Raw genomic sequence first — 72,089 nt, 5'->3', positions numbered from 1 at the left:
GACCAGGCTCCTGGACACAAATCTCTTGTGCATGAGCATGAAGGAACAGTGAGCAAAACCCCGGGAGAGACTGAGGAAGCCAAATCACCTTTGTCAAAAATCAAACCACATTCCCCTGTTGAGATGATCCTGGATTAAGTTTCCTGCTGCAACTGCACTTTCTGCACTCTGGGTATTTCTCATTGTGGTTCTTTGCATTTGTGTTCCTGCAGGAGCCAGGTGACAGCTCTGGCCCTGTGGATGCTGCTGCAGTCTGACTTGTGGGAGACAGACAGGTTTGGATAACAGCCCCAGGTGCAGGTGGGGTGCTCCAGGGATTAGTGGTGGTACAGCAAACCCCAAAGGCTTTGCAATGCTTACACAGCACAGCCTGAGCCTTTCTGAGCCCCCCAGGGTCAGCTCTGTCGGCTCTGGGCAGCCACAATCCCAGCCACGTCCTCCAGCACTCCAGGAAACATGGCAGGTTGCAAAGACTTTTGCAGGGAAGGTGTTTTCCCATGGGTGCTCAGGTCAGAGGCATTAAATGATACCCTGTGGGCACAGAGATTAAATGCTTTGTGGCCACTTTCAGCTGGCCAGGGCTTCCTGGAGTAAAACTATGTATTTGCATGGATAAACCAGAATGTAGCTGTGTGTCTGCCCCTTCTGCCAGCACATGGCTGGGGCTGGGGTCCCATCTGTGGGCTGTGGGGATGTCCCACCAGGCCAATCCATCACTCTGCTCTCACTGATTTTCAGGGAATTTCCCTGCTACACCCCTCTGATGTCTCTGCTGGGGTAACTGCTGCATCTCCTGCAGCCCAAGGCACCTCTGCGCCCTTTATTCTGAGACAGCTCTCACTCACGTGCAACCTCCCTGCATCTTTGCTATCTTGACATCAACAAATGTTTTAGTAATTACATGGATATTGCTGTTTGGACTGTTTAACCCAGACTTGCCTGCTGTCCCTGGCTCTGAGGTTATTAACCAGATAATATGTGGTTTACTTACACATCAGTAGCCTCCACATCACAAAAAGGAGTTTCAGTTTCCTGCTGGCTCCTAAACACAGCTCAATGACAGTTTAAAGAGTGCACAAATATGGGTTCTGTTTTTCTAAATGCACCTGCCCCAACTTGCAGTGACACAGCAGGCACAGAAAAATATTTGGTACCAGATGTGCCCTCACTGCCCTCTTCCTGTGATGAAAACATTGCCTTTATTTTGTATTTATTTAATATTTTGTGTTCTATGCAATGTTAGAAGTAGGGAATAGCAGCACCAGCAGTGCCATTGCACTGAGCCAGGCAGTGCAGGGAGAGGAATCCTGACAAGTGCTTGGAGCTTTTGAAATCCAGGTTTTTGGAAGTGTGGTATGGATATCAATGTCCTCCTGTGACTGCTGGAATCTTCTCCAACCCATGGACAGCATCCCAAAGTGCTGGGCCCTGGCTTCCCTTTGAGGGTGCCTTGCCATGGGTGTTTTACCACTACAGCTGGATCTTTCCTAATCAGCAGCTCAGCTCAGGGGCAGCCCAGCCCTGTCACCTCTCACAGCCCAGAGACTCCTGCAGTGCTGCTGTCACACAGTCCCAGTGCCCAAATCCCCTCAGATTTGGTGCCCTTGTGCACCAAGGGCTGCTGCACAAACCTTTCCTTTGTGCCATGGGTGCTCCATGTCATTTCCACTGACAGTCACAAGCTGCTGAGAGCAATGTCTGAGGTTCCTGCCCATTTCCAAGCTCAGGGCTCGACCTTTTCTGGTTTCTTGGGTGCTGAGCAGCTCCTGTGCTCTGCTCTGGGCAGCCTGGTTTGATTCCTGCCTCCCTGGAATGTGTGGATGCTCTCCAGCTGGTGGGTGAGCAGCCCCACTCGCGCTGGCCACAGGCCAGGGATGTTCCCCTCTGTCTGTTGATGACTTGCAGAGACACAGGAAAATAATGTGCCACTTCCTGGCTTGGTTTTCCCCTTTCCTTTTCACTGTGCAGTTCTGAGATTTACTTGCCTCAGAGAGCTGAGCATTTTCTTTGCTGAGCAAGACAAATATTCCCTCTCCGGTGGGAGAAAAGAAGGAGTAAATCAAACCCATCCTATCAGCAGTGCAGTGAGGGGCACTGTGATCAGCAGGGATAGTTTATCCCAGCGAGGATGATACAAAATACAGATATTTCACACTTTAGACCTTGAGTTCTCAGGGATTCAAGTTCTACATCTCCACCAGAAGTGGTCCTGAGGGTCACTGGTGTCCCCAGGCAGTAACAGGTCTCCAGACCAGGCAGTGTGAGATGATGGTGGTGGGTGAGGCACAGCCTTCTGCCTCTCCTTGTGAGACCAGAGGATTTTGTGAGCCCCAACCAGCTGGGAATGACCCAGGATCTCTTGGTGCTGTGTCCTGAGGAGCTTGTCCTTGTCTGCACCCCCTGAAATGGGGATCAATGGATGCCAGCCAGCACCCCTGGGCCTCTCAGGTGTCAGTGCTGCAAGCTCTGTTCCTTAGTCTCAAAGGAGATGCAAACTGTTTTGTTTTCACCTGCTGTTATTACCCTCTGATTAAAAACTTGTGGTTCATTCGTTTCGTTTTTGCACAGAATGCAGTGCTCAGATGTCTCTGCAGTTTCACACCCCCTGCAGACAGAACCAACTGAAAAATACTGGAACCAGGAGGTGCACAGGAACCAACTCCTGTGGGCTCTGCACATCTTAGAATCACAGAATACAGAACCTGTGACCGTGTTCGCAGGGGTCTTAGGATGAGGGAAGAGATGAGGATCTGACTCCATGTTTCAGAAGGCTGATTTATTATTTTATGATATATATTACATTAAAACTATACTGAAAGAATAGAAGAAAGGATTTCATCAGAAGGCTGGCTAAGAATAGAAAAGGAAAGAATGATAACAAAAGCTTGTGTCAGAAATTGTAGGCTGCAAATGGAAAATGCAACATGAAGGGTCACCAAGGGGGACCCAGGGAGAATGAAAGGACAGCAGGAGGAGCAGGAATGGGGGCATGGGGGATGCCACCAAGGTGGCCCTTCCATGAGGAGTGTCCTGGCACCATCAGTGCTCCCTCTGCCCCACCAGCACCGTGCATTGCCCAGCAAATGTCAGGAAAATTAATCCACAAACCCCTGGGGTTTATATCCAGAAAGGAGACAGGGGAGCCCTGGAACTTTATTTGAATAAAGGGAGAGGTCATGGGGCATTTTCCAGATTGTTAGAGGACACAGCCTTCTTTTTTATCCCAAATTCCCAGCCACATTTCCCTCTCTCTTTCCCCATGACTGACGTACTTGAGAGGTACAGACTTCCCAAATCACCTAATACAGACCCCCTTCTAATGTATAACCCCCTTTTTATTTTTCTTTTTCTTTTTTTCTTTTCTTTTTCTTTTTCTTTTCCTTGTGCCAATCAGTGGAATTCCCATGGAATCTATGGTTCTTCCCATTGTTTCTTTCATCTCTCAGTGTCCAGTTATATTTATCAGCAGACCCACAGTGTGTAAAGACAAACCCTTCATTCCTCTCATGAGACACGGGAGGAAAACAGCAGCAGGAGTGTTCCCTGCCCCCATTGCTTCCCCTTTGTGCCTCACATTTCTAAATTTTGCTTGTCCCCACTGCAGCCACCTCACCCTGAGCTGCTCTGGGCTGCATCCAGCTCTGAGAGCTGGAGCAGGAACTCAGGACTTCCAGAGAACAAACCCTGCTCAGGGGAGAGACCACAAACTGTATTGGCATGAGCCAAAAAGAGGAGCCAAGGAAATCTTGTGAGTCACCCAAACCTCTGCAGGCCAGAATCCCTCTGTGAGCCTTTTGAGTGCAGCGCTGTGCCTTACCTTGCCCATCTTCATTCCTTTTGCTGATTTACTTCTTCTCAAGGCCTTGCCAAGTGATTTAGATGAGCAATTATCAGCTGGTTTTCACTAGCTCTCACTTCCCATCCCATAGTTCATGAGTATCTGAAACCATTTTCTACTCCAATTAGGGCAAATTGTTTAAAATTTTGTTGAAGAGGCCATTTAAAGAAAGATTTGGTTTTCTTTGAATTAATATAAACATTTCATTGGAATAATTTATAAACATTTTATATATTTTTATAAATATTTTATAAAAATAGATCGTTTTCTATTTTTATATAAATAATATATAGTGTATATAATATATGTATTTTTATATAAATATATTATATATAATATATATGCATTTATATATAAATATATAAATGCATTTCTATATTTATAAATATTCCAGCCTTTTAAACATTTTAGCGATATGTTTTTATATTTTAATATAAATAATATATATTGTATATAGTATATATGCATTTATATATAAATATATTAATGCATTTCTATATTTATAAATATTCCAGCCTTTTAAAGAAACCTTTTAAAGTATAAATTGCCAGAAAGATCTACATGAAAAGTGATTTTTTTTACTATTGAATGCTTCCCAAATGGAAGAGATGAAGTTTTCCCTGTGGGTCTGAGAACAGGCCTTGGTGTCAGCTACTGGATATCAGCACCATCCTTCCTACCTTGTCCTTTATTGCATCTTTCCCTTCTCTTTGGTCATTTGTTGGTTCTAGCTTATCATCCCAGGTTCTCCTTGGTTATTTATTGGTTCTAGCTGATCATGCCAGGTTCTCTTTGGTCATTTGTTGGCTCTAGCTGATCATCCCTGTTTCTGTGGGGATGCAAACCCTTCCTTTGTGACAGGCAGTGCCTGTGCTGTTCCTCTTGCATCTTTTTCTTCTCTTTGGTCATTTGTTGGTTCTAGCTGATCATCCCAGGTTCTGTTTGGTCGTTTGTTGGTTCTAGCTGATAATGCCAGGTTCTCTTTGGTCATTTGCTGGTTCTAGCTGATCATCCCTGTATCTGTGGGGGTACAAACCTTTCCTTTGTGCCTGTGCTGCTCCTCTTGCATCTCTCTGTTCCCCTGGGGCTGAGCTCACAATGGTGAAGCAGGTTTCCCACTGCTGGTCTACCTCAACAGCCTCTCCAGCTGCAGGAATCCTGCATTTGATCGTCACCACAAATAAATCCTAACAGGAGAAAATGAGAAAATGAGACCATCAGCTGTAGGAGCCAGAGGGCAGAGGAAATCTGGCAAAGGCAGAGTGCCAGTTGTGTCCTGGCAGGGAAAGCTGGCTGCACATCACACAGCACAGGAGATTCCTTTGGCAAAGTGGGGCTCTCCTGGAATTTCTGGGAGCCTCCCCACACAGGAATTTAGGACACAGCCCATGTCTCCCTTGCTGGGCACCTCTTTTTGGTCTGGTCAACAGTGATCACAGGAGTTAAAGTAACCCCTGAGATACAGGCACCAGCTGTGGAGACTCCTGCCCTGACTCCATGATCTCCATGCCCATCTTGTTCTGTGGTTCAGGGTGACTCAGACACTCCCTCTGGGCTTTTTTTCATCTGGGATGGGTCTGCCACAACTTTAATTAGCACCAAGCACCTTGACACATTGGAGGCTTTGAAAAGGAACATGAGAAGGGGAGACAATGCGGGCAGTTAACCAGGACACCCAGTTCTGTCCCCCTCTGCCATGCTGGTTGGAAGCTGGATCCTCTCCTAAAGAGCCTAAAAGACATCTGGCTCCTTTGAAAAACAAAAGTATTTTTTTTTAAACTGGATCCAGTCTCAGACATGCTGTGTTTTGGGTTTGGATGAGGCAAGGATGAGGAGGTTGTGATTAATGCTCAGTTCCCCACCACAGCTGCCCACAGCCAAGCACAGTTCATGGCTCTTCCTCCAGGCTCTGCTCTCCCCCGGATGAACTTAGACCCACACACAACTAATGCCACAGAGCACTCAATTCTCTTATCAGTCAAACTGAGATGTAGTTTACACCAGTGTAATGACCTCAGAGAGATCTGCTGAGGAAAAATAAATGGGCTGTGCCCATTTTCTACTTCCTTAAAAAGCCTGCCTAGGATGGCTTCCTTGTTTTTCACATTTCATTTGCCAGGAAGGTCACATCTGACATTTTTGGGGTTTCCTGTAGGACTTTTTAAGGCTCCACATGCAGAAAATTAGCTTCATGTGACCCTCACTGATGAGCACTGAAACTTAAGAGGGCTAACCTTTTCTCCCAGCTGTTTGTTTAGTTATTGAGTGAAGCAAACAACAATGACTGACATGTTTAACCATTTTGTCACAACTCAAGCAATAGGACTTGTGTTTTCTTGGTGCATCTGGTGCTACAAAACCACCCGCTTTTTTTCATCCAATAATTCAGAAAGTTAGACATACAAGATCTGACTTTCTGATGGGTAAGGAAAACAAACAAGCCTCTGGTTTCCCCCTCAGGAAAACAAATGGGTTTTTATTATTTCAGTGTGGCCCCCTGCTCAGCTCAAGATTGGATATCCAGAATTAGCATTTAAAAAAAAATCCCAAGCATAGATTTTGCAATCTTGTAATTGCACTACAATCCCTACTAAGAGGGAAAAGCAACAAGTGGAAAGTCTTTTACCATCACTTATGCCAACTCCTTCCTTTCTAGTCTTCTTCCTGTCTGGTCTTTGCTTGGCACTGCCCCAGGAGGAGATTTTGGGGGAGATAGGGAACTCTCTGCACCCACACCATGAGGCAGCTCTGTGGCTTCCTTTCCCCCTCTGTGCATGCTCCTGCAGCTGGGGAGGGCAGAACTTCTCTCCAGGAGCAGGCTGTGCCCATGGCAGCTGGGTCAGGCTGGAGCAGGGCGAGGAGAAGAGGTGCTTCGTGTTTAGGATGGGGAAGGAAGGGCAGGAGCTGTGGTTTTACAGGCAGGGAGCAGAGCATGGAAAACCACCTGGGCCAGGTGTCCCTGCCCTCCCCTTGGCACTGGTGGCAGTGGGTAGGGTGACTCAGGGACCATGGCCCTGCTGGCCCTGCTGGCCCTGCTGGCCCTGCTGGCCCTGCTGGCCCTGGGCTCCACTCCTGACCCCGGAACCTGAGGGTGCTGCCTCTTTTCCCTGCAAGTCCCACTCTGTGGCCAGTGTCAGAACTCAGTGCATCCCTCTGGGTGTCCAGAGTTGCTGAGGACCCTGCTGGGGGGCTCAGAGACCCTGGCACACAGCCCAGAATACCTGGGGATTTGATTGTGACCCCTGGAGCAAGTTACCAGCTTTGTATGAGGACCTGAAAGTCACACAAGTTTGAGTAGTGTGATAACAAAATGATCGCAAGGTGAAAATGTAGATTTTAGGATTTTTGGCATGAGGGTTATGGGGACAAGATGGAGGAACTTGAGCATGTCCAGCCTTTCTTCTTCTTCGTGTTCTCCATTTTCTGCAGTGATGTTGGCACTTTGGGATTGGTTTAGAGTAGAAGTGCACTGTCTAACACAGGTGATGGGTATTGGGAATTAAGTGTAAATATGTTATATGTAGTTTGTAGTATAAAAGGGCAACACAAAGTGCCTGTGGCTGCCCTGCTGAACAGACCTCGGCTGGGCAGAAAGAAAATTTTATAGATAAGAATTAATAAACAACTTCAAGACTGAAAAGTGAAGAGTCCAAACTCGTTCTTCAGCTGTGCGGGGTGAGGCAGAGACATCCTGCACATCTCGGGGCAGCAATTATCAACAGCAACCCAAGAGCCAGGAGCACTCCAGGGAGAATTTCTGAATGGGCTTTGACAAAGAGCTGTGGCCTGAGAACGAGTCAAAGAAACCCTTGGGAGAGAGGAGAACTCCACTAAGACAGCCTGAGCTGACCAGAGGATTTGGGGCACAGCAGGGTCTGGAACCTTCCCCATGGTGTGAGAGTGGGCTGGGGCTGATGGCCTTTGGGTAACCACAGGCACAGGGAATCTGTTCGGCTTAAAAGGATGTGAGGAGCAATGTGGCACTTTAGAAATGCTGGAGATCCCCGAAGATCATCATCTGCACTTAAGAACAAAGCATCCCAGGCTCTGAACAGAGAAATGGGGAAGATTTTCACTTGGCAGCTGAAAATCCATTTGGTGTGACCTGAAGCCAGGCTGGGGTCCTTGGACCAGGAAGTTTCAGAGCACACACAGCTCGGTCTGCTCCTCAGCCTGTCAGCTCAGGCTCATGCTCAGTATATGGGGTTTGTGTTATCAGCAGGGTCCCAAGCCTCTGCTCTGACCTCCCAGTCCCTCCCAGTCCCTCCCAGTGTGAGGGGTGCAGAAAGCTCCTGGAGGGAAGGCTGGCACTGGCAGTGGGCACAGCCTTGTTCCCCGCCTGCAGCCTGGCTGTAGGACTGTGCCAGTGCCCAGATAAGAGTGCTGATTGCTCAGTTCTGTGCCTCTGTGCTCAGGGCACGTCCCTGAGCCTGCTGGCTGCATCCTCCCTGCACCCACAGTGCAAAGATAAGTGCAAGGTGATGCCATTCATGAGCTGGGGAGGTGCTGCCCTGCCCTCCCCTCGGGCTGCCTGGTAAATCCCAGAGAGGGGAGGTGCTGGAGCCAGACAGATCCCAGCAGGCTCTGGACCATGTCTGGACTCACTCACTGCACTCAGCAGCGTTTCCCTGGCACCTGAGTCCTTTCAACTCCTCCATCCTGCACCCTTTGGTGAATAAATTGTGAATATGCCCAAGTTGTATTTGTGTGTTTATGTAAAGTTATCTCATTTTATTGGGAGGACAACTTCCTCTTTCCATGGTGGTTTTGCACTGCCAGTGTCTTTCCACAAAGAGCTTCCCAAGAGTTGTCACAGTGCCATTCCCAAAATGCCTCTGCAAAGCACAAAGTGCAGGTGCCAGCAAGGTGTCCCTGTCCCTTTAATGCCCACAGTGTCACAATGCTGGAGCTGAGTCACAGCCACCTCCCAAGGAATCGATGACCTGAAAGCTGTCCTCAATCCATCAGATCCCCTGAATTAAGCCCTGCAAAACGAGACCAGTAACAAGGCCAAGCAAGGGACACGATGTTGTGCAAATATTACAGACTTATCTACTTATCTGGATTATGCAACAGGCCTAGAAGTGCTTCCATCCTGTGAACTCCTTTAATGTGTCTCCTGAGCTTGCAGGAGGTGTTACAACACCTTGGCTCGCTCTGTTCCAAGGTTGAGGCATGCACTGGGGAAATTCTTGACTTACCTGTTGCCTCCTGGACAGATGCCATCAGCACCCCTTGCTTAACCCTCTCACAGCACTCCTCGTGGGTCAGCCTGACTCTCCTGGGCACCAAGGCAGGGAGCAGAGCCTGTGCTTTCAGGACAGGTTGGGACACACGCTCACCTGAGCTCCTCTGGTCCTAGCAGGAGCACAGGACCACAAAGCCATTTTTGTGCCAGCTCCCAAGGTGCCTGTCTAACAGTTTTGCCCCCAGTGAGCTGAGCAGAATGGCTGTCCTGGGACTGTGTGGATCAGGAGCTGTAAGCTCTGGAGCATTAAGGTCAGCAAAGCCATTTCTGTCATACAGCATAAATGGCAGAGACCCACGGCCAGCTCTGCCTGGTTGCCTCTGTGGAGGCAGTTCATTGTGGTGGGTTCTTTAAAAACAAGAAAAAGGACTGGCCTACCAGAAATAACCAACCTTCCCCTTCCCCAGAGTGTCCTAAAGAGGGGAGGATGATGTGAATGCCACAGGGACATGCCTGATGCAGCATGGGAAGTGTGGGAGGCCAGAACTGATGCAGTTCATTGGAGCTGTCCTGTCCCTTTTCCTTATGGGGCAGAGCAACTTTCAGAGCACTAATATGAAATAATTTACCTCCCTCTGTCTGCACAGCATGGTGCATTCACAGTGATGCTGTGGGGACCATTGCTGTGGCTTGTCCAGGTGTGGTTTGTCCAGTTGTGCTTTGTCCGGGTGAGGTTTGTCCTGCTGTGGTTTGTCCAGGTGTGGTTTGTCCTGGTCTGGTTTGTCCCAGTGTGGTTTGTCCAGGTGTGGTTTGTCCCGGTGTGCTTTGTCCAGGTGTGGTTTTTCTTGCTGTAGTCTGTCCAGGTGTGGTTTGTTCTGTTGTGGTTTGTCCTGTTGTGCTTTGTCCAGGATTTCATCAGAAGGCTGGCTAAGCTAAGAATAGAATAAGAAAAGAATGATAACAAAGGTTTGTGTCTCAGACAGACAGTCCAAGCCAGCTGACTGTGATTGGCCATTAATTAGAAACAACCACATGAGACCAATCACAGATGCACCTATTGCATTCCACAGCAGCAGATAATCATTGTTTACATTTTGTTCCTGGGGCCTCTCAGCTTCTCAGGAGGAAAAATCCCAAGGGAAGGATTTTTCATAAAAGATGTCTGGGACAAGAAAGAACCCTCAGGGCAGGGTCTGTGTGTGCTGTGCACCCTCTGGTTCATCCCCCAGCAGAGGGAATCAGGACACCCACCCTGCTTTCCTGGCCCTGTGGACACATCCCTGTCCCTCCAGCTGAACTCCTATCTGTGTCAAACTCCACAAATCCCCCTGCAATAAGCCCTTGCCACCAGAAGCTCTGAGTGTCCCTGAGCTAAATAGGATTTTGTTCCACTTTACCTTAATACAAAGAGCAACTGCATCCCATCAGGCTAGAGGGTCTTGGATTTGTAAGACTGGGGAAGGGCAAGTGTAAATTTTACCTGAGGGTGGAGAGGATGTCAAATGCCTCATGTGAAATGGCTTTAAAATAAATCACTGCAACAAGCACAATATTCACTGAACACTTGAAAACTTGTGTTGTTTCCACTTGTCAAATATTTGATTTAAGCAAAGACAAAAATATAGATTTGAGTGGACAGGATTTTTTTGCAAGTCTTACAATTCTGTAGCTAGTAGAATAAGCAATGAATGATGAACAAGTTTTGGAAATGCAGCAAGGTGTTTGGTTACAGCATTTTGATTTATTTTGCTTAGTTTAATGGTCTCTTTTCCTTTGAATATAATACCATGAATTTATTGTTGTTTGAGGGGAGAGGCCTGCTTGCACCAAAAGGTAATCCAGGAAGTGATTCTTAGAGAGAAAGTTGCGACTTTTTGATTTCCAAAAAGGTCACCAGACGTGTCCTGTGTGAGAAGGTGTGAGCAGGTGTGACTTGTGCGACCAGGTGGGACCTGAGTGACCTTTGTGCCTAGGTGTGACCAGATGTGACCAAGTGCGTCCTGTGTGACCAGATGGGACCAGATGTGACCAAATGTGACCAGGTGTGAGCAGGTGGGACCTTTGTGACCTGTCTGACCAGGTGTGGCCAGGTGTGACCAGGTGTGACCAGATGTGACCAGGTGTGTTCTGTGTGACCAAGTGTGGCCTGGTGTGACCAGGTGGGACCAGATGTGACCAAATGTGACCAGGTATGAGCAGGTGGGACCTGTGTGACCAGGTGTGTCCTATGTGATCTGGTGAGACCCCTCTGACCAGGTGCGACCAGGTGTGACCAGATGTGACCAGGTGTGATCTTTGTGACCAGATGTGACCAAATGTGACCTCTGTGACCAGGTGTGACCAGGTATGACTAGCTGGGACCAGGTGTAACCTGTATGACCTGTGTGACCTCTGTGACCAGGTGTGTCCTCTGTGACCAGGTGTGTTCTGTGTGACCAGGTGTGACCAGGTGTGTCCTATGTGACCAGGTGTGTTCTGTGTGACCAGGTGGGACCTTTGTGACCAGGCATGACCAGGTGTGTTCTGTGTGATCAGGTGTGACCAGGTGTGACCAGGCATGACCAGGTGTGACCAGGTGTGACCTGTGTCACCCGTGTGACATGTGTGACCAGGTGTGTCCTGTGTGACCAGGTATTACCAGGTGTGACCAGGCACACATGGGACTGCTCCCACCTCCTCCCCTCCCACCCTGTGCCAGCAGCTGAGCTGCCCCTGAGGTGCCCCCTGCACGTCCCCCCTGCCCTCCCTCAGCCCTGGCAGGTGCTCCCCTCCCTTCCCGTGGCTGCAGGGAGGTTAAATAAAGGAGGGAGGTTAAATAAAGGCAGACAGGATAAAGGAACTGAGCACAGATTAACCGGGCAGGCTGCAGCCACTTCATCTGCCCTGCTCTGCCAGGCTCTGCTCAGGGGGGACAATGCCCCAGTCCTTGGTAAAGCCAGGACTTTCCCCAGGGTGGGTCTGGGCTCTCCTTTTGTCTCCAGGTGCCACCTGGTCGCTGTGAGCCTTGAGGACAATCAAGGCAGAGTCTTGCAAAAGGACCAGAACTGATAAAAATGAGAGGAATCATAAAATTCCTTCTGGCAGAGGGGATGATGGGGGTGCCCTGCCTGCATCCAGGGGCATGTGGGGCTCTAGCTGAGCATCTCTGCCCCTGTCTGGAGAGGCTGGCAAAGGAAGGGCGGCAAGCACCAGGGAAGGCAGCAGGCAGCCTGCAGCTTGTGCCTGCTGGTGAGAGCAGCAGCTTTGATGGGAACACATCCTAGGGTCTGGGGAAGTCAAAAGGATGTGGTGGTGTTCACAGGGGTCCCAGGAGGAGGGAAGAGATGAGGATCTTGACTCCATGTTGCAGAAGGCTGATTTATTACTTTATGATTTATATTATATTGAACAATTGATATATTAAAACTATACTAAAAGAATAGAAGAAAGGATTTCATCAGAAGGCTATCAAAGAAAAGGAATGATAATAAAATCTTGTGACTGCTTACAGCCTCGACACAGGTGGCTGTCATTGGTCATCAAGTAAAAACAATTTCACATGCTGGGTAAACAATTCCCCAAATCACATTCCAAAGCAGCAAAACATGGAGAAGCTGAAGCTTCTCAGCTTCTCAGGAGAAAAGATCCTAATGAAAGGATTTTCATAAAATATGTCTGTGAGAAAAGGGCAGGAGAGACACAGGCTGGGAAGCTGCTTTCCTCTCCTAAAACATCTGGGATCAGACTCAAGTTGTGGTCACACCTACATCTAGGGTGAGTGTCTCCATCAGCCAGGAGGTTCTGGGAGAGCTGATTCATTCAGGGCCAGCAGAGATGTAAGGGAAGGTCAGTTCACCCTGAAGTTGGCACCTCCAGCTTGCCCCAAACTCCACTGACTGATGGAGTGTTTAAATATCAGATTGAGCCCCACTCTTAACAGGCTCAAGGGGTGAGGTGACTCCACCTGTTGGAACCCAGAACATCCCTCTGGCTGTCCAGGACGGCCCAGACCCCTGCCAGAGGGCTCAGAGACCCTGGCACAGAGCACAAAACACCTGTGGGTTTGATTATGACCCATGGAGGAAATTGCCAATCTTAGATGAAGATCAGCAAGCCACAACAGTTTAAGTAGAATAATAGTGAAGTTATCACAGGGTGGAAAAGTAGATTTTGGGTTTTTGGTATAGGGGTTAAGGGGGCAAGATGGAGGGATTTGGGTGTGTGCAGCCTTTCTCTTTCTCCTTCTTGGCCTCCATCTTCTGCTGTGATGGTGGCACTTTTGGATTGGTTTAGAGTAGAAGCTCACTGTCTAACATGGGTGATAGGTATTGGAAAGTAATAGTAAATATTGTACACGTAGTTTTTAGTATAAAAAGATAACAACACTGCCCTGGGGGTGGCAGAGTGCCTGGTCCTGCTGGATGGACCTTGGCTGGACAGGAGAAAGAATTTTATAGATAAGAAACAATAAACAACCTTGAGAACAAGAACTGAAGAGCCCTGACTCCTTCTTCAAGCACCAGGCTGGGAAAAGAGACTTTCTAACTCATCTCAGGGTCACTGTGAGCAGCTAGAGATCCTGACATCCACCATGGTTTGCAAGGGGACCCTTGGGTGGTATGGTTCTCCCTCAGGGAGGTGAATCCCAAACCAGGGCTCCCTCTGCTCTCCAGGGGATGTCTGGATCAAATCAGATGTTGGATCAGTCCAAGCCTTCGTGCAGAGCTGGCAGCCAGGTGTGGTGTGACTAGCAGGACATTCCCTTTTTCTGCCTCACAGCATCTTCCCTATTATTTTGCCAGGGCCTTTACCAGGCCTGTCTGGAGGATTAATAATCCCTTTCTCTGTAATCAGCAGATTGCACAATTACTCCGTTTCTTAATCAATTACAGCCGTTTGCAAATTCTTTCAACAAACAGCTCCAGCAGTGCCTGTGACACCCACAGACACCTCCCCAAGCCCTGCCCACCCCCAGCTCCCTCCCCAGCCCTTCTCAGCCTGGGGGAGCTTGGGGAGCCTGCCTGGCTTCTCTGTGCTGCTATTGCTGGGCTGCTTGAGCCCAGGAGTCCTAGGGTGAGGTTGTGATGCTGTATCCCCATTCCTGTGTTCTGTTCATGCCGGATATCTGTTCTGTGCCTTCCAGACTGGCTCTGCAGAGCGAATGTTTTGTTTTGGTTTTGCTCTCAGCCGCTCCACCATGGCTGGCGGGACACACAGACAGGGCAGTGCATGGTGCTGCTTTTGCTTTTTGCTTTGCTTTTCACTTTGCTCTTGCTTCTGCTTTGCTCCTGCTTTGCTCTTGCTTTTTGCTCCTGCTCATCAGTTAGTTTAGCTAAGCAGTCCAAATTTTCCCTGGGCTGTTTCTCCTTTCCCTTTTTTGGACCAACCTGAACCTGCTCCGGGCTGGGCCCTGGGAACACCGAGAGTTTGCACCTTGGGCCTAGTGGGGCCTACTCTGGGCAGCAGCTGCCCCAGCACAGGAGGGACTGAGAACAGAGCGACCACCCCCAGAGAGACTTTCTGAATTTGTCATCTTTGTCAGAGCGGTGACAGAGTGGTGTCACCTGGTATTGTTCATTCTGTGTGCTGTGGGTGCTGTGCCTGTTAAATAAACAGGTTCTTTCCACTTCTTTCCAAGGAATCCTTCCCAAACCAGTGTGGGCAGGGGCTGTGTGGGTTTGCTTTCTGGAGGGGCCCCTTTTGGAGGTTTTCTCCCAAATTAACCCTAAACCAGGACAGTCCTGCAAAGTGCATGGATTAGTTGCTCAAAACACATGAGAATATCCCCAGCTCCTCCATCCTGAACCTGCTGGGGAGGCAATGTGTGAGCAGGGTCAGAGTGCAGCCCCCAAAGGGCACAAGGAGGGGGAAATTATTTGACAAAAGGCTCTTGGCTGGTGTAGCTGCCCTTGGTGCAGCTGTGTGGGCACAGATAAGAACTCTGCAGGAAACTGGAGTGATGCTGAGAGTGCTGCAGGTTCCTTGAGAGAGTTACTAAATGGTGTGACCATCCTGCAGGTATTTTCAGCCTGAAGGAGTGAACTCAGCACAGAAATCAGGAGCTCTGCAAGGGCAGGGAGACTTGAGTGGTGAAGGAGTCCCTTGTGCACTTGCATCAAATGCCAACATGAGCCAAATAGAAAGGAAATTAATAAAAGAGATGTGATGGGAAAAGCAGGGTGATGTTCTAGGATCCTGCTCTTGCAGACAGTCTCCAGGTGCCTGGGATATCCCTCAGAAAGCAGTTTGGGCAGGAGCCAGCAATGATCTTGGCCCTGCCCTTGCCCTGTGTCCTTGTATTTGTATTTTCCCACGTTTTTAATTTTATTTTCAACTCTGTAATCAAGGGCTTATCTTATACAGCAGTGTGGTCAGCTTGCAGGCTCTCAGAGTGTGCTGGGAGAAGGCAGAGCAGAAGGAGCTGAGAATGCAAAGTCTCACATTGCACAAGGAGAGGATCACTGCAGAGGGAAACGTGCAGGAGCACTCAGGGCTGCAGTTTGGGGTGGATCTGGGAACCTGAGATTGGACACTGCATCTTTCTGAGCTCTCTGGGCCGCACCTGAGTGCTGGGATTTGGGTAAATTTGGGTAAATTTGCTCCTGGTTGGGCCTGGAAGGGCAGGTAGTGCTCACCTTGTCTCAGGGAAGGGGCAGCAGGGCCCCTCTGTGTGCAAAGGGCTCAGGATCCTCCCTTCTGCCACTGTGGGAGAGCTTTTACAGCAACCCTGTGAGCCACAGAGAAGTTTGATAAGAGGTTCCATGTTTGATAAGAGGATCCATGTTTACCCCTGAAAGAATTTCCTACCAAGGTCATTGACATAGAAACCAAGAAAGAAAGAAGGATAAATGAGAGAAACCTGCAACTGCCTGTTCCAGTGAGCACTTTGTTTGTCTCTTATGACCAATGAGTGAAGTGTAAACTGAGTTTTGTATGATGCCTCGTGAAGGCTGCCCTAGAACAGAGACCAGGCAGAGCTAAAGAATAGAGCAGGGATTTATTAAAAGGATCTCTTCCATGGATCCACCTTGGGCAGCACAAGAGCCCAGCCAGGGTTGCACCCAAGGTGAACCAAAATGGTCCCAAAATGAACTCAGGATGAACCAAAATGGTCCCAAGATGCACAACTGGGCATGGGGTCTCTCACTGGGATCAGTTCTGCTCCATTTGCACCTTGCAGTTCATTGTCCCATTCCAGCTTTAGCCCAGGCAGTCCCACCCTGCTTGTTTTTCTCTCTCCAGCCCACGGTGTTTGTGCTCTTGGGCTGAGATTTGGATCATTTATCCTTGGTCCCCAGCTGGAACAGGAATTGTTTTGTCTCCCTGCTCTGTGCACAGAGCTCACCATCCCATAATGTGAAGCCCAGACCCACACACTAAAGCAGAATCAAATCTGAAAAACAGAAAAGCTAAACCTGAGGCATTGTGTAAGAATGTATAAAAAGCATGCATGCTATAATAAAAACAGCTTTGAAGCCTTCTGCAAATGGAGTGTGATGCTTTGTATTGTGACCATCTCAACTACAACACCCCTGACTTGGACCAGGCTTGCTTAGGAGAGCCAAACCTTGTGGGGAAGCACAAGTCCTGCTCCAGATCTCGTGTTGGAGGAACATCCTTGACCTCTCACACTGGTAGTTTCTGTTGTGATCAGTGCTTACCTGACATTTTGCTATCAGATGCTAAAATCAAAAAGTGTATTCAAACCTGAAGAGCTCCGGGATGCCCCAAACTGGGAACTTTTGACCTGAGGTTTAAAATACTTTGCAACAATCAAACTGCAACTTTCTTCTGAGAAATCCAGGGATGTGACTTTGCAGGTTTGCTCTGCTGTGACAGATAGTCAGAAACAGTTGCTAAATCCAGTAACAAAAATAAGATTTTAACTATATTTGACTCTTGTTTGCCTTGCTGACTCAACCCAGCTACTGCTGTGGGTGCCAGAAGATATTCCTGGACATACAATAGCAGTGCAGTTATGACCTAAATGCTGATTGCAGAGCTGCTGTCATGGACTGAGGGTGACTCAGAACCTACAGCTTGAGATTTGTTATTTGTAATTTGCCTTTTATTCCTTTGCTTCAACAGTGCTCTCATCTAGCTTGGGCTTGGAAGATGCACTTTGACAAAGAATTTTAGAAAGAACAGTGAAACAGGGTCACTTTCTATTTTAGGTACCCAGCTGGGTGTTTTTAAGGTGGGGGTGAAAGTCATGGCACTAAGATACCCACTCACTTTTAAAGTTCCTGGAGCACATGACTAATTACATCTTTGCTAAAAAGAAGGCAGGATAGGTAAATCCATCTGCAGCTAAGTCATAAACAACCCTTGCCAAGAGATTGCTTGTCCAGACTCTGTGTGGAAAAACCTATTGAGTCATCAGCCTTCCTAGACATTGGGAGCAGCTTAGTAAGGCTTTAAAAAAACAGGAGAAAGGCTAAATTGATCATATTTTGGAGATGGGATGTGGAGAATTCAGGAAAACTCTATTAATGTAAATGTTTGGGGGTGTTTTGTGTCTGGGGGATTGTGAGGAGCTGGGCAGGGAGCAGTGGGATGTTATCAGACATGCAGGTCCTGCAGGCAGTGGGGAAGGAATCACTTGCAGAATCCCTTGAAAATATTTTGTAGATAGTTTCTTGGCTCTCTTTTGAGAGTGGAGAAGCTGCAGTGGCTGCAGGCACAGCCTGGGATGAGAGGCTGAGAGAGCAGGGGATGTCTCCAAGCACCTCTAGGCCCTGGAAGGTGTCCTGGCTGAGCTCTGGGTGACACCACAGCGCGAGGCCTTGGGGCACAGCCAGGCTCTGTGCAAGGGCAAACACAGCCCTGGCAGAGCTGGGCAGGGGTCTCCCATCACCCCTCACCCAGCAGCAGTCCTGTCTGACCCTCAGAGTGAGTCCTGTCTGCCCTCTCACTCAGCAGCTGCTTTGCAAGACACAAAGCACAGAGGTGACAGAGCTGAGTCCAGCTTAGACACAGCCACCACCCACAGGTGCCCTGGACCTTGAGTCATCTGGGAAGGTCTTGGGTGCCACATTTATCCCAGGGTTGTCCAGGTGGGACAGAGGAAGAGCTTGTCTGTAGCTGTGAGTGCTTGGGTGTCGCAGACATCTTTTTATGAAAAATCCTTTCCTTAGGATTTTTCCTCTTAAAAAGCTGAGAAGCTTCAAGAACAAAATGTAAACAATTATTATCTGCTGCTGTGGGATGCAACAAGTAGATCTGGGATTAGCTCATGTTAGTTTGTTTGTAATTAATGGCCAATCACAGTCAGCTGGCTCAGACTCTTTGAGACAAAAGCTTTTGTTATCAATCTTTGCTTTTCTATTCTTAGCCAGCCTTCTGATGAAACCTTTTCTTCTATTCTTTTAGTATAGTTTTGATGTAATATATATAATAAAATAATAAATCAGCCTTCTGAAGCATGGAGTCAGATCCTCATCTCTTCCCTCATCCAAGAACCCCTGTGAACACGGTCACACTTGTGTGGCAGAGCAGGCAGGTGCTTTCTGCTGCCTGCTCCAGCCTGCACACCTCAGCTCCTGGATATGTCCCTGCTCCTGGATTTAGGTACCGAATGAGGCTGGGCAGGGCATCCTGTGCTTTCCTGCACTGTTGTGGCCATAGCAGGGCCAGAGGAGGGGTGGCAGTGGCTCCCAGGACACGCTGTCTGCTCTTGGGAGATGGAGGCGTTTTTGTTCTGCTTTTTTTTCCATTGTGCACGGGCACTTCACCCAACTCAGCCTCCTCTGACAATAACACTTTGTTTCCCTTAACCAACATCACTTTTCAAATGATGCAAATAATTTTAGTGCATCCAAACAGGAAGTGGCTGAGTGTCTGGGTGTCTGAATCAACATCCTGGAGGCTGGGCCTCTGCCACCAACAGAATTACTAAATATAGGAGCTGCGTATGGATGGAGGTGAAGGTCTTGGAGATGGCAGAGCCAATGAGACTCTGTGCCAGACTGTGACCATTGGATGTGGCCAAATTGTTGCTAGCCCTGCTCAGCCAGGCTGGTGCGGCCACAAGCTGCATCATCTCAGCTCCTCTGGGCTGCTGCAAGCCCATTTCCTCTGGGGTTGTGGCACAGATGGAAGGAGCAGAGCAGAGGGACCAGCAGAACTGCACCCAGTGCTTCCCAGGGAACCCTTTTGCAGCTCAGTGGGCTCAGCAGGGCAGCCAGGCACAGAAGGGAATTCGGGGCTGGCCGTCCTTTCTGGCATGTGTGGGACAGCTGAGTCACCAGCAGATCTGGGGGAAAGCCACGAGGAGAAGTCAGGTCATTCACCACTCAGCAGGCGTCACAGTGCCACCTCAAGTTGTTTTTTCTTCTGGATAAAGAATGCAGGATTTTTTGAAAAAAGACTTTTGCTGCTAGTTTTCAAAGAAATCCAACAATCCCAAGCAAGTTCTAATTTGTCCACATTTTTTGTGAAACACAGGCACCATAACTGTCAGCACAGTCCATGAGTGCTGCCTACAACACCAAAATACCCCCCTAACCCACTTGATTACTCTAGATAAAATATCCATAGCTCCTTAATGAATCCCAGAATATCTTCTAGAGATGTTTTTGCTCTCCTATCTCCCATGAGGCAGCCTAGAAGGAGACAAACAATGCTTTGAGGTGATGAATGCTCAGGAGGACACCCTGGCTTTTCCTGCACTGGATCTATGCTCAGGTGTGAGGATGGATCCAAGTTCTCTCTTCATGCCCAGTGCTGGGGATCTGCAAAGACTGAAACTGGTTTGGGTTTGCCAGAAAGGCCAGGTAGGTGGAGGACACCTGAAGGTGTCTGGGCCACACCTGAGTGCTGGGATTTGGGTGATGGACTTGGAGTCAGATCCTCATCTCTTCCCTCATCCCAGAACCCCTGTGAACACGGTCACACTGGATGAAGTATTTTTAAAAAGTTATTAAAGTCACTGTAACTTTTCACCAATAGTGTTACGTTGACTTATTGTAGCTGGTAGTTAAAGTAAAAAAAGCATAAACAATTAGAAAGTGTATAAAAAGTCAGCCATGTTCAATAATATTTGTGCTCTCTGCTTTGTGTCATAACCACCTCAACAGCAGCACTACATTCCTTTTCCTGCAGTTGGGAAATTTTGTCAACTTGTCCTAAAAATAAGCAGACTTTTCAATTCTTTGAGCTTTCACACTGTGCACTGCTCAGAGCTGGAATTCACCATTTCTTTGTGGGAATTTAGATAAAATGTGGTGGCAGAATAAAACCCCTTGAGAGCTGCCAAAGGGGCATTAACCATCACACAGCAATGCTCTTCTGTGGTCTGGAAGGAAGGAGTTGGAAGGGTTATTTTAAGGTCCAGGATGAATAAATCTCTGAGCAAGTGCCCAGAAATTCCTTTGAGTAATTTTTTTTTTTTAAAGTGCACTAAAGATAATTTTTTTAAAAGTGCACTAAAGATAATTTTATCAATGATATCACAATTAAAATGCACAGGAGCCTTGCACTGTGCTGGCATTGTGTTCTCACCTTTCACAAGCATGTTCTAGACAGAGATGATAATCTCACAGGAACACTTCTGCTTCCTGCATGAATCTGACACTGTCAGGCAGGCAGATGTGGACAGAGTTTGGTTTGTTCTGTGCTGAAAGCATCAGCTGGGTTTTTGCCATTTCACTAAAGTGGAAGTATTTAATGATGGGCTGGTGTGTGGGAGCAGTGACATTTCTGCACTGTTATTCATCAGGAACACTTTGGGCACACTGTGCTTTTCTCTTTGTCCCAGTGCCCTATTTCAGAGCAGATCCTCACACATCTATTCTGGTTATTTGTAAAAATGTTGCATTTAATTGCAACTGACAGTCCAAATCCTGCCCTGTATTGACAGATTTCCAAAGCTTAGCCAGGATAACTTGGGGATTAAGAGAAGAAGTTGAGAACGTAACAGAGCCATCAATTCCAAAATTTTCAGACAAAAATTAAAAGAAAATCTCGATTCAGATTTAAACAAAATACCATTTAATCTCATGAAAGAACAGACAAGAAGTTGAGAATGTAACAGAGCCATCAATTCCAAAATTTTCAGACTAAAATCTTGATTCAGATCGAAACAAAATGCCATTTCATCTCATGAGGGAGAAATTCCCAGTGTTTTCCACCAACTCAAGTATGGTTATTAACAGAAAGTGACTTTTCTCTCTGAGTGTGGCATTCGTGGAAATGCCAGTGACAGCCACAGGAAACTGGACAAGACCTTTTGGTGTGAATAAGATCCTGCTTGGGGCTGGACTCCCACAGCTGTTGGGCTGTGAAGTGCCTTTGTCCTGCTGTGGGTGTGCAGGGCCAGGCGGTGGAAAATCACCCATCTTCTCTGCTCTGTGAAGAATAATGAAAAATTTAGTGGCCCATGGAGAGTGAAAACATCTCCCCATCCTGGGGGTTATGGAATGGGATCTTGCTCCTGCTTGTGAGAGTCAGTCCATAGAGGAGAGAGGTGTGAGGGGCCTGAGGAGAGAGCCACACATTTTGGGATAGAACAGCCCAAATGCCCAATGTCCCACAGCAGCCTGAGCCCTGGGGGCTCACTTAGAAGTGCCCCAACCCTCTAACGGCCAAGGACCTCACTTTAGTACAGAGGCCATAATGAAAGCAAAAAATTGGTTTCAGCTGGAACAAAATGTTCCCGACTAATCCCAAACCCAGCACTTTGCTGGTGAGAAAAAGGGAATATAAAAGCGACTAGATCTGAATTGATCATTGTTGGAACTCAGTGCATCCCTCTGGGTGTCCAGAGTTGCTGAGAACCCCGCCAGGGGGCTCAGAGACCCTGGCACGCTGCCCAGAGCAACTGGGGATTTGATTGTGACCCCTGGAGCAAGTTAACAGCTTTGTATGAGGACCTGAAAGTCACACAAGTTTGAATAGTGTAATAATAAAATGATCACAGGGTGAAAATGTTAAGATTTTAGGATTTTTGGAATGGGGGTTGTGAGGACAAGATGGAGGAACTTGGGCATGTCCAGCCTTTCTCCTTCTTCTTCTTCTTCTCCATTTTCTGCAGTGATGTTGGCACTTTGGGATTGGTTTAGAGTAGAAGTGCACTGTCTAACACAGGTGATAGGTATTGGGAATTAAGTGTAAATATGTTATAGGTAGTTTGTAGTATAAAAGGACAACACGGAGTGCCTGTGGCTGCCTTGCTGAGCAGATCTCAGCTGGGCAGAAAGAAAATTTTCTGGATAAGAATTAATAAACAACCTCAAGAGCGAAAAGTGAAGAGTCCAGACTCGTTCTTCAGATACATGGGCTGAAGCAGAGACATTCTGCACATCTCAGGGCAGCAATTAACAACCAAAAGCCGAGAGATCATGAAATAATTTTCTGGTTCAATTATTTAATTGCTAGAGTCACAAAGCAATGGTGGCATGGGCTGGCCCCTGTCCTGGCTGTGAGACACTGGCACAAGTGAAGGGTGGCCACAGGTCCAGAGCTGGGGTCACCACAGGCTGTTCCTTCAATAGCAGGTGCTTGTGGCAGTGTCAGCCCCCAGGTGAGCTCAGGACAGGCCATTTCATTCCTGGCAGATTTGCTGATGCTCCAGGTGGAGCTCAGCAGGACATGGAAAAGCCCAGGCCAAGGTCATGGGAGCAGTGACCACCACAGGGTGGTGCCTTGTGAAGGCTGACCTAGAACAGAGACCAGACTGAGCTACAGAATAAAGCAGAGACTTATTAAAAGGATCCTCCATGGATCCACCTTGGGCAGCACAAGAGCCCAGCCAGGCCTGCACCCAAGGTGAACCAAAATGGTCCCAAAATGCACAACTGGGCACGGGGTCTCACTTTTATAAGTTCTGCTCCATTTGCATTTTGGAGTTAATTGTCCAATTCCAGCTTTAGGTTATGAAGTCCCATCCTGCTTGTTTTTCCCTCTCCAGCCCACGGTGCTTGTGCTCTTGGGGCTGAGATTTGGATCATTTGTCCTTGGTCCCCAGCTGGAGCAGGAATTGTTTCATCTCCCTGCTCTGTGCACAGAGCTCACCATGCCATAATGTGAAGCCCAGACCCACACACTAAAGCAGCACAGAACCTGCAAAATACAAAAGATAAACCTGAGGCATCAAGGGGAAACTTCTAACTGCGTGTGGTGACAATCCATCACCTTCCCTGGGACATGAGCCAGGGGTGGGTAAAGAGGGGAAGGGTTTCTGGAGAGGGAATGGCCCAGCAGGAGCGAACAATGGAGAGACCTCAGGTCCTGGTGCTGAACATGGCAGCTCTGGATTGAGCTGCAGGCTCAATTCCCCTCCCATCCCCAGCTGCAGGCTGGCTCTGCCCTGCTGGGGTCACAGGCCAAGCCAGCAGGCAGATGGTCCATTAGTGTAGGCAGGGCTGATCCTGGCAGGGAAGGGAAGAGGCTTCCTGAGGTCTTTCTCCTCCGAGCTGTCTGTGGGAATTACTGGCAGCTCATCACTGGAGGTTTATCTCCTTTTCACTGTCTCCCCTTGCCCTGTGGCCACCCAAGGCAGGGTGATGTGCTGGTGCTCCCAAGGGAGCTGGGAGGGTGTTCCAGTGGTGGATCCACCTTATCTCCCCTTTCTGGGCCACCAGGGCTGCCCAGACTGGCTCTGGTGCCACATCTGGGCTGCCCCTCACAGGGGATGTGGCTCAGGTGGGAGCAGAGGAGGCTCAGAGAGCTGTGCTGCTGCCCGGGCCTGCTCTGCCCCTCTGCTGCCTGCTCAACTCCACCAGTGGGAGAGCCTGAGAGGAGACACTACAGAAACAGAGCTGGAAGGATCCCTGGAGGTCTCTAATCCAACCTCCCATGTCACAGACAGGGCAGGATGCTCCTGGCTTGTCGGGATCTCTAGCTGCTCAGAGTGACCCCAAGAAAAGTTCGAAAGTCTCTTTTCCCAGCCCAGCACTTGAAGAAAGAACCAGAGCTCTTCAGTTCTCAGTCTCAAGGTTGTTTATTGTTCCTTATCTATAAAATTCTTTCTCCTGCCCTGCCGAGGTCCATCCAGCAGGACAGTTCCAGGCACTCTGCCTGCCCCCAGGGCAGTGTTATGTCTTTATACTAAAAACTACCTGTACAATATTTGCAATTACTTCCCAATGTCTATCACCTATGTTAGACAGTGAGCTTCTACTCTAAACCAATCCAAAAGTGCCAACATCACCCAGAAGATGGAGGCCAAGAATAAGAAGGAGAAAGGCTGGACATGCCCAGATTACTCCATCTTGCCTCCTGAACCTCTATACCAGAAACCCCAAAATCTACTTTTCCACCCTGTGATAAACTCACTATCATTCTACTTAATTTGTCATGGCTTGCAGATCTTCATCTAAAGTTGGTAATTTTCTCCATGGGTCATAATCAAACCCACAGGTGTTTTGGGCTCTGTGCCAGGGTCTCTGAGCCCCCTGGCAGGGTCCTGGCCATCCTGGACAGCCAGAGGGATGTCCTGGGTTCCCACACTGGCCTTGTCCAGCACCTCTGAAAATCTCTGGATTACATCTCCATAATTGCAGAGAGCTGCTCAACCAGGCCCAAAATCACCTGTGACCATGGGGCAGATAAACACACACAAGGTCACGTAAGAGAAACAAAACCTGCTCTTTCTACACTTCTTAAAATGGTTCAGGGAAGAAAGTGAACAGATATGAGTTATAGAGGAACTGAACCTTCCATCCTTGCTTTCTCTTTCTGCTTCAGGGCTTTTTGTCTACAGGAACAGCATCTCTTGGGGCAGAAAATGGATTGAAGGGCTTGTGTTGGGTTCTATTTTCCATCTCACCCCTTCCAAGGCTGGACTTGGTGTTGTGTGGCTTCAGCCATGGTTAATGAGCACACCTCCATGAGGCTGAGGTGTGTGAATGGCTTTAGTACAAGAATTGAAACATGGATTTCTCAGGCAGACTCTAACCAAGCTCATCCTACAACAAAACTTTTGTATCTTGTGCAAGTTACCTTCACCTCGAGTCTCCTCAGCAGTGAGCTCTTTTTAGAACATCTCCTCTTTAACCATTTGGCTTGGCCTGCTGCCTTCCCCCTGTGCTAACCCACACATCCTGCAGCCCGCAGATGCATCTACACACATCATGCTTCCCCATATGAGCCACCCTGGTGAGTTTTGGAGTCTCTGTCTTGCTTTTTTGACATCTGTAGGCAGGCCCAAAAGAGTTACTGAGAAAGCCGTGAATTTCTACCCAGGATTGATTCATATGCTCAAAAAAAGGCCACTCTAAGGTCATGTCTGGCCCAGGCAGGACTCTCTCCATCACATGTCCTCATGGTCTTCTGCACCCAATGCAGCTACTCAAAACACACATTGGTCTCCTTCAATCAGCTCCTGAAATAAAGGCAGAGTGAAAAGTGTTTCTTCTATATTTCAATGGCAATTCTTCAAAAACAAAGCATGCAAAATTCTTCATCCCATTCCCACCAGTGAAACCAGTTCAGGCAGGAGAGGGCCACAAGATGCTTTTCTCCCAGAAGGAATCATTGTGCCAAGCTCAAATCCAAGGAGTTCTCAAGTTGTCAGGTTCGGGTGGTTGGACTTAGGAAATAAAGCTTGAAACTTTCTGCTACAAACAGCTACCATAGAAAACAAGGTAAAATCAAACTCCTGCATTTTTGGGAGAAAATGATGCAAGCCAAAGCTGGCAGCCAGTGCAGAACTGGCCCTTCTCACCCCTCTGCCCTTGTGCAGGGGGCACCGTGGGCAGGGATGAGCCCCTGGCACAGCTCCTAGGCTGGGCAGGAGGGTCACATCTCCATCCCCATGTGTGAAAACCAGACCCAGGGAGCACCAGGAGTGAGGCTGTGCAGCTGTGAGTGGCTGTGGAAGAGCAGCCTGGTATCAGTTAGTGTGTGCAGAGCCTAAAAATAGAGACCCTCTCCTCTCACAATGACTCAGAGATGCAGAAGGGAAACCCACAAGCTCAGTGCTTGGCTGTCCCCTGAGCTGATTGAAAGTTTTTTTGCATCTAGAACTTTGTTTTGACACAAAACGGCTTTTTGAAAAACAAACTAGCAAAAAAAAAAAAAAAAGAAGAAAAAGAAAAACTAAACCTCCTCTCTCACCACCAAAACTGCTGGGAATTCTTCTCATTTGGTCTAAGTTTGGAAGAGGGCCTGGCCAGTAAAGCATGACATTTTGTAGTTTTTAAATGCTAGTTTTTTAAAACCCCCTGCAAGTATTTACTTACTGAGCTCTTCCTGGGTGACCTTTGAGACCAGATGAAATGGTGCAAGGTGTGCCAGTGCTCTGGAACTTTCATGGGGACACAGTTCCTTTTCCAGACAGCTCTGGTTTCAGCTCAGGAGGAGCACATGCACCAAGTGCCTGCTGAATCCCATGAGGAGGGGATCCTTTAACCCTGTTCATCCCTTGCACTGGGGGCTCCAGCCAGGTTTTGGCCATGCCATGGGTGATTGTAGCCTGGAGGGGAAGCAGAAGGGAACCAGGGTGCCAAGGGGAGGTCCCTGATCCCTTGTGGAAACCCAGGGCACTGGGAATATTTCTCGGTCTGCTCTGACCTCCAGGGGAGCTCTGACTTTGACCCTCATTCGTGGAGAAAGCTTCCTAAACTCCAGAACAGACTGGAATCCACAGAAGTGTGAAATAGATTATAGAGAGTAGTGTAGGTGTATTACTTGGTGAGATATTGAGGTTTTGGGATTTTTAGTATGTTGTGGATGGAAGCAAGATGGAGGGCACAGGGTGTTGTCCTGGGTTTCTTCTTCCTTCTTCGTGGGTTTGGGTGGCATTTTGTAATGGGGTGGAAAAGTCCACATTGCAGGCTTTTGGGGAACAGTTATTGGGTTAAAAGGGAAAATAATCCAGGTGTCAGTTCTTAATTGGATAGTTTAGCTTTAAAGGACCTTGTAACCAGAGACTGTTGGCCATTTTTGTGGTGCTCTTCCAGCGCACTGAGCCTGGTGTGGACAGCATGCAAAACTCTAGATAACAATAAACCAGAACCGGAAGATTGAAAAGATCCAGTGTGTCTCTCTCTCCTGACCCAAAACCACTCCAGGAAGGTCTCCCTGGACAGGAGAGACCTTGGGAAGGCCCAGCCTGAGCCCCAGAAGTTGGGGAATCAGTGACAGAGATCCTGACACAGGACGATGCCTGGGAAAGTTGTGTTTCTGTCCATGGCCAGAGAGCTGCTGCCACACCGGGGATGTCCTTTGTTCCCTCCATCCACGTTGGGAGAGCACATCTGCTGCTCCCCAGCCCTCAGCAGCGGTTACATCACTCGGATCATGCTCCATTTGGAAATGCATTAACAAAACTCTTCAGCAATAATAAGCTTTAACTAACGAGTGGCAACTGGTGAATGGAGCCTCCATCTGTTCTCACCCACAATGTGCAAAGTCTACCAAAGTCAATGGACTTCTCTCTGCTGAATTCAGTGGGCCTCTTGCCAAAATCTGTGTGAATAAAATGATGCTTGTGCATATATTTATGAATGGTGAGGCGGGGGAAATGTGCAAATCCAGCATCCACTAAGCGCCCATGAAACTGTTACTAACCCAGTTTGATGTCAATCCCAGCAATTTCCTGTCTGAAAACTTTGTGTTTTGGTGCAGGGAGAGGAATCCATAGCCCTGGGACAGCACCTGTGCTGTGTCAGCAGAGGGTCACCTCTGAGAGAGTGACATTGCAAGAGGACACCTTGTGGAAAAGTGGATTTTGAAGCCTTCATCACTGTACCTGTGTCTAATCTAATTAGTCCTGGCATTTATTTATGGCAGAAAATTGCTGCTGTCACAGTGTTCATTTAGTCCTAAAAAATCCAGAATTTTTGTGATTCCTATAAAGGAAAAAAGGTTGGGAAAGAATTCCATGAAATTGTGTGTAATGTACAATGCTCTGAAGTAATTTGTTTCTCATGAGCTGTTCAAATGACACCCAGGGACTCAGCAGATAATGAGCCAAATTAGGGATGACTTTAACATCCCTCTGGAAGGGCAGGCATTGTTCTTCCAGATAGCACCTGGCCATGCTGAGTTGCCACAGTCAGTTGGAGAGAAAAAGAGAGGAGTTTATCTGGATTAGTTCAGATAAAACCACCAGTGTCAGTCCTCAAGTGATGTTTTCACAATTTGGGTAAAACACAAATTTCTTTGCTCCAGTGTGACACAATTCCCTGGGTTTTTGTGCTCCAGGAACTGGAGTTATCAGTGAGAAAATAACAGAGAAGGAGGAGTAGGAGACAGAGAAGAAGGAAGGTCAAATGTCTTGAACAAGTGGGCAGAAATCTTTGATGGCATCACAGAGTGGAGCTGAGAATTTGGCAGGGACAACATCCTGGGCACCACATTGCCTGAAGGTTCTGACTCCTGGCCTCCTCACAGAAACTATCAGTGTGAAATAGCTTTTTTTATTTGCTTGCAATCCCTTCTGCCCCCATTTCTATGTGTCCCTGAGTGACACAGATAAAATCCTCCTTTCCATCTGATGCTATAAGGTGTTTGTTATTGCCTCAGCCTCCCTTTCCAAGGTGTGTGGCATCAATGGACATCCCAAAAAGAGTCCAAAGGGCTCCTGTTGTTTGCATCCTCCTGACACCTTCATAGCACCAGCACTTTGTCCTCCTGCAATGGTCCTCCCCATTCTCCAGGCAGCTCCCTGTTATTCCTGGGAAAAAAGATGCATTTCACTCAGCAATAAAGCAAAAAACCCCAGTTTCCCTAAAAAAAATGAATGAAAGCTACAGCCATGGAGATTGAGAATGAAGAGGTATTTAACTCCACTTTAATAAATTTCAGGTTGATATCTCTCTCTTTTCCCAAAGAGAGCTCCAGTGAGGCACCTGCTGCCCCAGCCCTTCTCCTCACAGTTTGGGGAGTGATGCAGTTGTGGTCACTGTGGGATTTAATTTGTTATTTATTTCTTTGTGAAGAATTGTTCAAATTTCAAGATTTTGGGCAGAAAGCAATCAAGCTTTCAATCAAAAGACTCGAGCCAGCAGCTCTGGTGGTGCTGGGGGTGATGGATGCAGAAAAGCCTCCAAGCACCTCGAATCAGCACCAGGGCCTCATTTCTTTTGCTCTGGCCCTTGGTAGTGGTTGTCTCATCAAATGCAAACATCTTAATGACTTGAGCTCTTCAGTGGATTTCCTCTCTATTATCCCAGCTAAGCTATTTGCTCTACTCACAAGCTGCCGAGCATTGCAGGTCATGGAAAAATGCTTTCTAAACTTCTGCACATCATTAGGTTTAAGTAGGACGCTTATAAAGCAATGGAGAAGGAGTTAAAAGGCAATTTACCTCTTCTGAGAAATGCAGGTACCCTGGTGATAAGCTCTTGTCTCCCATAGAGGATCTGTGAAGCCGTGAGCCAAGAAGTCTAATACAGGGAGGAACAAATCACAGGCTTTTTTTTTTTTCCTTACTCCTAGGGGAATTTCGTTATTTTCCTGCTTGTGGGTGGTATTTTATACTTTAATAACACCCACCCCCCTCCCTAGAGTGTCATTCGAGCTGACAACCCTGCAAACTGTCACCTAAAGGTCAATGGCTCTGTGTTCCATGCCTGCAAGCAGAGCTTTGCTGTGACACGGGAGGAGTCCCTGTTCCAGGGCACAGGGCTCAGGTTCAGCTCCCTGGCAGATGGCATCTGCTCACTGCTGCCCTTTTCCCCTCTCAATCAGGTTACCACGTCTTGGTGAGCAGCATTAATGTGATGGTGCTGAGCTGGACTGGGAAAGACAAGCTGACACTGATTTGGGGCTCTGTGCACACTCAGTGCCACGTTTTTATCAGTTTTTATCAGTGTTTTTATCAATGTAAACCAAATCTCCACTCTGCACTGAGCCAAAGCTTTCTGGGACACTTCAACCAGGAGTTCATTCATCCCACAGAGGAGCTCTGGTGCTCACTCCCTGTGTCTGGACATGCTGGATCTGTGCCCTCACCACAGCAGCTCATTGTGCACTGAGCCTGTCCACAGGGCAAGTGATTTTTCCAGTGCTGACAACAATTTTGTGTCTAACTGATGTGTTCAATGCTGTGCTCATCCCAACCACACAAAACTAACCACTGAGAAGGGGCAAGAAGAGAACCATGGCTTTTATGTCCAGCCACCTTTTGCAGTGCCTGCAGGATCATGGTCTGGGGATTTTTTTGGCTATATTTCCATAGAGGCAGCCTTCTTCCTTGTGCTACAGGCTTAAATTGTTTGGTTTGGTTTTGTTTGGTTTGGTTTTGTTGGTTGTTTTTCTTCTTTTCATATTGAGCTGCATGAGATCACTAATGATGTGTAAACACTGGAGATCCCTGTGCCTGCAGCAAGCACTGCAGAGGAGTTCTGAAGGCAGCAGGCTCCAGGATTCCTGGCTACTGCAACAGCCTTAATGTGGAATAAAATCAGAGTGAATGACTCTGATCCACTCAATAATCCAAATTGTCAATTTGGATTGTCAATAATCCACTGTCAGTAATCCAAACCCTGTCAATAATCCAAACCCTCTCTGCCCCATCGCACTGGTCGAGTCAATGATGCCAAGAGAGAGCCCATGCCACGGTGGGCACCAGAGACAAGTGATGCCCTTCCAAATGGCTCCTGGGCATGTTCAGGGCTCCCTGAGCAGTGACACCAGCCCTGCATCCACCACACTGTTCTGGAGGCTCAAAGAGTTTGATAGCAAGGTTGTGGGCAGGTCTGGGCAGCCTGATCTCATGCAAGTTTGGGAAATGTTTAATTCACTCACTCAGACCTGGAAAGGTTGTGGCTGTGGCTGTGATTGTCGTTCGTACTGTTGTCAATGTACAGCTAAAGCAAAGCTGCTTTTTCAGCTAGCAGAGCTGAAACCCACACAAGCAAAGGTAAGAATGTGGCTCATTAATGAGTTGGAACAAGACAGATGGTTCAACTGGCAGGACAGAGTTTTCCCAAAGCCTGTCTTTCAGGGCAGGTTTTCACTGGAAGGCTGGGCCAGGTTGCTGTTCACAATGTAGGTCCTGGTGAGTTTGTTCTGTCCTTGTGGCAGAGCAGGAGGCAGTGCTGGGCACAGCCTTGGCAAAGGGCCTGTGCCTCCAGTTTTGGCAGCAGGGCTGAGTCCTGATAGCATCAATAAATGATGCAGATGTCCAGAAGGCAGCAGTGTCCATCTGGCTGTGTTTGTTGATCTGTCATTTGGACTCTCTGGCTATTTGCAAAATCTGTTCTTTAAATGCTCATTGTGGGGTGCTGCTCTGCAAGGCTCAGCAGCAATGCTGGCAGCACAGAGGTCCCACTCACCTTCCTGGCAGATCCTGTGCATTCCCTTCCCATGGCCTGCAGCTCACTCCCAGCTCTGATTCCCACCTCTCTGTCAGCCCAAACACATATGCACCCAACTCCTGCTCCTTACAGAAAACAGCTCCTGCATGTCCAGGAGTTTGGCTGGCCTTGCACAGAGCTCCTCAGCCTGACCTGCACCTGGAGCATGCAGGGCAAACACCTTCTCCACCTCAAGAGCTGCCTCAAGTCCCTTGTGTGAGTGAGGGAAGGGACCACCAGGTCATGGAATCATAAAGTCATGGAATCATGGAGTGATTTTTATTGAAAGGGCCCTCAAAGCTCATCTTGTTTCACCCCTGCCATGGGCAGGGACAGCTCCCACTGTCCCAGGCTGCTCCAAGCCCCGTTCAACCTGGCTTTGGACACTCAAGGGATCCAAGGGCACAGCTTTTCTGGCCTGTACATTCTGCTGGATTTTGGGCACTGAGAGAACCCCCTGGAAGAAGCCTTGCTGACATTACACTGGGATCTCCCTTCCTTGAAGGTACAACTGGCTGCAGTCCAGGATTTGCTTCCTTAGCCACTTCACTTAATCTCTATTTTTAAGCTTTTCTTGCCAACTGGGATGGGGCTAAGCCATGTTATTAATTAATGAAATGGGGCAAATCTCACTAGCTCAGAGCATGGCTTTGTCACTCTTGTTGGGGCCTGGCCTGAGAGCAGCTCTGCGCTCATCACCCACTGTGTGCACCTGCCCTGCACTCCTGGCTTAATCCTCTGTTCTGATCAGAGCATCCAGCCCAGGGGCTGTTCAATAAACCCTAAACCATGGGTGGCCAAGGAGGTGGGACACAGAACCCAAGAAATTTTCCAGCTGGATCATGGTGTCAGCTTGGGCCTGGAGATGATTCCCCACAGGCAGATCCCTGCAGAGCTGTCTCTGCTGCAGGAGCTGAAGAACCCAAGAAATTTTCACAGCTGGATCATGGTGTCAGCTTGGACCTTGAGATTCCTGCAGAGCTGCACTTGGCCCAGCAGTGCAGCCACAGGAGATGGGGACATCACTGCAGCCTGCTCTCTTTCACCCACATGGGCTTAATCTTTGCTTCCAGGGTCTGGTCTGGGTGAAAGAAATACTGATTGCAACTGCTCAGCAGGGAAAATTTGTGACCAAGGCATGATCTGGCACAGAGGGCAAAGGGCCAAATGTAAGGAGGGGTTGAACTCTCTGGATGGAAGCAGAAGTGCCACAGACTAAATGGCTCCTTGCAGGGGATTGGTGCTGGGGCAAGGGCAAAAAGGAATCTGCTTGTGATGCATCTTTTCAGACTCCACATATTGCAGAAGGACTCTGCCCAATAAGAGTTCATTAAATTGCTCTTCTATCTTCAAGAACAAATGTGTGTTTAACTTCCCTCAAGGGGCATCATGAAAACTCCCCATCAGGGATATTTGCCTTCTTAAAGAGCAGTCAGTCTGGATTTGTGCTGGCACCAGCTCCAGTGCCCAGGAGCTTGGCTGGCACATCAGTGAGGGCAAGGGCTTGGAGCCATGGAGCCATCCTGCTTCCACAGAGCCCCTCTCACACATCCCTCACCCACTCTCCTCCCTTGAGGCATGTCTGGGAACACCAGGTATCTTCCTACAGGTTGGGAAGTAAGATTTTCTTCTCATAGCATGCCCAGCCAAGAGCCAGGAGGGCTCATCGTTTCAGGATGCACAAGAAGTTTGCACCTAAGGAAACATTTCTGTATTGGGAGGGTGCTCAGACACTGAACAGGCTTCCTTGGGTGCTGCTGGGTGCCCCAGGCCTGGCAGGGTTTAGGAGGCATCAGGACAGTGCCCTTAAATGACACATTTGATAGTTGGTCAGCCCTGAAATGGTTGGGCTGTTGCACTGGCTGATCACTGTAAGGCCCTTCCAAATGAAATATTCTATTCTATTCTATTCTATTCTATTCTATTCTATTCTATTCTATTCTATTCTTTCATTCCATTCATCCCATCCCATCCCATCCCACTCCATTCCATTCCATTCCATTCCATTCCATTCCATTCCATCCCATCCCATCCCATCCCATCCCATCACAGTTTTCTGCACTTTAAGGACAACTGAAAATTGCAGGGATCTGGTGATTGGACTCCACATAAAGAGATTATTGAAATAGAAAATGTGGAGCAAAAATAAGGGGCAGAGAGGTGTTGTCCAAGCTGCAGGATGGAAAAACTCTGATCCTTCTTTTGCCCAGGCTTAGGCAATATTGCCAGGCCAGGCTTTGGTGCTGGAGCTTCTCAGCTTGGCTCCACACTCCTCTTCCCCCTGCTCAGACAGGGAGGTGCTGTCCCTGTCTCCCTCAGGGCCAGCTGTCTAGACCAGCCTCAGGGGATGAAGCACTTTTGGGGCAGACTCACCTGCCTGACAGGTAGGTCAGAATCAAATGAATCACTTGTAATTTTTTATTTTTGCCTCCAGTGCTTATAAATGGATCTGGGCATGACTTGCTCACATTGGCTTCCCTGCCTTTCAGCCATTTCACACAGGAGGTGAACTGCACCCTGATTCACTTTTGGACTCTGGAATCTTATTTCCACTTCATATCCCACTTCACTCTGGGGAAAGCTGCTCATGTTGCCTGGGACAGTCAGATCTCCAATTCTTTTTCCATGGTGGAACAAGAGAACTTCCCAAAATAATCAGAGGAGAATGTTCATGAAAGGTGGAGCCTTAGAGAAACCATTTACATGCCTCCTGCACGCAAAATTTGATGTTTTACAATGGCAGGCACAGCTTCTACAGCTGCTGAGACACATCTCAGGAGGAAAATCTGTACAAAGCTGAAGGCAACAAGTGTTCATGGGCAAAAAGAAGAGAAGTAGCGAAAATAAGCTATAAAAAAGAATGTTTTGGTTCAACACAAGTGGAAACCTTTTGACCATCAGGAAGGGCAAATGCTGGGGAAAATCCTGTGACTCCAGCATGAGAGGATTTTAAATGCAGGTCAGACACTGTCAAAGTGCCAGAAGCACCACTGTGTGGGAAGGGGATTAACTGACACCTTGCTGTGTCTCTCAGACCCATTTTATCATCCTTTCACCTTTTTATGGGCATTCTGTGTAAGCAGCTTGTAATCACTGGGTATCTAATGCAGCCTGGTCTTCTCCACCATTCACAGGCAATGAGCCCCTCCAGAGCCCTTTAATGAGCTCCTCTGAGTTACTGTGGGCACATCTCCCAGAGAAAAGATGTCACCAGTGCAGCTCAGACAGCAGAACTGAGCGTGGCATTCACTTCTGGCATTCACAAAATCACCTGGCACTTCAGGGAGCTTTGAAATCTTACCAGGTATTTCTAGAATGACAGGAACATCCACAATCCCAGTAAATAACAACAAGAAAAAATTTTGGACACCCGTTTGTGGCGTTCACATTCTCTGAACATGACTGCTTCACCCAGGGTTTTTCTCCTGGGAAGCTGAAAGGCAGTGAGAGGCCTGAGAGAAAAGGAAAACAATTCTTATCTCATTTGCTTCTCCTGTGTTGTGCTCATGTGGAATGTGTTTGGAGATTGTTTACCCACAGGTGATTGTTCCATTGGATTCTGCTGTGAGTTGTTTTCACTCTTTGGCCAATCAGTGCCAAGCTGTGTCGGGACTCTGGAAAGAGCCAGGAGTTTTCATTATTATATTTTTAGCATTCTGTAAGTATTCTTTCTGTACTCTTTAATATAGTATGGTGTTCTTTAATATAATATAATATAATAAAGTAATAAATTAACTTTCTGAGAACATGGAGTCAGATGCATTGTTTTTCCCTGCCATGGGACTCACCATGAATCTACAATACCTATTAGATTTTGTGTAAATTTACAATACCCGTTAAATTTTGTGTGAATTTACAAAAGCTGTTAAATTTTGTGTGAATTTACAATACCCATTAAATTTTGTGTTCTCTTCCTGAACGGTGCAGGTTGAGTGTTGGGGCAGGGACTGAGAAGAAGCTTCTGGCAGGTGCTGAGCATCAGCAAATGTGCAAGAGCCTGTACCAGCATAAATGGAGACAAAACTGAACCTGCAGTGCCTTGTGCTGCTTCAAAACAGATCAGAAAACCAGATACGAGACATCACGGGTCTTTGAGGCATCACAGGTATTTTAGGAACATTTCTTTGCATGCAGTACCCCTGGCACTCAGGCTGGGAAGCCACATGCCCTGGGAGTGTTTGCCATTCCTGGCTGCCCTGTGGGTGCCTTGGACTGCAGCTCCTGGCTGGATTCCCGAGCTGCTGGGATAGCCAAGGTTAAGGGAGTTCCTCTCACCAGCAGCTCCTGAATTTTTACATTTCCTGCCTTTTATGCGTTCACATCAGCAAATTCCCTTGGGAAGAAGCAAGGTCTAAGAGAGGGCAGGTGTGGCCTGTGTCTGGATGGAGGAAGTCACAGCCTCAAAGACAGAGAGGGGAACTCTCGGGTTTGTTGTTGCTGAAATGGCTCCAGAGGTACTAAAGTCTCTTTTTTCCCAGACCCATGACCAAAGAAGTTGAGATTCCTCAGTTCTGGTTTTCAAGGTTGTTTATTTTCTCTTATCTGTTCCATTCTTTCTCTGACCTGCTGAGATCTGTCTGGCAGGTCAGTTTGTGGCACACTGACCACCCTTGGGTGGTGTTGGCTTTTTATACTAAAAACTAAGTGTACTTTATTTACAATAATTTTCCAATACCTATCACCTATGTTAGACAGTCTGTCTCTACTCTAAACCACCATCACAGCAGAAGATGGAGGGCAAGAAGAAGAAGAAGGAGGACAGGACATGCCCAGATTCCTCCATCTTGCCTCCTGAACCCCCATTCTAAATCCCCAAAATTCTGCTTTTTCACCTTGTGACAAATTCGCTAACATTCTACTCAAACTCTTATGGCTTGTAAATCCTCACACAAAGTTGGGAATTGTTTCCATGGGCTAAAATCAAAGGCACAGGCTCATAGGGAAAGTATTCTGACTCTTGGGATGCAACATGAGGACGACCAGGTGTATTTCTTACCAGAAAGGATTTACTTCTGCCCAGGAAAGGAACAGAACCATCTGCAGCTGCAAGCAGTCACTGAAGAGATGCATTCCTACAGTTGTTGCTGAAATTCCCAAAAGAAATGGGAAATCAAGTTCTGCTACACCTGCCCCAAACTCTGCATGTGGTTCTTTGCTATTATGGTCACACCAGACATGGCACTGGTCCAAGACAGAGCATTCCTGTAACCCCTGATAGCAACAACACTGATGAACCTTGGTGGGAAAGGCCTGGAGATGCTCACAGCTCTCTTTGGGACATTTATGGAAGGAGCAAACAGGTTAAGCTCTGCTGAGCCACAGAGTTAGAGCAGCAAAGACATCCTGCTTCTCTCTAGCACGTCACCAGTGTCCCAGTTCTGTAAACATCCTCTCAGCAGGGCCTAAATCAGTCTGTCACATGTCACTGCCCCATCTCCTGTCCTAGCCCTGTGGAAAATAAGGGTGATATGGGCTGCAGGCAGCAGCTCCAGTCACGCTGCCAAGGGGAAACCTGGACAAGGCTGTGCTTGTGGATAGGGAAAAAGATTCATGGCATGAAGGAGGATGTGTCTCCTTGAGTCTGTGCCCTCTGTGACAGATCAATCCTGGCTGCTTACCACAGGCAGGAGTGTTTAAATTAAATTTAGGTAACAAAACCTGGAAAAAAACCCCCATCCTTCCTGCTGGGTTGTGCTTCCAGATGAAGACACTGCACACTGGGTGTATTGGAGAGCCAGATTGCTGCTGCTTGGCACAGCCTGGCTTTGCAATGATCCCAAACCCAGGGGAGCCTGGCACACAGGGAGGTGCCAGCAGGGCAGGGCTGCATGGCCGGGGCTGTCTGGGGCCATGGCTTTGCTTGGCTGTGGATTTCCAGCGGGAAAGAGCAGGAAAAGAGATTTCTGCAGAGGGGAGAGCATCTCTGAGGGCAGGGGTTGGATCATGAGCAGGTCATGGTGCACTTGGGCAGAGAATGAGCTATGAGTTCAGGCACGTTTCCCACCACAAATCCACTGAGGAGGCCAATCTGAGCCTCTTTATTTCCAGGTTAGTTGAAGAAGACAAAATCTTGAGAACACAAGTGAGGGCAGAATGGAGTAGGCAAAATAGGATCCAACGTGTTTTCAATTCTTAAGTATCTTTTAATCTGATTTCATACTTTTGAGGTTTGACAATGACTGGCAATGCTGAAACTCATTGTTCAAGAATCCAGCCACCCTGTGCTCCTAGGAAAGCAATCCTTGCCCGAAATCCAAGCAGCAGAAACAAAATTATCATAAAAGCAGATTTTAGCCCTATCATTATTTTGTGAAAAAACCCCAAGTTTTGGGGTTTTACACTTCTATGATAGTGGTACAACTTTTTTCTTGACTCCTGTGTTGTTTAAAGAGCCTGCAACTGTGGCAGCAATTCCAGGAGTGCTGTAAGTCAGAAACCCTCACCTCAGTGCACTGTGGAAATTTACTGTGCAATCCCCACAACACAGGGAGAATGCTCTTCCTTCCTAATCCCTCCCAGCTCCTGTAGCACAGGATTACTGCTGCTAACAATAGCATCTCAAACAGCCAGGGAGCAGCCTGAATTTTCCAATGCTGGGGGCTGTGATGTCCCACACTGCAAACTCAGAACCATAGAACACCCTGGGACCCACAAGGAGCGTTGAAGTCAAACTCAAGCCCTGCACAGGACACCCCAAAAATCAAACCAGGTGCCTGATATTATTTTTGGATGATTCTCCTGCTTGAACCAGAGGTCTGTCTGTTAGGGTGGAGTGTGATGGCCACTCTGGAGTGTGTTGTTCCACCTGGTGTTTGATGATGTCCCACTGAAAACCCAAACCAGAAATGTAAAGAAATTCTTAGGAGGCTTAAACTTCCCTGCTTATGGGAAATGGAAGCTTGGTTTGTAAAAAGGAAAAACAAAGAACACACCTTGCCAGCAGCAGAACAAACCAAGGGGCTTTGACCTTCATGTGGGGACTGTGAGCAAATTACAGGCACATTTAGGATCAGGAGAATGAGTTGCAATGCAACAGAGTGAAGGGTGTGGATCAGAGGCTGGAAAATCCCCAGACACAGGAAAATGAAGAAATGAGGCACCAAATTTTTCTTTGAAACACTTGGTGTGACTCAGAGGCACAGGAAGGCTGATCCTGGGAGAGGAGCAGCGGGTCAGGAGCTGCAGGGCAGGGTCTGCCTGGGGCAAAGGAGTGATGTGAGCACTCCAGAGAGCCTGGGCAGCACCCACAGAGCTGCCAGGGATACTGGGCACTGACAGATGCCAGGCACTGGGCTGGTGCCATTTAGCTAGGGCCCATCAGCCTTTCTCTGGGCACTGAACAGTTCTTGGCTTGAAACTGCAGGGGCAGAGTAAGCCTGAACCATGTCCTGACAGTGAATAGGGGCAGAGTAAGCCTGAACCATGTCCTGACACTGAATAAGGTCAGAGTAAGCCTGAACCATGTCCTGACAGTGAATAAGGTCAGAGTAAGCCTGAACCATGTCCCGACAGTGAATAGGGGCAGAGTAAGCCTGAACCATGTCCTGAGAGTGAGCAGGGGCAGAGTAAAGCCTGAACCATGTCCTGAGAGTGAGCAGGGGCAGAGTAAAGCCTGAACCATGTCCTGACAGTGAGCTGTGAGCCCTAAGTCTCTCCTGACCATGAGCTTTATTGCTTCCTCAATGGCTGGACTAGCAGAAGGCACATCATCAGTGGGTTTTCTCATTTTGCAATTCAAACCATCTTTTTTTTTTTTTTCTTCATCATTGAAATATTCCCCTGAAACATTTCATCTCCATGAAATCATTGCTTTCAGAATAAAAAATTTTACAGGGAATTTTCCAGCAAGACTGGTGACATAGCAAAGGTCTTGGCAGGGCAGGCAAGCTCTGCAGCCCATCAGCTGTGCTCAGCCTGTCCCACTTCTTCCACAACAGGATCAAAAGGCCACTGAGATTACCAAGCTGTCAACCTTCATCTCCCCCAGGACCTGGAGGCTGAGGAGGTCCTGTATTGCTCTGGCCAGGCAATCAAAGTTTATGGAGTAGGATGGGTGGAAGAAACACAGAGAGCAGGAAGCAACTGCTGAAACTGCCAGTGATTAAAATGCAATAAAATGTTTGCCTTCTGCTGCTGAGCAAGAAGTGTGGCATGTGTTTTGCTGAGGCAGCACAAGTGGTTGTGTTCACTGAATGAGCAGCTAATGAAAAGCATTTCAAGCAGGAAGCAACGCTGATGAAGATTACGAGTGCGCTTATATCTTGGAGAATTAAATAGCCTGGGCTGGATACTCCTGTTTTACACTGGATTTTGCATTGATCAAAGAGGATTTACTCTGCTCTGCACCAGTGTGGGAAGAGTGGGAGCACTCCTTTGTGCCAGAAGCTGCCTGTGAACATCCCTTGCCAGGGAAATGTGTCAGCAGAACAAATGCCCCTGGACAGGGCAGCTCAAGCAGATCTCACTTCTGAGCAAAATTCATCTGGCAGCAGCCATTTGTTCTGAGGCCTGTCCCATGGGAGCAGTTTCCAGTCATGCTCATTCCTCCTGGGCTGCAAGCAGAGCTGGGTCAGCTGCAGGGATGGCTGCAGCCATTTCCTCTTTATTGGGGTGCCCTCATGTCCTTGTGAGAAACAGCTGCTCGCTTTGAAAATTTAAAAAGGTTTATTAGACCTTGACAAAAATACAACAAAAGGATTACATAAGGAAAAATTCACTATTCAAAATTCACTATTCACTACATGAGAAAAAATTCACTAAGGACTACATAAGGAAAAATTCACTGGGAGCTGCCCTCGTGGATACCACGTGGCCAGCTCATCTTCGAGATGGATGTTCCATCTTTTATACCCCTGGGGTTGCATCAGCCAGCCCTGGCCCCTCCAAAGTCTGTCAGTCAGCTCTTCTTTGCCATTTATTGATGTAGATTGCTTTGTAACTTGACTGGAGATCAAGTGTTGCCATGCTGCACCCCCTAAGCATCCCCAAGCTTTTCCATTTCCAGCTGCCCCATGCAAGGGACACCTGTGCAGCTTCTTTGTACCTGTCCTGGACAGCCCAGGCTGTCTGATGGCAACAATTCAGGGGGGAAAGGGAACTGTGGGGAGAACAGAGGAAATCTAAACCACAATAACATAACTATACATCACTAAAGCTTTTCTGAATATTCACATAGTAGTTACCCCTTAATTGTGTGAACCAATTATCCATCTCTAACATCCTCCTCCCCTCCTGTCCCTGCCATTAGCCAGGTCCAGGCCCTGCTGTGCTCAGACACTGTGGGCACAGGAGCAGCAGCTGTTCCTGCCCTGGAGAGCACAGCAAAGAGGTCACACAGCTCTGGGCTGTGGCATGGGACTGGGCACAGGTGCTGGCAGGGAAACCCAGGATGGCACCTGGGAACAGGGGGCACAGGGTGCTTACCTGCCTCATTGTGAGGGGTTTAGACTGAATATTAGCAAAGGTTCTTCCCCAGAGGGTGCTGGCCCTGCCCAGGCTCCCCAGGGAATGGGCACAGCCCTGAGGCTGCCGGAGCTCCAGGAGCATTTGGACAGTGCTCCAGGGATGCCCAGGGTGGGGTTGTTGGGATCATCCTATGCAAGGCTAGAAATTCCATGTTTCTTGTGGTCCCTTCCTACTCAGGCTGTTCTATGACTCTCTGATCCCTAATATCAGTTTTCTTCTCCAAAGGTGAACTGAGCTACCAGCACATGACAACACCCAGTGGGTGAGCAGTCATCATTCCTCAAACTGTGTGATACACAAAGTGCTGATAAAGCTTGGAAAACCCATCAGGCAGTGTCTGGGTGGGGAACAAAGCAGGGAGGTGCATTGGAAATGCTTGTATTTGATACTCTCAAACAACAGGAGAGGAAACTGAGGTGTCCCAGACTGGCAGGCAGAAAAGGAGGAGTCTGTTGGCTGTGCAGGGGAAGGGAATGGGAAGAGAGCTCAGAATCACGGAGCAGATTCTTAGGTGAAGAAATGCAGGGAGGAGTTGTAGCACATCAGGGTACCCATGTTGCCCTGGCCACTGGCTGGGTGTGTGCAGGTCCCCTGTGGGACCAGGCCAGGCACTGGCACAGTGGTCAAAGGGTTTTTTGCAGATTTATCTCCAGGCAGAGCAAGATTCAGTTCCCAGTGGAAGGAGCATCATGGTCAGACTGAGCAACCCCTGCATCACTGCCCTGGACAGCTTTGGCACAGGGTGGCACCCAGGAGACAGACAGGAGCTGATCTTGTGGCAGGGACCTTCAAAGCCCATCAGTTTCCTTTCATCAGAGGTTTCTGATTACACAGCAAACTCATCACTGAGCCTGAATGCATTTGTGTCCCATTTTAAACATCAGTGACAGGCTGGGGGTTCCCAGGAGCAGTTTATGGCAGGCATGGTTAAGGCTGGTGAGATTCCCATCAGCCAACAGCTCAGCTGGAAAGACCAAAGGTCCTGAGGAAGGGTGGGGACAATTCTGGGGCAGAGCAGGTAATGGAGACACAACTCATGACAGCAAATAAACCCATTTTGTTTGGGGTCCCATTAGAGGTGAGAAGCAGGCTTGTCCTTGGAGTGCCATGAGCAGGTGACTCCTTGTCAGGGCACAAACAAAGCTGCCTCTGAGTGAGGGCAGGGGAAGGAGATGGTGTCAGGGTGGGTGCTGGTGCCCAGCAAGGCTGATTGCCCACTCTCTGCTCCTGAAGGTCATGCCCAATGTGAATTTAACTGCTGTGGAAGGTGAACACTGTTAATGATCCTCTGTGTCTCCCTCCTCCAGGGAGATTTTTCAATGGTAGGATTTTCTCTGGTCCCTGATTATTCCCTATTGTTCCTTTAGAGTGGTCTCTGTGCTCACAGCTGTAGTTCAAGTGGTGTGGCTTGGTCAGGGAGGGGGAGATGCTTCAGGGAAGTCATGATGCCCTGAGATGGACTCTGATTTATGGAGAGGTCTCCAGCACTCCCCTAAGTTTTCCCAGGATGCTCCAGAAGCCAGCAGCATATCTGAAAGCAGCACTTCCCTGGGGCCTAACCACGGTCATTACTGACATTTTCTTTATTCTTGGTGCTGGTAAAACCTGCTGTGTCTCTCTTGGCTAAAGAGTGGTGGCTTGCTCTTCAGATATGGAACCATCAAATGTTTGCAATCTGAAATCACCCCCTGCCTTGCTCAACACATCCAAAACAGCCGCCATGTGCAGTCACTGACATCTGGCACCTCATTAGGGATTTCCTGCAGGGCCAGCTAAATACAGGAGACACCAACTCACCGAGTTGGAGCTGTTCTGTGTCCTCACAGCCCTGCCTGGCTGTGCTGCTCCCAAACCCATCTGCAGGGCCTGGGGTAGCCCAATGCCAGTGCAGAACATTGTGCTTGCCTGCCCCATTTCCCCAGAGGGCAGGGCTGTGATCCTCACAAGACTGTCACCCTGACTTTTTAAGATTTTCTAAGCTTTTTGATGTTTACATTCTTGTAACAAATTTTCTCACATGTCTTTTTGTAAATGACTTATTGTTTTGCATTCTTTTATGGAAGAGGAGAAATTTGATGGAATGTTGGTTTGTCCAGTGTCAGTTGGCACTGTCACCCTCCAATCCACTGTCACTTTTGGAAATCTATAAATGCTGGAGTCAGGAAATAAACTTGGACTCTGATTTCTGGAGAGGTGTCTAGCAATCCCCTAAGTTTTCCCAGAATGATCCAGAAGTGGCACTGTCACCCTCCAATCACTGTCACTTTTTGAAATCTATAAATGCTGGAGTCAGAAAATAAATTTCCCTTTTTACCTTGAGAACAGCAGTGTGTGCACATGGTGTTATTTCATGTCTTATAGCAACACAAGACTCTCCAGGCTCTTCCACTCCACCAAAGTCTCTGCTAGGCAGCACATTACAAATTCATGTGTGTACAAACTTGTTTGGATGGCTCCTCCCTGCCTCATCCTTCCCTCTCCCTCCAGGGCAGGAGGCAGAACTCATCCTTGGCAGCTCTGCCACGCTGCCAACCCCAGAGTTCTGCTGAAGGTGGAAAACCCAAGGTTTCTTTCAGGAGAAAAGCTGGCAGGGATCCCTGCCTTGGGAGAGCTCAGCTCAGCCAAAGGCCCAGAAGGATCCTGGTGAGACAAGCGCAGGCACGTCTGCTCAGCCTGGCTCCAAGAGATACCAACATCAAGAGCAGGGCAGCAGAGCACGGCTAATGCATGGAAAAACACATTCCCAGGGTTACTCACATCCAAATCCTGCGAGACGTGCTAACAGAACCCAAAACAACAATTCCTCCAGAGTTTTCATTCCTTCAGCAGTACTGCTGAGGAAATCATCATTACACTGATGGCTTTGGCTGGTTCCAGGCTGCCACTCAAACCCCATATGTGCTTTCAAGAAGGTCACTAAGAAAACTGATCTCCCATGAGCTCTCTCGGTGTGCCCAGGCCTGCAGAGCTGCAGCACTGCCCATGCCAGATTCCAGAGCCTGGCTGGGACCTGCTGTGGGCTGGTGGGAATGGCTGGAGCTCCCAGCCTGGTGCACCTGCACGTTCCTGCACCGACCTGCTGGGTGGTTAAACGGGTTAAACCAACCTGTGCTGCCCAGCACACGCTGGGGAAGGCTGAGGGTAGGGGAAGGCTGAGTGGAGAAGAAGGCTGAAGGTGTAGAGGAAGGCTGAATGTAGGGGAAGGCTGAATGTAGGGGAAGGCTGAAGGTGTAGAAGAAAGTTGGAGGTGTAGAAGAAGACTGAAGGTGTAGAAGAAGGCTGAAGGTGTAGAAGAAGGCTGAAGGTGTAGAGGAAGGCTGAAGGTGTAAAAGAAGGCTGAGTGTAGAAGAAGGCCAAGTGTAGAAAAAGGCTGAAGGTGTAGAAGAAGGCTGAAGGTGTAGAAGAAGGCTGAAGGTGTAGAAAAAGGCTGAATGTTTAGGAAGGCTGAGTGTAGAGGAAGGCTGAAGATGTAGAACAAGGCTGAAGGTGTAGAAGAAGTCTGAAGGTGTAGAAGAAGGCTGAGTGTAGAAGTCTGAAGGTGTAGAAGAAGGCTGAGTGTTTTGGAAAGCTGAGTGTAGGGGAAGGCTGAAGGTGTAGAAGAGCTGTGGAACACCAGGCCGCTCTCTGAGGTAGCTGTCTGCATCACTCAGGAGCTGCTGAGGTTCAGCCCCTTGCTGGTGCCACCTGCCCAGCCTGGAAGCCCCTGCAGGCTCTGAGCAGTGTGAGGAGGGCAGCAGGACCTCCAGCCACACCTTTGGCTCCGTCTCTTCAGCTCCCTGTGAGGGTGTCATCACAGAGCCCCCTCAGAGCAGCCAGGAGCTGGGCAGGGCCTGGAGGTGATGCAGGATGGAGGCCTGGCCTGTCCAGCCCAGCAAGGAGGGGTGTAGCTGATGCCTTAGGATTTAACTTTTATATTTTTCAGACCCTGTACTGCTTTAGGGGTAACTCTAAAACAGCCAGCTACCATTCTCCCATTTTATTCAGACAAAACATTTCCTCTCTAGGCCTGAGATCCAAGGACACCCTACAGCCTCAGGCCCAGAGAGATGTAAACAGCAGTGAATTGTGGGGCAAACTTGGAGTAAATTACTTCATTACCTAAAACTCTAATTGGAGGATTAACCCCTGATATGTAAATAGACCAAACTTATAAATGTAAAATTCACGACCACCATCCATCTTGGGTGTAGCCCCTCAGAGGCTTTTGCCTGCCCAAGGTGTATCTGTTGAAGGCCTTCAATAAATACCTGATTTATTCTCTTAATTTTGTCTAGCCCCTATTTTAGGTAGCCACTCCAAGGCATCACAGCAAGGACCATGCCCTGAGCAACCAGGCTGATCAGGACCTGCTTCCCACAGGCAGGATTGTGCACTTTTAATGGAAAAAAAAAATCAATGGAAATGATAGGCCATCAGCAGAGCCAGCTAATGGGAAATAAATCTGGTAGCAAATATCACTGTTCAGAGAGGGCTGTTTGGGAGATGTTTCTGTTGGGCCTGGTGATTGCCAGTCTGTGTTTGCAGCCTAACTTGGTTTCTATAACTGTGTGTGGATCAGGTGTGGTCACTGGCAGGAAATTCTGGATGACAAGGAGCTAAAATAATTTAAATTTCAACTAAAAATACAATCCAACTATCTTTCTGCCTCACAGACCTGAGCTGCAAAACATTCTTTTCAAAAAAATGTGCAACAAAACTCAAATTAATTTTCAGGTGCAAAACCATGTGTGATGGTGAGGATAGGAACAAAGCCATCAGCACATGCTGGAACAATCAGGAAGGTAAATTGTGCCCACAGACAGCAGGGCACATCCCAATGAGCTGAGTGCTCACTTAGGAAGTCTTTGCCCTGGTTTGGTGCAAAACTTGTTCAGATCCAGCTCAGAGCTCAAGTTTTTATGGTTTCATGTGGGTTGAGTTTGTGATAAACCAGCATTCCTTATGAATGGGGCATCTCCAGAGCTGGACAGGGCTGGCTTGGCAGAGTTTTGGCTTTTTGAGCTGTAGCCAGCAAGAAACAGCTGTTGGTCCCTGCTCTGGGGCTGTGTCCTGGAAGCACATCCCTGCACATCCTTCTTTTTGTCTCCATCTACAACCCAGAGTGGCAATATTCAACAGAAACAAAGTGCAAGGAACATGAATCACAGCCTTCCTCTCCAATCAAACTGGATTCATTGCTGCCCAAGTGCTCATTTTTGCCAAGCATTAACCAGCCAGTGGGCAGCTGAGCCCAAAGCTCATTGAGAAACCCTTTGGTTGCACTCCCTTTTTCACTGTTTCTGTGTAAAAACCCATTTGAAGAGGCTCATTTCATGCTTGCAGGATTCTCTCACATTCACTCATATTTCTCTTTTTATCTTCACTGCTAATTTCAAAACTCCTGGCACCATTTTCCTGGCCCCTGGAGAAACCAATTAGCTTTTTAACCTGCTGCTCTGCGCAGATCCCAGCTGCTTCTCCTTTTGCCACATGCACGTGAACTCTGAACACTGAATTCTTTGGTTGCACCTTGATTTTGAGCCCCTTATGATGTGCCTAAGCTTTGCCAACAAAAAGCAGAGATCAATTTTGATGTCAGAATTGTTTAATCTGCTTCACAGGGCTCCTTCTGACCACACTGCTGACATCAGCCAGGTGCACACAAATACTTCCTCCCAATTATTCCCTGTGTGTGTGCCCGTGTGAGCCACCCCAAATTGCCACACAGCTCCCCAGCCAGCTGTATTGACACAACTGGAGGGGTGGGGGCAGGAATTTCTCAAACTGGCTTTGCCACTACAAAAATGTTTGGCAGCACCACACCCTCCAGCTGCCTGGGAAAAAGGGGATTTGGGAAGGTGGCAGCAGGGTGAGCCTGGTGTGAGCAATCAGCACATCACAAAGGCTTTGTGGATTCCAGGCCCGACAAGCTCCGACAGAGCTTCATTTGCATTGCCACAAACAAGCTGTAAATACCTGAAATTTCCGAAATTGATTAGTTGGAAGGAAGGAAAGGGATGGGGTGAGCTGTTTTGAGGATACCCACACAATCAGGGGTCTGTGACAGCCCTGCCTTGTGCCTGGAGCTACAAGGAGCAGAGGAGGGTCCCACGAGGGGCAGAATTAGATGGGATCTCGCAGAAGGATTATCTCTGATAAATAAACATTAGTCCCCATGTATTTATTCAGAAATCTTCTGCTGAAGTGCTCTGGAGTGCTTGCACAAACCCACATTGCCATATGCAAAATATACCCGAGTTTTGCCAAATGCATTTGCTTTCCTGCAGGAAAATGCAGATCAACGTGTCCTGAATATGAATATGCTGAGGGTGCCTCCTTATCTGCTTCAGTGACTCTCTCCTAAGGAAATCTGTGCATCCCATGATCCTTCCCAGCCCAGTTTGCAGATCTCTGATCTCTCCAGTGATTGGAGCTGTGAGCTGCAGCTGTGCCCATGAGATTGTCCATCCAAAGGCAGATTTTTTTAGCTCTCTATTTATTTTTCATTCCAGCCAATTTACAAGGCACTGAACTAGGCAGTGTCTCTTCCACCCCCCTTGAACCCAAAGGACCAGGGTGAGAAAAGGAACTTTGATGCTGGCAGTGGGACACAATGATAGAATTGTGACATAAGCTGACTTTTCAGTGACAGTGTTTGAGGCTTGGACATGCTGGTAAAACTCCCCTCTAGCTCACACCTGAATTGTTTGCTCAAGCACAGCTTCAATATGCACAGAATATGGTGTAAGAGCAGGAGAACCATAGAATCACAGAATGGATCTTAAAGATCACCTGGTTCCAACCCCTCCATCATGGGCAGGGATGGAGAGCTCTGCTCAGTAAGATCAGAATCAGCACCAGACATCCTCCAGCCCTGACATTTGGGGATATTTTGTCCTTTCCCTGCTCACTAGCAGGGAAACAGGGAACACATTTCCCCCTCACCTGCCTTGCTGCATCTCCCTGCTCTGCAGAGCTGCTCCAGCTCCTCCTCTCACTTGCAGGAATGGCAGTAAATGCATTTAATTCATATTTTGTAGGCACTCACGAGGCTGGCCAGGCACATCTGTGTTGCTTTCTTTCCTTAATTTCAGTTTTGAAACAGGGACGTGTCAGAAGAAGGGAAACAGAGGTGAAACACTGACGTAATGCCTTTGCAGAGAGGCAACATTTTCCTGCTTCTTGGAAAGTGGAAGTTCACGTTGCTCAGAGAGCTGAATTGAAACCGTGTTCTGTCATGTCCTGCTGCTCATGTGGTTCAGTTTTTTCCCCTGAACACAACGATCCTCTCAGTGACATTGTTCTGCACTTCTGAAAATGCTAATTTGGCCCTGCTTTCCCTGACTTAGCAGCTGAGAGTGTCCAGCTTCAGGGCTGGGGAAGGGACACAAGAAACAAGAAGAGAAAATTTCAAAACCATTTGGGAAACAGCTGGCAAAGTGCTGCGCTGCTGGCAAACACAGCAGGGCAGGCAGGGGCAGTGCTGGAGCTCCTGGGGCTCACAACTGAGTGAGTGTGCCTGCACGTCGGATAGGACAGCTAAACAAATGGCACAATGGAAAATAAAGTAACTGTTCCAAAAATCAAGGATTGCAGCAGCTACTCTGCAGTTACTGTGCAGTGTACCCCCAGCAAAAATGAATTTAACCTGAGCTTGTCTTCTTTAGTTATGTATTTTTAATGTGATCTTGAAAATAATTTTAGCCTGGAGCTTTAATAACATCAGAGGGGAGTCCATGCAGTTCAAATGCCCCCTGATTTTGCAATTTTTTTTTTTTGCATAGGAGCTTGTAATGAATACCATTTAAGAGTTATTTTTTAAGATTTTAAGATTAAATTTTTAAGATTTAATACCATGAACATCTTTGTCCTGATCGTGGAGAAATGCAGCAAAGGTATTAGGAGTAACAGAAATAAATATACATAGAAAAGCTCCATTTTTCTTCTCAGAGCCTCGAGGGTTTCTTCCTGGTCCTATCAGTGCTGTCACAAGTCCTGAGCACTTCTGGGCCATTTCTTCAGGCATTTTGATTGTTATGGAAATAACAAGGCCAGCGTTTCATCATGCAGGGAAGCAATAACACAGGTGGAGGGGAAGTGGATTTTATGCAAATATTTTGTTTCTTGTTTGTTCGGGCCTGGGCACAGCTCTGAATTCCACCTGCTCAGGGATCCAGCAGAGCCAGGTCCATCTGTGGTGGGATCCAGCCACAGGGAGAATCCTGTCTGCTGAGCCCCACGAGACAAAGTTTTAGACATCCACTAAGAAACAGAATTGAAACTTGCTTGGAAAGTGTGATTTCCAAGAAAATGAATTCTTGGGGTGATTGAAATTTGGTTTCAGTCTGAAACGGGCCGAAACTTTCAACGTTTCCTTTGAACAGAAAATGTTCCAGATGTTTCCAGGATAGACAGCTGTCAATCAGCATCACAGCTAAGAACAGGAGCTGTTTCCAGATGTTTCCAGCTGTTTCCAGCCCCAGTGTCCCCAACCAGAGGTGACCCAAGTGGCTGCAGTGGGGGCAGCTGCTGTTCTCACTGTGCCTGCTGCTCTGCAAGCCCCGGGCTCAGGTGTTGTGAAAAACGCCAATCACTTGTTTTTAAAATTTTGAAAGTTTAATAGTAATAAAATGGTTATAAAAATAGTAATACAATTAGAGTAATAATAATTTGGACAATTTGAATTAGGATAATATGAGACAATAGAGACAAAGAGTTATGGACAGTCCAGGTACCTTTTCTGGGCAGCACGAGCCTAAAAAAAGGACCCACGTTAACAGAGGATTAACCCTTAAAAACAATAACCTGTTGTATATTCATACACCTCATACATGATGCATAAATTCCATTTAAATACAGGATTCTGTCTGGTCATCAACTTCTTCCTCTGAATCCTAACAGCACCTTTGAGGCAGGAAGAAGTTGGTTTCTTCTGAGAAGAGGGCAGTAAATTCTTTTTCTCTGAAAAATTCAGGTGTCCTGTGGCTGCTATCTCACTGCGAGTCCTTTCTTTAAAAATTGTATCTTACATAGCATAGTTTCTATTTTAACAATTTTTATAACCTAAAACTATATTTAACATAGTACTTAAAGGGGTTAATACAGCATTACTTTCTAACACAACACATATAATATTCATTTTAATATTTGCGAAAAGCCAACCATAAAATACATGCATTTTTCACAGGTGTGAACTAAAAAATCGTCCCCAAACGAAGCCATTTCCAACAGGAAATGTGGGGCTTTGTGGAGCAGTGTTTCCCAGAGCAATCAGCAGTTTTCATGGGCTGAGACCAACCCTGGCCCCTTCCCACACAGCTCCTGACACCATGGATGCCACAGCCAAACTCACTAGACATGCTCCAAAAAATAACTATTTCAGCAGGATTCATTTTTACTATCATAGTCAGTGGTTTCTGCCTGATTTAGGAAATTTCTCCAGTTTCTTGTCAGCTTAAATGATTTTTTTTCTTTTCTGTGAGATATGTTGTGTAAGCAGCTAAATTCAGAAAGTGTATTTTCTCTGCATTCTGTAATGAAGTAATTACTTGAGAAAGATTGAATTACCTTTATTTTTATAGATAGTGATTTATGAAGATAATGGAGAACAAATACTCAGTTCACAAATATTGCAATGAATCTGCTGAGGATCTGATGAATCTCTCATGGAGGACATTTCTGGAAGACTTTCATAGACAGTAAGAGCAGCAGAGGTAACTCCAGTTCCTTGCCTGAATATCAGCTCGTGGATTCCTGCACTTCTTTCCCTTCAGCCAAATGCATCAGAAATGCTTTTTCAAGCCCTGCAATCCTTGTATACAGATATTACCTGCTGGAAAATGTATCCCATGCCAAAACCAAGTGCTGTTGCCAAAGCAAAAGTTCCTTACTTACAATTTATTCCCTCTTTGAGTTTTTCCAGCGTCCCCTCACAGGCAGATCTCGGTTTCTGTCATTTCCCAGGCCCTGTTCACAGATAAATTAAACACACTGACCACCGCACCTTTTCCACCACGAGGAGATTTCCTAGACCTTCCTGCATCCTTTTGAAAGCCCCATTTAGCAGCTGTTTTTAGCAGTGGGATGTGACCACCTCCCCAGCCTGTGAGTGTGTGACAACCTTTCCTTGAGCTTCCAGAGGTGTTTATAGCAGGGCAACACTCCCTAATTCCCGCTGCTCTTTTGTGCAGGCTGCCCCAGCATTTGTTTTCTCCCAGCCTCGTAAATATTTCATGGCATTCCTAGATTTATTAAAAATATCATCATCCCATGAGAGCACCCACCCCCCCTTCCAGACCCTTGGTTTCAGGTTATTGGAGCTGTTTAACTTTGAAGTTTCCGAGCAATCAGTTAAACTTTGTTTTTCCTGATTGCACTTTAACACCCTGCTTCTCCTGGGGGTGGAGCAGACACTTGTGTGTTATCTCAGCTTGCTGGGGAAGCGTCTCCCACTATCTTCTGGATATTAACAAAACAGGGAGTGAATTCCTTGGAGCTGTGTGAATCCCTGATCCTTTCAATCCAGGGAAGGGCCTGTGGCATCTTCACCCCGTGCATTTATTTCTGATGTGTTCCAGCAATTCCAGGTCTTTGTCCTTCTCCTCGTGGCTGTTCCATTTATTTTTGTAGTTGAATGCATTATCATAATGGGTTTTGTTTTCAGTCCACACTATCCTTCCCAGCCAATAAGGTGTTACCAGTACCAGGCTGAAAGCCAGCAGTCAGCTGAGCTTGTTCCTGGGAAGGCAGGAATCCAACAACTTTCATTTCAAACTTGATTTTGTGATTAGTTTTTCAGGTTTTCAAGCCCTTCTTAGCCACCAAAAGGACTTAAAAAATGGGTTTTTAAAATAACCTGTGGTTATTAGTGACCTGTGGTCATTCCAGCCTTTGTTGACATTCAAACAAATTTACTCCGGATTGACTAAAGGAAATGTTTCAAACCTCCCCAAAGCTTCCCTTCAGTGGAGAATGCTCCTTCCCATCCATTTAGACTTCAAATTGTTGCTCAGAGGAGCTGGACACTGCCCCTTGGGTCCTCAGCTGCAAATCAAATGTGGACATTTCTCCAGATTATCAAACCTGAGCCCAGAGCTCTGAGATTGGCCAGTGGCAGGTCAGGGTGGCTGGTCAAGTCTCTTCTGGTATTGCTATCCATGACTACATAGAGAAAATGAAGAGAGAAGAGAGAAGAGAAGAGAAAGAGAAGAGAAGAGAAGAGAAGAGAAGAGAAGAGAAGAGAAGAGAAGAGAAGAGAAGAGAAGAGAAGAGAAGAGAAGAGAAGAGAAGAGAAGAGAAGAGAAGAGCCATGCTCATCCTGCAAGCATCTCCAGTTGTGCCAGGTATAAAGGGAGATGTCTCCAACCATGGCAGAGCTTTCCTTGTGTCCCAGCAGAGCCTTTCCCTGTGTCCCCAACCATGGCAGAGCCTTTGTCCCCAGCCATGGCAGAGCCTTTCCTTGTGTCCCCAGCCATGCCAGAACCTTTCCCTGTGTCCCCAATGATGGCAGAGCCTTTCCTGTGTCCCCAACCATGGCAGAGCCTTTCCCTGTGTCCCCAGCCATGGCAAAGCCTTTCCTGTGTCCCAGCAGTGACTCACAGCAGAGCAGACACGGTCACACTGTGGCTGCTGCTGTGGGCACTGTGTGACCTATGAAGTCACTTTGGTCCCCTGACTCACATCGAGGGTGCAAGGGCACTGCTCAGAGTTGATGATTTTGTGTTTCTCCCTGTGATTTCATCACTTCAGACGTTTGGAGTCTATTTAAAGTTCTGGTTCCTGATTTTTTTTTTTTCAAGTATTTTATCTCTTAAAATCAGAGCTCAACTTCCTAAGAAACTCTGAAGTAACACCCTGCCAGAGAGGAGGCCCTTCCAAGTGAAGCAATATCCTCCCCAGGGTGACACTGCCACCCTGGCTGTGTCACCAGCCCGTGGGTGTGGGCTTTTCCTCGATGCAGCCAAACCCTCTGGTGCTTTCCATACTCACAGATGGCAGCAGGGCCAGCCATGGGAAAACACGGGGGGAATTTACAATCCACTCCATGGTTTGGCCACTGGATTTCTCTCGGAGTTTGGTTGTTAATTGCGGCCCTGAGATGTGCAGGATGTCTCTGTGTCAGCCCGTGTGTCCAAAGAACGAGTCTGGACTCTTTACTTTTTGGTCTTGAGGTTGTTTATTAATTCTTATCTTTAAAATTTTCTTTCTGCCCAGCTGAGATCTGCTCAGCAGGGCAGCCATAGGCACTCTGTGTTGTCCTTTTATACTACAAACTACCTATAACATATTTACACTTAATTCCCAATACCCATCACCTGTGTTAGACAGTGCACTTCTACTCTAAACCAATCCCAAAGTGCCAACATCACTGCAGAAAATGGAGAAGAAGAAGAAGAAGAAGAAGAAGAAGAAGAAAGACTGGACACGCCCAAGTTCCTCCATCTTGTCCCCAAAACCCTCATACCAAAAATCTTAAAAATCTACATTTTCTCCCTGTGATCATTTTATTATTATACTATTTAAACTTCTGTGACTTTCAGGTCCTCATACAAAGCTGGCAACTTGCTCCAGGGGTCACAATCAAATCCCCAGGTGTTCTGGGCTGTGTGCCAGGGTCTCTGAGCCCCCTGGTGGGGTCCCCAACAACTCTGGACACCTGGAGGGATGCGCTGAGTTCCGACAGATTTCTAGTTTGGAACCTCTGAAGCTGTGATGAAGACCCCATGACCTGCTCCAGGCATGATTCCTGATGGGGGGATTTGGGATCACAACTGGCTCTGCAGCTCCAGAGTGGAGGTTCCTGATTCTCTGGATTTCCTCAGTAAAGACACCTCACAGGCACATTTTATGAAAAATCTTTTTCTTCTGAGAAGCTGAGAGGCCTCAGGAACAAAATGTAAACAATGATTATCTGCTGCTGTGGAATGCAACAGGTGCATCTGTGATTGGTCTCATGTGGTTGTTTCTAATTAATGGCCAATCCCAGTCCAGCTCTCTTGGACTCTCTGGTCAGTCAGAAGATTTTATTATCATTCCATTCTACTCTATTCCTTGCTAGCCTTCTGATGAAATCCTTTCTTCTATTCTTTTAGTATAGTTTTAATATATAATTTTCTTTGAATATAATATATATCATAAAACAGTAACTCAGCCTTCTGAAACATGGAGTCAAGATTCTTGTCTCTTCCCTCATCCTCGGACTCCTGTGAACACCACCACAGAGAAGTGTATTTCCCAGGGTAAGAAGTGTGTTTTCCAGGGTGAGAAGTGTGTTTTCCAGTGATGAGAACGTCCTTTGTCACATGAGGGGTCATTGTGAAAGGGAGAATGTCACAGCTGCTGCCTGGAGAGAGGCAGATCCCTGATTCCCTGAGAATCCCTTGGCTTGAGGCCACAGCCCTCCATCAAAGCATTCTGGTGAGGTGAAAATAATCAGAGTTTTATAAATTCATTGTCTTGGCTGAGGTATAAAACATTAAAAAATAACTTGGATTTGACTGAGTATGCAACCAAAAAGCCAAAAATAAAGGAAAAGTAGACTTTAACACAACAAATCCTTGTGTTTCCTTGAGTTTTCACATGATTTCTCAACATAAACAGACTGATATGTGCAGGCATTTGTTTGGTGTGTTCCCTCTTTTCCAGCAGCTGAAATCCCAGAGTTCCCAACTCCTTGGAGCCCTTGGAAGGTGCTCAGAGAGGCAGTGGGAGCTCAGCTGGGGGAACATTGCAGGGTCAGGCAGGGACACAAACCAGGTGTGAGCAAAAGTCACAGAAAGGAGTGAGGGAGGGACCAGCCCAGAGTTTGTGCTGCCTTATCTGTGCTAAAAAAACACCAAAGTGCTATTTCAGGAGTTGGACTCGATCCTTTGGGCTCCTTCCAACTGAACATATTCTATGATTCCATGAAATATTTCTCAATTTGCAATCACTGGCAACTGCTTGACACAAACCTGAGAGTCTTGGGGGTGAATGGAAATAAATGGTTTATTTGACCCCCAAAAAATCATTAATTTTTTTTTTTTGTTTAGCTTTGAAGGAAAAAGAAAGCTCAAATGTGTTCAAACGAGAAAGTGCTTTAGCTGGAAGAGCTAAGTCAGCATCCTCTTAATTCTCATCTTTTCATTCTCACAAGGCTTTTTCCAGACCTTTCTTCCTCAGGAAAAAGAATGGGGACAACTTTTATTATTTTTTTCCTATCACAAAGGACCTGCAAGACTTTTCAGTGCAGGAAATTCCATCCTGGGACAGGCTGGCACCTGCTGGGAAAGAACCAAGCAGTGATGGTGCCATCACAAATTTGTCTCCTCCACTATTTGTGTACTTCCACTGGCCTGAAGCTGTGAAAAATTTTAGCCAGGAAACTAATCCTAAACTCTGCCATAAAGGACACAAAAGAAATGCTGCTTGAGCTTTTGGTTAAACTGCTGGGTTGAGTTGCTGGTCATGGAGGCTGTGGTAGACCCAGCCCATCACTGTGATATTTTCTGAAAAATCCCTTCACCAGGATTTCTTCTTCTGGGAAGATGAGAAGTCTCAGTTTCTCCATGGTTTGCTCCTCTGGAATGTGGTCTGGAGATTGTTTATCCAAACACATGAATTGTTTTTAATCAATGGCCAATCACAGCCAGCTGTGTCGGACTCTGAGGAGTCAGTAATGAACTTTCATGATCATTCTTGTTAAGCCTTCTGATGTGTCCCTCCTCTTTCTTTAATATAGTTTTAGAATATAATGTCATATGATATAATATAATGTCATATGATGCAGTAGAATAGAATAGAATAGAGTATGATATAATATGATATAATATAATGTCATATGATGTAATATAATGTCATATGATGTAATAGAATAGAATAGAATAGAGTATGATATAATATAATATAATATAATATAATATAATATAATATAATATAATATAATATAATATAATATGATATAATATAATGTCATATGATGTCATATGATGTAATATAATATAATATAATATAATGTAATGTAATATAATATGATGTAATATGATACGATACAATACGATATGATATAATATAATGTAATGTAATGTAATGTAATATAATATAATATAATATAATATAATATAATATAATGTAATATAATATAATGTAATATATTGTCTCATATAACAAAATAATAAATCAGCCTTCTGAGAACATGGAGTCAAATTCTCATCTCTCACCTCATCCTGGGGACCTCACACCACCACCCAGCCCCCATCAAGGCCTTGGGCTGATCAGGCTGTTCCTGCCTTGTTCCCCTGCTCTGCCAAGTGTGCAAACATGGAGCATCTGTTTCTTTTAGTATTTTTTTCTTTATCTGCACCATTAATCTCTCTTTGATCAGGAACTTTCAAATCCCACTGCCAAATTATACAGCCATTAATTCAAAGCTCTTTTTTTCTAGTTCACTGCTTTTCTTTTCCTCAGAAGAAACACCTTTTATCCCAGTGAATGGAGTTGTGGATGATGCATCTGACCTTTTATTCTTTGCAGTGTGAAGCCAAAGACTTCAGAGCATCTCCTGAGCAGGAGCTCTGTTTCCACACTCCTGTGGTGGAAATTTGAACCCAGGTGGGTGCAGATTGTCCTCAGCTCATGCAGTGCTCACACACAAGGTTTGGGGGGTTTATTTGGAGCTATTATTGCACCATGAGTCAGTTGAAGCAGGTTTCAGGGGAATAAGGCTTTTGGGCTGAATTCTTTGGCAGTAAAATTAATTTTGATAATCAGCAAAATATGTAACGTTTTGCACCTGGGTTGTTTACATTAGATGTTAGGATTTCTAAAATTTTTTTTATTCTCACAGAAAGGTTGTCCAGCCCTAACACATTCTGCCCAGGGCAGTGATGGAGTCACCATCCCTAGAAGGGCTCAAAAATTGAGTGGATCTGGCTCTTGAGGGCATGGTTTAGTGATAAACATGATGGTGGTGTTGATGCTTGTCCTTGATAATGTTAAAAGTATTTTCCAACCTTACAGATTCTGTGATTTTCCAACAAAGTTTCACCACTGTCCTCTTGGCCTGGTAATTCCTACTATGTGAACCTGAAATTGCCCCCATTCCACAGAGTCCTCTCCTGAAGAAACAGCCTCATGCACAGAATTTCAAGGCAAGAAAAGAAAAATGATCAGTGTTGGGATAAAAACGAAACAGAACTCAAAGATTTGGTGGAGATTTTTCAGTTTGAATTTTGAGTTTGAGTTTGAATTTTGCTCCATCTCAAAAGCAAACTCAATGCCTTTCTGGGTCTGCTGACATCACTGTTCTGTGGTTGCAAAATGCAGCCTTTTGAAGATACAATTTGTTTTTCAGAAAATAATTAGTCCAGGAAACATGAAATTTGTCAAGTTGTGTTTTTAGAGTGAGAGAGGAGCCACTTGTGGAGGCAGAAGTGCACTCAGGCTGGGAGCAGAGGCACTGTGGCTGCCTGTGCCCCACTCAGATACACAGCTTTCAGTACATTGGGTGAATTGTCAATAAGGGAGAAAAAAAACACCCTTGGAAATAGAGTGAATCCCTTTAATGAATAAAAACCTTGTGCAGGAGAAAGTGAAATGTTGTTTAATGAGCCTAAGGCCCATTAAAGGAAGAAATCTGCTATTTACCTCTCTCTGTACTGTGAAATCTCTCTTAAACAAACACCTGCTATAGGCATAAAGTGGTTAAGTATTAAATTGGCTGCACATTATACCCAGACTATTATCAGTTATCTAAGGAAAACATTTACTCCTTTTTAGAGCTTTTTGCTGGAGACTGTGGAAGACAAGAACTTTATTGTTGGCTCTGTATCACCAGTTTTACCCTGAGGTGTTAATGTCCACCTTTCCTATCTGAAAAGCTGAGATTTCCACAAAGCACCACAAGAAAAAGACTCCTGCTGTGATTACTGATGGCGAGACCACCCATCCCAGGGGATGAAATCTTCCTGGAAAACCTGTCCACAGGTCAGAGCTGGGTGTGTTTGGGGGGCAGATTTGCCAAGCTTTTGTAGGCTGGGATGTGCTCTGACACAGGTTTGTGGGCTCTCAGGAGCCTGCCTAGTTTAAGGTAAAAAAGTCAATTATTGGTGTAAAAGGTGGAAGTATTTCCTGTTCCCCTGACAGGGATGGCAGAGGAAAAACAGAGTGGAGGGTGGATATGTAGAAAAAGATTATGTAGAAAAAAATGAAGTTTGTGCCCTTGATGGTGTGTGTGTGCTGCCCAAGGTTGCTGTGGAGCATCCCAGTCTGATGGAGGATCTTGGAGTTCTGTTTCCTTTTTCTCCCAACACAGATCATTTTTCTTCTCTTCCTTTCAAAATCTGTGCATGAGGCTGTTCCTTCAGGACAGGACTCTGTGGAATGGGAGAAATTTCAGGTACGCACAGTAGGAATTACCTGGAGCTGGTGGAGACATCCTGGTGGACCATCCCAGTCTGATGGGCACAGCCCCGATGGTTATGCAATCAAAATTCACATGGATTGCTGGTGAATTATCATATTATAGCCAAAAAGGGACAAGTTCATTTCTATAGTGACATCAACGTGTTTGAAATATTCAGAGAACAGCAGCAAACCTGTCTGGGACACAGAAGAGAAGATGAAAAGTGTTAACATTTCTAGCACGGCAGTCTCTGCTTCAGCAAGGTCATGACACCAGCCCATTATCATTTGAAAAGTGCACGCATGAAAGGGGAAGAACTGGTTTGGAGCAAGTAGGTGCAATGGGATGAAAGGCACAAAGCTTTGTTTCAAGACCAGAGCAGCCACTTCCAGGTACTCAACTGAGAGATGCAGCACACAATTTCCTTCCTGCTGCTGCCACTGCGATTGCCTGGCTTTTTCATCTGCAATTTCTGTCATTCAGATGGGTGGAAATTACCCCAATAAATATTGATGGGCTGGTGTATGGGAATTTGTCCCAGATTGCAAGGCAAGATGGATTCCATTTGCCGTCTGCATGGCAGCTGTCTTCTGTTCATGGGCAGTTTGCCTTATTTCTTCCACACCCACTCCTCCCTCCAGGGAGACACCTGCTGATAATAGCCATTGAATGTCCCTGCATGGCTGATAAGAACTACAGCATTCCATTGGGAGATGGGAGCCCAGAGGGAGGAGCCAAGCATTCCTACCCGGATAGAATCTGGAGATTCTGGAACACCAGCACGGCTTCTGCACTGGATTGCCCAGAGGAACAGCAGCTGCCTCTGCCCCTGGATCTTCAGAGGAAGAGACTGCACCTTTCTCCAGGATCCCTGCTCCAGCAGAACCAGCCCTGACACTGCAGGAGGGCTGAGCCACAATTCCAATGGCACTGCTGCCAACAGCCTGACCCACAGGGTGTCAGGTTGGGTTCTGACTCTGGCAGTGTTGTTCTAGTATACTGCATTGTTTATTTTATCCTTTTATTTTCTTCTCAATTAAAGAACTGTTATTTCCTGCTCCTATATTTTTGCCTGAGAGCCCCTTAATTTAAAATTTATAGCAATTTGGAGGGAGGGGGTTTGCATTTTTCCATTTCAGGGGAGGCTCCTGCTTTCCTCAGCAGACACCTGGCTTTCCAAACCAAGACAGAATGGCTGTGCTGAGTTTGGGTGGGTCAGTGGGAGGCACATGTGAACTGCTGAAGAATCAGGCACTTGGAGCCCAAGGTGCTCTGCAGACAGGGTGGGAGCAGATTTGGGGTCTCCAGTCCATGCAGGGTAGGTGAGGTGATCAGAGAACCCTCTCTGGGCCTTCCCAGCTATGGCAGCACTCTTTGGATTATTAGGCACAGCTTCTGTTTTTTCCTGGAGAAACCAGAAAATCAGAGAAGATTTAACTGCACTGGAACCTTGTTGGCTGCTCCAGGACTCATTTTTCCAGGTGCTGCAACACCCTGGCATGGGGAATTGTGCTGGAGCTGGGGCTTTGCATATTCAGAGGAGACAGGGACCAGGATTCCATATCCAGGGACCTCAAGTCCCTCATGTGGCTGGTGGGAAATGGGAAAGTTCCTGTCCATGACCCCAGAGAACATCACCAAAATGATACTTGCTAATTCTATCAGTCACCAAACACCCTTTCAAATGAATGTCCAGAAATGAAGACATTTAAGCACTTAAAAGTCTTCAGGATGTTAATTAATTCTGATGATTTGTATGTTTTAATTATTCACTGACACTGTATAATTTTTCAAGCAGAAAAGGAACTTTTTAAGGTGTCACTGCCTTTGCTACTTAAAGCAAAGAAATGGTGTTTAATTAAACTGAGACCAACAAAGCTCTATTGTGTGACACTTGCAAAGCAGGCTGTGAAATAGGAAATGTCAAAGATTAAACAAACCTCTTTTAGAGCCAGCTAAGGGGAGAGGTGCCACTGTTTATAAAATCAGAGCCAGGAAAAATATAATAATTAGAAAAAAAACAGGTCACATGGAAAAACAATATCCAACTTGACAATTTTTCATGCAGATATGATTTGAAGTTCATTACTCATTGTATTCCTGCACAGAAGGCTTTTTGTTATTCTTTGTGCTAAGTCATTTTTTAATTTAAATGGAGATGGAGATGTGTTCAAAGGAAATTTTTAAACAAATGAACCCAGATGCATTTCATGTCGTTTTTGATATAAAGGTTGAATGAAGCTGCAGGGAAGAAAAACTGCATCTAATTAATTTATATATTTTTTTACAAATAGATCTGTTTCTGACCACTTTCTTTAGTATTCATGTGTGGTTGGTGAGCAGGGAGTACATGAGGATATTTCCTCAATTGAAACCTAGTTTAATTGCTTTTGAAAAAATGTAACTATTGAAATTAAGCTCTAAAACATAAATATGTGTATTAATGTAGAAAGAGATGATGGGAGATTTTTCACTGGCTGGATTTCCTCACATGGAGCTGGATGATATTGCAATCTGAGATGCTCATTCAGACGTAAGACACATATCATTAAAATGCACTTTAATTCTCTTCTTTGCTGCTTAGAGCTATTTTCCACCCCAAAAGGTTGCAGTGCAAAATATACAAAGAGACAGCCCCCTCCTCCCTCCTGCTCCCCATGCAGTGAGAAAAGGCAGAGCATCCCTCCAGAGCCAGCAGGAGACCTCTGCCACCTCCTGCCACCCCACTTGTCCCCAACTCCTGCCCCAGCTTGGGCCATGGGTGTGACAGTGTTCACTGGGGTTTTTGGTTGAGGGAAGAGATGAGGATCTGACTCCATGTTTCAGAAGGCTGATTTATTATTTTATGATATAGATTACATTAAAACTATACTAAAAGAATAGAAGAAAGGATTGCATCAGAAGGCTGGCTAAGAATAGAATAGGAAAGAATGATAACAAAGGTTTGTGGCTTGGACAGAGAGTCTGAGCCAGCTGACTGTGATTGGCCATTAATTAGAAACATCCAACATGGGCCAATCACAGATGCACCTGTTGCATTCCACAGCAGCAGATAATCAATGTTTACATTTTGTTCCTGAGGCCTCCAGCTTCTCAGGAGGAAAAATCCTAAGGGAAGGATTTTCCATAAAAGATGTCTGCGGCACCATGGGACGTTGGGTGAAAATCCAGCTCAATCCTCGTTCCAGTGTCCTGGAGAGTGAGAAGCTGTGGCTGTCCCTGGATCCCTGGCAGTGCCCAAAGCCAGGCTGGACACTGGGGCTTGGAACACCCTGGGACAGTGGAAGGTGTCCCTGCCATGGCAGGGGTGGGATGGGATGGACTTTAAGGTCCCTTGCAGCCCAAATAATTCTGTGATTCCATGTTTTGCTTCCTCACCAAAAGCAGCCCCCAACCTCAGACCCATTTAATTACAGCTTTGGGTGAATCCCTCATGCTGCAGGGACCAGGGGGTTCATGAGGCAGTGTGGGCTGATCACAGTGCTTGGTCCCAGTGCCTGAGCCTATTTCCAGAGATCTTTGATGCTCAGGAACCCAGTGGAGCAACAAGAAGGCAGTTTTGTGGGAAACACTGGAGCCCTGAGGAGGCAGCTGCCAACAGGCAGAACATCTCAGGGGTCAGTGTTACCTCAGGCCTACAGGTGAGCAGTCCTTCTCACCAGTGTTTGTTTCCTTTTACTTCATGGCTCTCATGGTTCCTGGGCTGTTGGGAAGGGACCTCCAGAAGCCTCCAGCCCACCTCCCACCCAGAGCAGGACCATCTCCAGCAGTGATCTGCCAGAGCCATGAAGCAGAAGGAAAGAAACACTGGTGAGAAGGATTGCTCACATGTAGGCCTGAGGTAACACTGACCCCTGAGATGTTCTGCCTATTGGCAGCTGCCACCTCAGGGCTCCAATGTTTTCCAAAACTGTCTTGCTGTTGCTCCACTGCCCTTACCCACTGGGTTCCTGTAGATGTGATGATCTGTAGGATGCTCTCTCACTCCCAGCGCAGGCAGAGTTTCCTCTGGACCTGTTGGGGAAGGTGAAACAGGAAAGCCTTATAAATATAATCGTCTGGCAAAAGATTTTGAGAATATGGAAACTATAAGTGAGATTGAAATGAAAGCAAGCTTTGAGATCGATCCCTCAGTTACTGAACAATTGGAAAACAATGGCATGGCCAGCTGAAGGTGATCCCCTTTGGATCAAACAATCCCCTCTGCTTGCAGACAGGCCCAAGGCTCAAAGCAGACCCTGCCAGCTTGGCAGAAGGGGCCAAAGAGGAGTTTTTAGGGTTTAAAATGTAACCCAGTGTGGGAATGTAATGATTCTTATAGGCTGTATGGAAATGCTGTAGGATTTGTATCTTGTACTAGATTGGTTAGTGAGAATGGGAATATTCAGCACAGAAGATGATTTATGGTACTGTAACGGGAACTTCGCTCTCTTACCCTTTTACTCTCTCACGCTCTCATCCTCTCTCCCCCTCTCTTCTCTCAGCCTGCTCTGAGCTGTGGCTGGCAGCTCCCAGCAGGGCCCTGCACCCAGGCCCTTTGCAATAAACCACAAGTTCCCATCCCTGGCTGCAGAGATCTCTGGTTTCTGTCCATCCCCACCATCCTACCCCTGACACTCTGACATGGACCAAAAGAGTTGAATTTTGAGAGCTCCCTGGCACCCTCAGAGGTCCCTTCCTGCAGGGACCTGTGTCACCTCTTCTGCAGAGCCATCCCCTGTGGTGATCCAGCATCCCATCCATACTGCCAGTGCTCTAATTCCCTGCTGGCACCAACTTTGGGGCTATTGCTACCCAAAAAAACCTCTTGGGACTGCACCATTGCAAAATAGACTTGGGTTAGGGAAATACAGAGCTGGTGGCCCTTCCTTCTCCTTGGCCATGTCCTTGTCCAGGTGCCAAACCTCTGGGTACCCTGCATCTCCTCAGCATCCTCCCCATGTCCAGCATTTCTCTGGAAGGTGTGTTCAGGTCAGCATGGAAAGAAAACAGCCAGAAAAGGACCTGTTCCTCACCAGGGTGCTTTGAAACACTTCAGTGGGTCTGCATTGGCATTCACATTCTCTGAACAGAGAGAGACATAATTCTCTCTCTCAGTTTTTTACTGGAGAAGCAGAGAGATCAAAACAATTCTTATCTCATTTGCTGCTCCTGTGTTTTGGAAGACAGTGTTTTCTAACACAGTAAAGTGTGTTAGAAGATTATTTACCTGAAGGAATTTGCTTGATTGGATTCTGGTGTGAGTGTTTTGTTTTCTTTGTTTTCTTTTGTTTCCTTGTGAGTGTCTTGTTTTCTTGACCAATTTCTGCAAGCTGTGTCCTCACAGTCAGTCAGGAGACAGTCACGAGATTTTGTTGAGTGCTTGTGCAGTTTCAGTTTAGATGTAGTTTTAATATAGTATAGAATAATATAGTATTAAATAATTAAATAATATAGCATATAAAGAAATATAAATAATATAATAAATTAATAAAAACATATATACTATATATTATATATTATATATTATATATTATATATTATATATTATATATTATATATTATATATTATATATTATATATTACATATTATATATTAATAAAAATTAATAGAAATAATATTGAATAATTAAATAATGTAGTATAATAAAGTAATTAATTAGCTTTCTGATATCATGGAGTCTGCTCATCATTCTCCCTGCCTGTCAGGCAAAATTTCACCAATACCCACATCTCCAAGGCTTCTCCAAGAATGGGATGGATGGAAAAGGCTCTTCCCTCCTTGCCAGGGCTTTTTTCTTGCTGCCTCTTGAAGCAAAGTCATTTGGTCATGCCAGGAGTTCTGCATATAGCAGGGCTCTATCAGGGCTTTATCCTGCTGCAGACACAGCTGAACATTTTCCATCAAAATTATTTTCAGCCAAATCTGATCTTCATCAACACAGAAAGCTCTGTATATCTTGGGGGAGGGGAGATTCTCAGAATCTCATTATGCAAATTAGCACAAAAAAAAAAAGGGAAGGAAAAAAGAAATCTCACTTTTGGTTTTGAAAAAAAAAAAAAGCCCTGGCAAATCTTGAGAAACTCATCAGCAAAAGTATTTTGCTGTGAGTGTAGAAATTGCTGCAGTGGATGTGCATTGCCCTGAATGCTCTGGGGAAGGGGTGCAGAGCCCAGGTGCTGCAAGCCCTAATAGACTTCATGTTTCCTTCATGTTTCCTTCACGTTTCCTTATGTTTCCTTTGTGGTTCATTCATGTTTCCTTCTGTTTCCTTTGTGTTTCCTTCTGTTTCCTTCATGTTTCCTTTGTGTTTCCTTCTGTTTCCTTTGTGTTTCCTTCTGTTTCCTTCATGTTCCCTTTGTGTTTCCTTCGTGTTTCCTTCTGTTTCCTTCATGTTTCCTTGTTTCCTTCGTGTTTCCTTTGTGTTTCCTTAATGTTTCCTTCATGTTTCCTTCTGTTTCCTTTGTGTTTCCTTCTGTTTCCTTCACATTTCCTTATGTTTCCTTCATGTTTCCTTCATGTTTCCTTTGTGGTTCATTCATGTTTCCTTCTGTTTCCTTCATGTTTCCTTCGTGTTTCCTTCACGTTTCTTTCTGTTTCCTTCATGTTTCCTTGTGTTTCCTTCGTGTTTCCTTCATGTTTCCTTCTGTTTCCTTCTGTTTCTTTCATGTTTCCTTCATGTTTCCTTCTGTTTCCTTCATGTTTCCTTCGTGTTTCCTTCGTGTTTCCTTCGTGTTTCCTTCGTGTTCCCTTCATTTGTTTGCTTGAGGCGCCCTGGGGCTGTCCTGGAGGCAGAGGATACACAGGATAACACGCAGATTCATTAGTGTCCCTGCTCATTAACTGAGACCTCTGTGGCACTGATGTGGCACAGGGGGTGAGGAGCAGAGCTGCTGCCCACCCAGCCCGTGGCACAAAGCTGTCACTGAGTCCTCCAGGGCAGCTCCTGCCACCACTGCCCATCCTGCCCAGCCCTTCAGGGGCTCAGGGCCCCTCTCTGACCCTGGCACTGCTGAGCCATGGGTGCCCCTGCTCCAGTGAGGTGCCAAGGAAAGGGTTTTGGTGCTGGGATGGAGAGGGATGAGCAGGCTGAGCATCAGACTGGGGACAGGAGTCAGGGGCTCTCTGGCTGTAGGAAATAGAGCACCAGATGTTCTTTTGCTCTTGCCAGGCAAAGCCCTCAATCTGCTGCTCTCCAGAAGAAGAAACCAATCCTCCTAATCAGAGGTGTCTGTTTGCAGGGATTAAGTGAAGATCAGCCCGTCTGAGGACCTTACTCCCTTTCCTGAAGAGGTCCTGGTTATTTAAAGAACTCTAATTTGCTGTCCTCATTACCAGGGGCTGCGTGGGGCTGGGCAGAGCCTGCTGGGGCTGCTCTGAGGGAAGGGAAGGGAAGGGAAGGGAAGGGAAGGGGTTCCTCTGTGCTGCTGTTGGATCACTTCCAAAACTCCAGGAAAATTTTGGCCTGGGGCAAGTAGTACACAGCCCTGCTGGATGCAGGACAGCCCCAAACCCCTTTTCCCATTCAGCTGTTCTGTCACTGAGCTCACACCCAAAGGATAACAAGGGGCTGGTCCTGTCTGTGCTGCAGAATCACTCCAGTGTGAGTGATTCATGAGTGATTCCCCACTGATTCCAAAACTGCCAGGACTGGGTACCCATGGTTAAATACGTTCCTGGCATGCCCCTGGGAAGTCAAGGCTTTCCTGGAGTGTGTGCTGCTGCCTTTTAGTCAGCCCTGTGTCACCTGGAGGAGCATTGGAGCTGTGAGTTCCTGGAGCTAAACCCCCAGCTCCCGGCATCTCCCCTCTGCAGGAACACTCCTGCAGCTGCAAATGGAGATCACAGAATATCCTGAGAATATCCTGAGCTGGAGGGGTCACTGCAGCCCAGCTCCCAACATCTCCCCTCTGCAGGAACACTCCTACAGCTGCAAATGTGTGACCGTGTTCACAGGGGTCTTATGTTGAGGGAAGAGATGAGGTTCTGACTCCATGTTTCAGAAGGCTGATTTATTATTTTATGATATATATTACATTAAAACTATACTAAAAGAATAGAAGAAAAGGTTCTCATCAGAAATATAGCTAAGAATAGAAAAGAAGGAATAACAAAGGTTTGTGGCTCAGAGAGCCAAGCTAGATGGGCTGTGATTGGCCATTAATTAGAAACAAGCACATGAGACCAATCCCAGATGCACCTGTTGCATTCCACAGCAGCAGATAATCAATGTTTACATTTTGTTCCTGAGGCCTCTGAGCTTCTCAGGAGGAAAAATCCTAAGGAAAGGATTTTCCATAAAAGATGTCTGCGACACAAATGGAGATCACAGAATATCCCGGAGCTGGAGGGGTCACTGCAGCCCAGCTCCTGCAGGGTGAAAGTATCTCCCTCACACTGTGTCCTCTGCAGCCGCCCCTCCTCACATCGCTCCCTCATGGCACCGAGTTTGTAAAACAATGACTCAGTACTGACACCTTCTGCACTGGGCTGCAGGGCGGGCTCGCTCTGCCCAGAACTCAGAAATCCAGAGGCACATCCTGTTCTTCAGGATGCTTTGGTCAGATTCCCCTTGTGCAGGACACAGAGTACAGAACAGGAGTTCATGGGGACAGAGGTCCATGGGAAAGAGGAGTATGGGATTTGCAAGACGCCCTAACACAGGGAGAAATGATGCATTTGACTCTATTGATATCAAAAGGTTAATTAATAATATATAGTAATATATATATAGTAATATAGTAATATATAGTATTATTATATGTTATGTTGTGTTATGTTATGTTATGTTGTATTGTATTATATTATATTATATTATATTATATTATATCATATCATATCATATCATATCATATCATACTACATTTAAACTGAAACTGCACAAGCACTCAGCTCAACCAGATCTCATGACTGCTTTTGATTGACTGGACACAGCTTGCAGAGATTGGTTAAGAAAAAGCACTCACACTAGAATTTAATTACTAATTTCTTTCAGGTAAACAGTTTTCTACGGTGCATTCCACTTGTGCACAAACACAGGCGCAGCAACTGAGTTAATAATTGTTTTTTCTTTCCCTGAGGTTGTTTGCTGTGATTCCCAGAAAATATCCTTGGGAAGTTGTGCCTTGCTTTTCTCTGGGAAGGGAAATGTGGCCACAGAGGGGTCCTGCCTTTCCTGCTGCTGGGAACACTGGGGTGCAGTGATGCTGTGCTGGATGTGGTCCTTGCTGTGCCCTCAGGAGATGGAGGTGACACCTGTGGGACAGGGACACCCACAGCCCCACTGTCCACAACCCTGCAGGACAAAGGGGAAGGGCTTCAAACTGAAAGGGGGAAGGTTTAGGTGACATGCACAGAAGGAATTGTTCCCTGGCAGGGTGGGGAGTCCCAGAGCAGCTGTTGCTGCCCCTGGGTCCCTGGCAGTGCCCAAGGCCAGGCTGGACAGGGCTTGGAGCAACCTGGGACAGTGGAAGGTGTCCCTGCCATGGCAGGGGTGGGATGGGATGGGCTTTAAGGTCCTTTCCAGCCCGAATAATTCTGTGATTCCATGTTTCTACGATTTTGTGATTCACCTCCTGCAGCTTGATCTGTGCCACGGTGTGGTTAAAGATTAACCCTTTGAGGAGCACTTGCTGTCCCTCTGTTCCACACCATCAGCCACAGGCTCTGCTGTCACCAGAGGCTCCTCTGCAGGTCTCAGCAGGAATTTCTGAAGGATTTTTCTGTCTGTCACCTCTCTGAGCACATGGCACTGCACCTCGTGGTCAATGGCAAGTGCTGCTCTGCTTTTACGGCAGGGACATCCCAAAGAGCCATTGCACTGCAACAGCCAGAGCAACTTTCTTATCCCTCCAGGCCTTCTCCCACAGACTGTTTTGGGTCAGAGGGTGTTGGACATGCATCTTCAGCGGACAGAAACACAGCCAGGGTGACTGATCAGTGCTGGAGATGGTCCTGCTCTGAGTGAGAGGTGGACTGGAGGCTTCTAGAGGTTCCTTCCCAGCACAGGAACCATGAGAGCCTGTCGCAAACAACTTTTATGAAAAATCCTTTCCTTAGGATTTTTCCTCCTGAGAAGCTGAAGAGGCCTCAGGAACAAAATGTAAACATTGATTATCTGCTGCTGTGAGATGCAACAGGTGCATCTGTGATTGGGCCCATGTTGGTTGTTTCTAATTAATGGCCAATCACAGCCCAGCTGTGTTGGACACAGAGCCCGAGCCACAAACCTTTGTTATCATTCTTTGCTTTTCTATTCTTAGCCAGCCTTCTGAGGAAATCCTTTCTTCCATTCTTTTAGTATAGTTTTAATGTAATATATATCATAAAATAATAAATCAGCCTTCTGAAACATGGAGTCAGATCCTCATCTCTTCCCCAATCTGAAAACCCCTGTGAGCACCGTCACAAGAGCCATGGAGCAGAAGGAAACAAACACTGGGGAGATGGACCATGGTGCTCAGTTCCATTTTCTAGTGCTTCAGAGAAGGACACCAAAGAACCAGAGCAGCCTGAAATCCATGCAGGAGGAGGAATGGACACATTCAGCACACAGATATCTCCTCCCAGCTGATGGATGGGATTGATTCCATTGATTCCAAGGGTGCGTTCCCTTCCTTTATCCAGCACCTGGGACTGGGGCCTGTGAGGGCTGGAGGGGTTCAGAGCTGCTCTCACTCAGCAGCTCAGGTGAGCAGAAACAGCTCCTGCAGAATCATTCCTGCAAGCCTTTCTTCCCCCTGTGTGTAAATGATTAATGGAGGATATTGTGGGAAGCAGATGTACAGTTGCCACAGTGCCTGGGATGAGTGGCAGGCAAGGCTTGAGCACATGGTGAGTGGTGGAGTGAGGAGCTTTGCGCATGCTGCAGTTATTTCAGCCTTCATAAGATTCTGGTTAATTATTAACACCATAACTCCTAACCTGGGGGAATATTTATAAGTGAGGATAAGTTCATAATGAATCCCTTTCAATTTTCTGTCCCTATTGCCCTCCCTCCCTGGATACCATTATAACTTTATCTCCCTAAAATCTCCCCATTATCTCACTTTCCACTACAGTAACCTATTACCATCTTTAATTTTTAAAAAGGATAATAACACAGGAGAAAATGTGAGCATGGGGATTATTCACAGTCACTCACCTACAGTGGCATTTCCTTGCTCTTTTCCCTGCTGTTTTCTTCCAGTTTCCAGGACTTTTACAGAAGCTGTGTCCCAGGAGAGGGAATCTGGGTTTTGCTTTTGACTCCCTGAAGTGACTTTGCCTGTTCTGGGAGAGAAGCAGAGGGGTAGGATTCATTTGAAAGACATTTTAAAAAAATTAAAAAAATAAAAAGAGGTACCCCTGCCCCACATTTTTATAGAGAATTGGTGAATGGAGATCACAGAATATCCTGAGCTGGATATGAATGTCAAAAGTCAAGTCTTGGTGGATTTTATATTTCAAAACTCTTTTAGGAAGAGTTTTTCATTAAAAGAAAATATTCACTTTTCTAATAAAGATTTGTTCATACAACATAGACAGACTTCTTCATTACAACAGTTGCAAAATTTAATTGAATTCACAGTTTTCCTGAATTTTCAGGCTCTGAGAAGGATGGATGGACCCCAGGGCTCCCAGCTGTGCTTGTGTCTGTTGCACCTGAGCAGCTTCACCTAGAGGAGGGACAGACAGACAGACAGACTCCAGGGGGGTGGCTGGGTCACTGAGCACTGGGTGCCAGCCAGGATGGCAGCAGAGGGGGCGCAGGAGCAGAATTTTACATTAACATTTTACACAAATAAAACGTTACACAAATTTACATTCACATTTTACACAAATAACAGAAAAAGGCCCATCTCCAGCCAGCAGGCAGAACCAGGAGCAGGCTGTCAAGATGTCTTTTCAAAGACCTTTTTTTGTCATGGAAAATGTGATTTCATCAGAAAAGCCTTTTCAGAAAAAGCCTCTTTCCTGGAGCTGTGCAAGACTGCTAGGGAACTCTGCACAAAGATTCTGTGCTTGAAACCCAGACAAAAAATTGGCAATTTGATAATCTTGTCTTGTCTCTCACATAGTTTTTTATTTTTCCAAAACTGTCCTGTGTTTTCTCACTAGAAAAATGTGTCTCTGGGGTGTATCGAAGGCAGAGAACAAGGAGCAGTGAAAGTGAAGGGAGTAAAAAAAAATATTATCAAAGCAGTATTTCAAATATATAATGCTTCCTGAGGAAGTAACACTTTCAATTTTCAATAACCATGTACTCACTTTAAACCACCTGTATCTTTAAATGAGTAAAAGACAAAGTACAGATCTTTTCCTGGTTAAATAATTAAAACATGGTGAGAGACAGTGTTCGTCTTTAAAATGCCTCAGTTCAAGCTGCTCTTCCAGTGGGAATAAAATATGATCTTAAAACAAGGAAAACCAGGAGTTTTCATAAAAAGCCCAAAGCAAAGGAATCCATCTCAGAGTGCAGCTAAAGGGGGCTCTGAAATGCTCAGAGGAATTGGGGTGAACCCACAAAGCCTCTGGCCACCCTGCCCAGGGTTCTCCTGGAGGGATGGGTAGTGGGGGCATCTCCTATTCCCTGGGTTCTGCTCTGCCCCTCCTCAGGGAGGTTTTCATCCTGCTCATCCTTCCAGCACTGCCAGGAGGGGCTGGGGCTCTGCTGAGGGGCTGCAGCCTGTGCCACCTTCCAGAGACACCCCCTTGGATGCCAGCTGAGCCCAGGCTGGAGCCTGAAATGCTGTGTCCTGGGCTGAGCTCAGCTGGCACCTTGGAGCCCCATGAGCAGCCTGGTGGGTTTGCTGCTGCTCCTCTGGATTCCAGATCCTTCAGTGACCTCAGATTGTGCCTCAGTGACCTCAGATTGTGCCTGTCTTGGGTTTGGAAAGCCAGGAGTCTGCTAAGGAAGGCAGGAGCCTCCCCTGACATGGATAATGCAAACCCTCCCCACCCCTCCAAATTGCTATAAATTGTAAATTAAGGGGCTCTCAGGCAAAAATATGGGAGCAGGAAATAACAGCTCTTTATTAGGGAAAAGAAAAAAAAAAAAAGATAAAATAAACGATGCAGTGAACTAAACCAACCCTGCCAGAGTCAGAACCCAACCTGACACCCTGTGGGTCAGGCTGTTGGCAGCAGTCCCATTGGAATTGTGGCTCAGCCCTCCTGCAGTGTCAGGGCTGGTTCTGCTGGAGCAGGGATCCTGGAGAAAGGTGCAGTCTCTGCCTCTGAAGATCCAGGGGCAGAGGCAGCTGCTGTTCCTCTGGGCAATCCAGTGCAGAAGCCGTGCTGGTGTTCCAGAATCCCCAGATTCTATCTGGGTAGGAATGCTTGGCTCCTCCCTCTGGGCTCCCATCTCCCAATGGGATGCTGTAGTTCTTATCAGCCATGCAGGGACATTCAATAGCTGTTATCAGCAGGTGTCCCCTCCTGAGGGAGGAGTGATTGTGGTCACTCAAAGAGAGAGATAAGGCAAACTGCCCACTTGACAAAAGATGATTTGCCATAGAGATGGTAATTGAAAACATCTTGCATTGCAATCTTCAACAGTGCCTCAGTGCCCCCCTGTCCTGAGGTGCTCCCATACCAGAGCTGGGGTCCCTTCTTCACCCATCCTGCTGCTCCCCAGGCTGGCAGAGGGGACAGGGAGGCAGCAGGGACACAACTTTGTGGAAGTGCCTCTTTGGGCCAGAGGAGCTGCAGAATGCAAGCCCATGGAGGGTGGAAATGGGGTGTGGAGAAATTCCATCTCTGGTTCTGCATTGCTGGCTCTCAAATCCCTGTCAGCTTGCTGGGTGGGGAAAGCACTGCAGGACACAGCTCTGGGAAGATTGGGTGATGCACCCAGTGATGATAGCACCCAGTGGTGATGGCACCCTTGGGTGATGCCATCACCTCCTGCAGTTGGAGGTTTATGTCTGGCCCATCCATGGGATCCACCGGTGGGATGGGGTCCTGCCAACTGCAGCTGCCATTCTTGGGGCTGGAAACACCTCCCTGTGCTGGTGCTCATTGCTTGGGGCTCAGACTGGCCACAGCTTTCT

This window comes from Melozone crissalis, unplaced genomic scaffold, assembly GCF_028551555.1.
Source record: "Melozone crissalis strain CALT ecotype California unplaced genomic scaffold, PUWL_Pcris_2 ptg000111l_1, whole genome shotgun sequence".
In the NCBI taxonomy this organism is placed as follows: domain Eukaryota; kingdom Metazoa; phylum Chordata; class Aves; order Passeriformes; family Passerellidae; genus Melozone; species Melozone crissalis.
The sequence above is the reverse complement of the archived record's forward strand: the minus strand, read 5'-3'. Positions refer to the sequence as shown.